This window comes from Monodelphis domestica, chromosome 4 (assembly GCF_027887165.1).
Source record: "Monodelphis domestica isolate mMonDom1 chromosome 4, mMonDom1.pri, whole genome shotgun sequence".
Lineage (NCBI taxonomy): Eukaryota > Metazoa > Chordata > Mammalia > Didelphimorphia > Didelphidae > Monodelphis > Monodelphis domestica.
The window spans coordinates 166869513-166941601 of NC_077230.1; positions in this window are offsets into that span (position 1 = coordinate 166869513).

Consider the following 72089-nt stretch of genomic DNA (forward strand, 5'->3'; position numbering starts at 1 on the left):
AGGTCCCTCATCTCGGCCTCTGAACTTCTATTCTTTTCCTCTCTCTCTTCTTCTTAATTTCTATTAATTACTATTGAAATTAAACCACCATAAAAATCCCAAACTGACTTGAGTATTTTATTGGGATTGAATTTAATCCCTGGTGACCCCTAAAAAATTCAGCCAATAACCCCTAATTTCACCCTTACAGTCTGGCTAACCCACAAAGATTGTGACCAGTACCCTCAAATCTCTATGAAACCTTTCTTTCCTTTTTCTCTTTTTATTACCTTCTCAAGTCAGTCTTTTAGTATCTAACTCAGCAATTCAAAACACAGCTGCCAGATCAGGTGAGTATAAAACATCTTTTTCTCTTTTCCCCTTAATTTGAATTGAACACATCCTTTTTTTTAACCTTAAGGGGCAGGGCCCTGACAGGGAAGCTGTTTCTGAATCTCCCTTCCCTTAGGGAACAAACAGCCCAATTAGCCTACCCTCAAACAACCCAATTAGCCAGCCCTCACTGACAATACTAGCTGGCTAGATTACTCTTAAGGACTGGTGAGAAAGACCTGGAGAAAGTCCTGCCCCTAGAGGTCTACTTTCCACTTTTTTTTCCCCTAACCCCCCACAGGTTTCTAGTTTTTTTTTTTTTAATTAAGTGAAAAGTAAAAAACCTGGGGAGGCTAGCTAGGAAAAACTGAGGCTTTGCTCAAGGAGAGAAACAGTTTTACCCTGAAGGGGAAGGAGAAGAGGCTTATGATCCCTCCCAAATTAGATAAAAACTCAGTTTTAGCTTCAGGCAAAGGGCTTTTTTTTCTGTCCTTTGTCCTAGAAGACTTGATTGGATTAAAAGGCTCTTAAAAAGAACACTACACCCAAATCTTTTGTTTTCACTCCCTGATTTTAACCCCTAGCCAGTAGCTACATCAACTGACTAAAACCAAAATTATAAATAATTAAATATATATGTGTATATATATATATATATATATATATATATACATACATATATGTACTATATTCTATGAAATTTTCATGGCGTTTGAAAAATTAGGGACATTAAAGATTTCAGAATACCTCCCATTTCTTATGTTCTTAGGACATTTCATTTTTATACTCCTAAATATTGTGACAAGAAATGCTACCTTGAAAAAATTTGAAGCTAAAATTCAGGAAAACATACAAAACCAATTGGATAAATACTTCTCACAGTGTCAAATGGAAAATACTGACCCCAAATATGTCTGACCCTTGCAAACCTGCTTCTGAACCTCCAGAGGAAATTCCTATCCCCTGAAATAGAGATGGAAAACACCTATCCTATAGCCCAGCTACTGGACTGCTTCTCTTGTGGTCTGCAAATCTTGGCTGAACTTATTTCCCAAGACCCTTCTCCTCCCCCCCTAACTTCTGAAATCCCAGTTTCTCCTTCTCCCACCCCAAAACCAATTCCAACCCCAAGGAAATCTCACCCTTCTAAAGAAATCCTATCTAGTCAAACTGACTACAGGTACCAAATTCAACTAGGGGCCTTTTTACCCTAAGAGAAGTACCTGAAATTGAACGCAATGTGGATATGGTGACTCTAAGGCACCATATACCATTCACTCCCCAAGAAATAAATTAATTCACATGAAATGTTCCCACATATGAACAAGATCCCTTTATGGTAACATAAAAGATGAAAGACATTTTTTTTTTCAGTATAATCTTACAAATATGTTGAAAACTTGCTTCAGGCTTTTTTAACTGAACGAGAGAAAAATAAAAATAATTTCTCATGTCAATAAAGCCTGGGGGCTCAATGCAGCACACTGGCCATCTCAGGATCCCAAATGGGACCTTAACAACTCTGAGGATTATTTACAACTATATTGTTACAGGGAGGCCATTCTAACTGTTATGAGAGAGTGCACTGAAAGCACGGAGAAGTGGATGGAATTTGAAAAACTTAAGCAAAATGAGGAAGAGACACCCTCCAGATTCATGGACAGAATAACTGAGTTTGGGGGTCGATACCTAGATTTTGACCTTTCTAAAGAAAATTGCATAAGACAAATCAGAAGGCACTTTGTCAATAACTCTTGCAAAGTAACCAGGGATTATTTTAGAACTCATTGCCCAAGATATCCTGAAATCGATCTTGATGAATTGAGAAAAACAGTTCTATATGTTTCAAAGGGAAACAAAGAAAAAGAGGAAGAGACTAATTATCTCATAGAGAAAATGGAGAAACAATTGAAATATTTAAGAGATAATATTGATAAACTGGAAAAAGGGCATGATACTCAACCAATGGCACTTGGTTCTATCCAAGAATCTAACTATTAATCCATTACCTGCCAATTCTGTGAGAATGATGGAGTATAGAAATTTATTCAGGGTAATCAGAAATAATATGCAGTTTAATAGAAACTACATAAATAATAATTATAGAAATAACTATAATAATGATAATAGAAACCACAACATTAGGAATGATAACTATAGGAATAGAAATTGGGAAAATGATAACTCAAACCAAATGACTCCACAACAATATAACTTAAGTGGAGCTCATCCAAAACATACTTGGGATGCTAATGCCCCTCAGGGGGGGTGCCCAAAGATCTTCCCAAATATTATGAAGGTGTCTGGGGGGGCAGGGCACAGGAATCAGAGGATACAACCTTTGTTTTTCCAGACCCTGATGTCTTACTAATTGTCCCTATCCACTACCCCCCCCCATACTGATGAGCCCCATGTTACCTTAAAGGTGGGTAACACCTATTATGATTGTCTTTTGGACACTGGAGTTTCCAGGTCTGTATTAAAGAGTACACCTGATTTACATTGCTATTACATTAGCTCAGAGAATGTAATGAGAGTGTCAGGGATACCCCAAAGAGTTAAAAAGTTTTCCCCTAGGATGGTGTCTGTAGGACCCCTAGAAGTATAACATTCTTTCCTCTTGATGCCTGACTCCCCTTTAAATTTGCTGGGAAGGACCTTCTATGCAAACTCAGAGCCAAAATAACTTGCTCCCCAGATGGTTCCTTATCATTAGAAGTACCTGAGGAATATTTATCAGAGAGCCAGGATGGTAAATAGCATCCCATCTTTGCAATACCTGCAGATATACCAGAGCCTCTTTGGGCCACATCTTCTTCTGATGTAGGCTTACTTATGTCAATTGTTCCTGTGCAGATAAAAACTAAATCTACCCCACCTCCTTCCATTCCTCAGCACCCTATCTCAAAGGAGGCAATAGAGGGCATTACCCCAGTAATAAACTCATTAATCGATCAGGGCATCATAATTTCCTGTAAATCTGAATACAATACGCCCATCCTGCCCATTGAAAAGCCAAAAATAGGGCCCGATGGCAAGCACCTCTATAGATTCATACAGGATTTGAGGGCTGTGAACAATAACATTATAAAGAGACACTCCGTAGTTTCCAACATAAATATGATCATTTCTTCTATTCCTAGCACAGCTACATACTTTATAGTAGTGGACTTATGTTCAGCCTTCTTTTCCATACCCATGCATGAGGATTCCAGGCATATCTTTGCTTTCACCTGGAAGGGCTCTCATATACACGGAGTCATTTGCCCCAGGGTTACATTGAAAGCCTGAGTTTATTTGCACAAATTTTGAGCCAAGACACAGATAATATAAAATTAAAAAAACAGCAAATTAATCAAATACATAGATGATCTACTCTTGACTTCAACAGATGCAGAAGCATGTCAGGAAGATAGTAAACACCTTCTTTTGGAATTGCACAAAAGAGGTCATAAGATCTTGAAGAATAAAGTTCAGTGGTATCTCCCCAAAGTAAAATATTTAGGGTTCATCCTGAATGTGAGTGCCCATTCTATCTCCAAAATGAATTAAAAATATTCAAAATTAAGTACTCCTACCACTAAGAAACAGTTAAGAGCAATTTTAGGAATAATATGGTTTTGTAGACAATAGATTCCTTGCTATGGGGAAATTACTAAACCCCTTATAGTACTAACAAGAGATTTGGTCACTGAACCCTTCAAATTAGAGCCAGAACAACTGTCAGCTCTGTCAGATCTAAAACAGGCTATCCTGTCTGCCCCCACTCTAGGCATCCCAGATTATAACAAGGCATTTACTTTGTATGTACATGAGTGGAGAGGAGTAGCCTCAGGTGTTTTAACTCAGTCTTTGGGACCTTCTCAGCATCCAATTGTTTATTATTTGTCCCAACTGGACCCAGTAGCTTCAGGAGCACTTAGCCAAATACCAACATCTTGAATATCAAACTTACATTTGAAACGTCTATTTTCCTCCAATCAACAGTTGAATGAGGATGATTTTTATATCTGGTTTCGGGGTTAGTCTCATTTTTTTTTATAATTACACTGCATTCAGTTGATTGGGACATAGCCATCCACAAATACATCATGTTCTAACTCATGCCTGCCAATTGTGTTTACAAAGGATCTCCAAATTATAGTGAAAATCTTCATATTTATTTGGGGATCTCTCCTACCATTTTATCCTGCAAATATATTTCTTCTGTATGTAAGGCAAGGATTGTACCTACGCAAAGGGCTATTTTAATTAAGGGAATATCTTGAAAGGAGTCTTGGGTACTTCCTTGTGGAGGAATGCCTATGAACTACCTATTTAATACCCCTACTCACTTCTACTTTGTGGAAAATATAAAGATTAAATTGTGTAGGTCCATAATTTAAAACATGTTTTTTTTTTTAACCCTTCCCTTTTGTTTGTTTTTTAAAAACCCTTACCCTCCATCTTAGAATCACCATTGTGTATTAGTTCCAAGGCAGAAGAGTGGTAAGGGCTAGGCAATGGAGGTTAAGTGACTTGTCCAGGGTCACACAGCTAGAAAGTATCTGAGGCCAGATTTGAACCTAGAATCTCCCATCTTTAGGGCTCTATCTCAATGCATTGAACTACCCAGCTGCTCCCAAAACACATTTATTTTCTTGATATCCAAAAGATAAGATCTGTTTCTGCTTACTGGAAAAATTACTAGTTCAATAATGGTTAATTACTGTAATAGCAATCATCTTAAGAGGAGGAAAATTAAGGTGAGGGCCAGGGCTGGACTTGCTTTGTCTCACTGTGTTAAGGTGACAAGATGAAAAGAGCATATTTTGGACTTGACTCTCCTCTCACTGCAGAGAGGAATTTACAACAAGGGATAACTATTGGCCTTAATAGGAGGTACAACTTGGCAAAAATGATGCTCCTGTTTTTGTGACTGAATGTCCTTTATAGGGAGTCTCTCTGAGCTAGTTTCTATGATAAATTTCCTTCATCTATGTTCCTCAGTATTTGCCTTCCTTCTCTTCTTCTCTTTCCTTTTATTTTTCATTTTTCTCTGTTTTTGATTTCTTGAGTCTGAATCTCCTTATGTCATCCAGGCTAGAAGTGGAATGGCCATTCATGGACCCACTCCCATTATTTAGCATCTTAGAATCCTTGACCTCCTCCATTTCCAATTTGGGGTGGTTCATACTTCTTCAAACAGCCTTGTGGTCCCATTTTCCCAGGATCTCCACATATTGGTGCCAGAGTTAGTGTGAACATCTAATCTTCTTAGCCTTTACTGCAGCTTGGAATTCTGGAGTTCAAGGAATCCATCAACCTCAGACTTCCTAGTAGAAAGGATTATAAGAATGTCCTACCATGCCCAACCTTTATTTACTTTATTAATTCTTTTAAAAATCCTTAATTAATTAAATAATTTATTTTAACAATCCTTACTTTTCCATCTTAGAATCAATACTACATATTGATTCCAAGGCAAAAAAAAAAAAGAGAAGCAAGGGCTAAGCAATGGGGTATTTTGTGACTAGTCCAGGGTCACACAACTGCTATGTGTCTGAGGCCAGATTTGAACCCAGGACCACCTTTGCTGGGCCTGGGTCTCAATTCACTGAGCCATTTAGTTGCCTCTTTCCCTTACTTTCTTTAATACATAGCTAAATGGCATTGGTTTATAAGTACATATCTTGAAACCTCAGGAACCACACGGTTTGCTTCTACTATGGTAAAGCTATTCATCTACAAACATCTGTTTGACAAGAAAAGGTGATATTTAAACAAAGACAATTTTGTAAGAGAAACAATGAACATGCTTCACTTCATAATTCCAAAAGCATGATTTTTCATAATAGTGTAGTTAATGTTGGATGCTATATCTTCTAGAACCGGGATTCTTAATCTTTTGTGTGTGTTATAGATCTCTCTGAAAGTCTGGTGAAGCCTCTCATACCTTTATCAAAATGTTATTTTAAGGGGGCAGCTGGGTAGCTCAGTGGATTGAGAGCTAGGTCCAGAGACAGGAGGTCCCAGGTTTAAATTGGCCTCAGACACTTCCCAGCTGTGTGACCCTGGGCAAGTCACTTGACCCCCATTGCCTAGCCCTTACCACTCTTCTGCCTTGGAGCCAATACACAGTATTTACTCCAAGATGGAAGGTAAGGGTTTTAAAAAATGTTATTTTAAAATTAAGACTTGAAAGAAATACTAAACCTCAGTTAGAGGTTAGTAGAAATAAAAATTCAACTTTTCCCCTTCCAAGTAATAGACACCCTGAAATCTAACTAGGGACTCCAGGGTTAAGAACTTCTATTTTAGAGTCTTCTTTGTGATCCCTTAACTCCTCTCATGCCATTCTCAAATGAATCACTAGTTGAAAGATAACTGTATGGAACTGAAACTTCATTCATATTTTGTCACATGTTTGTTTAAATTATAATATACCTTTAACAACAGTGGAATTGCATCAATTTAACTGCAATATTGGCATTAAAGAAAAACCTTTAAAATTGCTTGTTACAGTTAGAAACTCCTTTTCTTTACCTGAAAGGGGGCCCAGAATAAGAACCTCTTCAGAGTTATACTATTTTTCTGAGGTTTGGGGTTATATGAAGGGAGAAAGAGCATGGGATATATGGTATACTGAAAAGAGCATTGACTATCTTTAGTCACCATGAGAGAATCCTGCCTTTCCTACTTATTACTTCTGTGATGATCTTGGGTATGTCACAGTTCCCCTGGACATTAGTTTCCCCACCCGTAAAATGAAGGGGTCAAACTGGATTATTTCATCTTTAAATTGGTAATTCTACAAATTGATGTTTTCTAAGGTTCTGTCCAGCAATTGGTCCTATGATCCCAGAGGCTATCCCATTGTATTTTCCCCCATCTCCTTTTTCAGTAAGTCCAGGTCTCAGAACACCATTGCTACCTGCTCATTCAGAGTTCTCACCTCCTTTCCTTTCTTTATATATATCTACATATAACATATGTATATAATTACACTGAGGATCAAGCATTATTCACATTATATCTCCCAGCCCTTTTCCCTTGTCTAAATCTTATTTGGCTTTCTTTGAGATCATTCTGACAAAATGTAATGTAGCTTTTATCCTTTATCTGCCTCTCAGACCTGATGGTTTTGGAATTCCCCTTGTAGAATGAAACATTATCCCAAAGTCATTTTCTACAAATCTCTCCTTTCATACCCTTGAGTTATAGTCCATAGCCCATAGTAGGGTAGACAGGTTTACATGAGACTCATCTAGTAACAAGCCATATTAAAATACATTCTCGGAAGTTCTTCTGGACTTCTCCAGAGACTCTATTAACTCTTGTACTGCTTCAGGAAAGAAGATAGTTTTATGTAATATTCCTACATATTTTATAGAATAAAATCAGGAATCATCTAGTTCAACTATTTGGCTATGGAAAGGACAAGAAGAATAAAAAATATATCTTCAAGGGTTATCTTCTCCTGAATGACCTTTTTTTTAATGTTTCCAAAGAATTCCAATGCTTTATCCATACTTATACTTTAAATGTTTACTTCTAATCTCTACTATAAATTCCTCTTTTCCTTTAGCTTAAAATTAGATAGTACTCAGTTGTCATTTATCCAACTAACCTTTAGTATGCTTGAAAATGGTTACAGAACTATATTCTTGACCTTCATCTCTGAGGAATACAGAGACCCAATTTATCTAGTCTTTGTTCAAAATACTCAAGTATTTTGATTGTCCTCAAGAACTTTCTCCAAGTTCATTATATCTTACTTCATTTCTAAAGGACCAAATTGAAAATTATTAAAAATGACACCAAAACAATAAAAAATCACCCTACATTTAAAGCTAGACAGAATCCCACAGCCCATCGTGTTCAACATTTCCATTTTATAGGAGATTAAGCTAAGGTCTATGGAGGTCAAGTGGCTTGCCCAAGGTCATGCAAATAGTAGGTATGAGAAGTGAGCTTTAACTCAAGTTGTTTTTTGTTTTTTTTTGTACAGGTCAGTTCTCTTCCAACAGAAATATAATAAGAAGGACACTTACTAAATTTATTTTTTTTCAGTCCCATGTCAATCAAACTACCAAAGAAGTATTTTATGGAGTTAGAAAAAAAAAATTCATCTGAGAGAAGAAAAAGTCAAGAATACCAACAGAATCAATAAAAAAAATTAAGGAAGGTGGTTTAGCAGTGCCAGATCTCAAACTATATTACAAAATGGTCATCATCAAACCAACCTGGTACTAGATAAGAAATAGAGTGGTTGACAAGTGGAATTGATTAGGTATATAATACATAGGACTAAATGACCACCATAATCTATGGATGGATCAGCCCAAAGAGGCAGACTTTGGAGGCAAGAACTCACGATTTGAAAAAAGAGAAAACTGGAAGACAATCTGGCAGAAACTAGCCATAGGAAAATGTCTCAAACCATACACTAACATAGGCTCAAAATGGGAACATGATTTAGACTCAGAATTAATATCATAAGCAAAATAGAACATAGGAAAAACTGCCTCTCATAGATAGAAATAAGAGATTTTATGACCAAAGATACAGAGAGGATCTTGGGAGGTAAAATGGATTATTTTGATTACATTAAATTAAAAAGGTATTTCACAATAAAACTAATATAACCAAAATTAGAAGGAAAACAGGAGACTATGAAAACATTTAAAGCAAATTTCTTTGATAAAGGCCTAATTTCTGAAATATATAGTGAACTGAGACACATTTATAGACATCAGAGCCATTCTCCAATTGACAAATGGTAAAAGGATATGACCAGGTAATTTTCAGAAAATAATCAAAGCTATCAACAGTCATATGGAAAAATTCTCTATGTCACTAATAATTAGAGAAATGAAAAACTAAAAGTATCATAATATAACATCTCACACACATCTGATTGCCTAACATGAAAGAAAAGGAAAATGACAAATGCTATGGGGAATGTGGGAAAATCTAGTATACTAGTGCATTATTAGTGTAGCTATAAACTGGTCCAATCATTTTGGAAAATAATTTCCATCACCAACATATACCACAATTTGTTCAGCCATTCTCCAATCAAAGGGCACCCCCTCATTTTCCAATTTTTTGCCACCACAAAGAGTGCAGCTATAAATATTTTTGTACAAGTCTTTTTCCTTATTACAAATGGACTCCATTTTTGTAAGAGAATAGAATAACAGAGTGGTTGGTATAGGGAGTGATTAAGATAATATAAGGATTGTGATAAGTAAAGGTAAAGAATGAGAGAAAGTGTGTAAAAGGTAAGAGAGTAAAAGGCAAGATCAAGAGTGAGTAGGAGTTTTCAGAAATGTTTTTTATCTCTCTTAGTTACTAAGAAAGGGGTCATTTGTATGGGCAGTACTGTGCTCCACAGTACCTGCTTCAGCTGCCTTCATGGTTGGTGGAACGAATGGTTGTCATTCACCCATTCTTCCAGTAAAGATCTTTATATACTTGATGTAAATATTTCCCTAGGTCACCAATTGGTTTGAGACCTATTAGTTACCCTCAACCTGGATTAGCCCATCTGCAGAGAGGGTTTTACCAAGGAGTTGCCACTCTATGTGCTATAGCTTCTTGGAGTCACAGGTAAGAGCTGGGTGACAAATAGACTCCATAGAAGGATAAGCAGCCCTGAAAAGGATTTAATAAACCCTCACACCAGAGGTACTAGTCTTTCCTGAACATCCCATACAGCCCAAACATAACATGTAGATAGCACAAACATACATACTTGAGAAGTAAATTTTTACCAAATTGTAAAACAATTTCCTGAGTCATTTTTCTGTCTGACAAAATTTATGATTGGATGGCTTCTTAATTCATGTGGTATTTGTCTAATTACTCATTCAGTTGTCTTCTAGATGTGTCTATATAGTTATAAATTAATGTTTGACCTTGCATGTGAAGTCCAAAAAGTTCAAGGACTCATTTTTCTCTCTTTGCTCTTCTTTCTTTTGTTTTCCTTCTTTTTATCCAGTCTACATCCCTGACTGAATTTCCTTGATATATCAAATTTAAATAAGTGAGCTGCAAAGATTGTTCCATTTATAATGTATGCACCTCTTTCAAGAATGTATTTCACAATAGCACTGTGCATAGTCTCTAACAAGGATTAGATTTTGCTTGGAATCTTTTAATTGTGTACAAATGCAAGAGGTAACTGAATTGCTTAAAAATATAAGATGATTAGATCGAATCAAAGTGTTCAGTGGTGCTTTTGTTTTATGGAGTTTCTAAAGTCAAACTACTGTTATTTATTTAAAACACAATGGCAGGCCAAGAAAAGTCGGCATTTTATTTGTTCTGTCAGAATTCATCTTTATTAGGAAGCCAGGAGCAGAGAAGTGTTTATCAAGCTAAGCAAGTCACTTTACAAACATTTTGGTTCTATTTGAAGATATGTTCGATTTTATTATTTGTTTATTTGGCAGTTCATGTCATTTCTCAGGTCTCAGCAGAGCCACCAAGTTCTTTACTGCTGGAATCCAAGGGGTTTCTCACCAAGTTCAACAGGAGTGGCCTTTGATTGATCTTTCAGCCCAAAGACCTACAGCAGTTTGTTTATGTGACCAACCACTGGGATGTAACAAAGACTCATGACAAAGGCAGAGATTTACTGGCATGGTTGAAATTTAGGCAGAGGTTCAATGGACTCATTTTCTTTATTGAAATGTCTCTTACATGAATATGAAGATTTGAACACAGAGACTGAAGAGAACTCAGGGAAGTTTTCAGCATAGAGCTTGGTTTTAATTTGGTTAAGGAGGAAGTCTTTCCCTTGAGTTAAAAATATCACATTTACAAGGTTTGATCCTTCCTTCATGAAACTTTGAAGTATTTCTGGAATTACTCAGTAGAGTGGCTTCAGGATTAACAATTCCTTTAACTTTGACATTCCTCCATGGCATATTTCAAACAGCACACCAAACTGTGTGCTTCTAAGAGTTGTGTACTGGAGGAGGGCTGGAGATATGATTGGAGAGTGTGAGAGGGGTTCTAAGAGTAGAAAATGAAATCATAACAGGAATCCCCTTAGAGGACTATGATTTCTTTGGGGGAACTTGAGGAAACAATCCTACATTTGCCAAGAGATATCTCATACTGGATGAAAAAATGAAAAGGTCCTGATCAAACAAAATAATCAGCTTAGGGAAATCTGTTGTCATTAGGGTTTTTTAAATTATTTTTTTAAACAGAGACTGTTCTAGGGTAGAAGATCTCTTCTTCATCTTCAACACTCTCCTAGTATGTCCTAAAGAAATTCAGGAGGATTCAGTAGAAATCTTTGATTATGATAGCAATTGTGACTTATTCTAAGCCTGTTATCTCACTTTGTTAACACAGACACAGCTTTTTTAAAATGGTAGCTTTTAATTTAAAATCCTCACATAACCAAAATACAATAAAACATCAATATCCTTAACTAACTGAGGAGGGTAGAATAGGACTGGGAGAAAGAGGAGACTAGTCAATTTAGCAAAAAGTTTAAGTTATAGAATATTTTGAACTTAATAAGTACTCAAGTAAAGCAAACAAATGGCTGACAAAACAAAGGACAAGTTAACTATAAACTGCCTGGACAAATAGATCTATCATTTGTAATTCCTCACATGAGTTATGCCCTAGATGAAGTACTTCAGTGCCTCTAGAATACATAAAAACAGTTTATTCTGCTAGATATTTTTTTACTGAGCCATAGCAATCTTGTTTATACTTTTAGTTTCCTTAAATCATCTTTAAACAAAAAAAGATTTATCACTCAACAAATCAAATGATAGGTGACTCAGTAGATAGAGCCCTGGACTTGGAATCAGAAAAGAATCATCTTCATGAGTTCAAATCTGGCCTCAGATACTTACTAGCTGTGTGATTCTGGGCAAGTCACTTAATCCTGTTTACCTCAGTTTTCTCATCTGGAGCTGGAACTGGAAATGGCAAACCACTGCAATATCTTTGCCATGAAAACTTCAAAATCAGGTCCAAAAGTCAGACACAACTGAAATGACTGAACCACAGCAAAAATGATTTCTATCTACAGGGGATGATACCTCAAGCACTGTTTCTAGTATGATTTCTTTTCTGGTAAGTTTTTTCTCAACCAATGTTGGTGTTAGTGTGTTCCCCCCAGGGCTACATCTTACTTTTTAATATATATTTATATGTTGGATATGTGCATAAATGGCCAACACACACACACACACACACACACACACAATCCTTACATGTAAAAGTAGTCTCCTTGAGGGCAGGAAGTATTTTATTTTTGTAACTGCTGTTTGTCCAGCACTTCCACAGTGCCTAGCCCATAGGAGGTATGTAATAAAATGCTTATTGATCAGTTATCACTAATTTCCTTTGAGTGGCAGTTCAGTTATATGATCTCATATCCTATCTTGAATTGGTCATGGAAGTGATATTTATCAGTTCTATTAAGTTCTGCTTTTAGCTTGAAGGCTTTGAAGTAGCAACAAAAAAGAAATTGGAAAGAAACATCATTTGTTTCAAACCTTTGATCTACAAAGAAAGAATTTATATATACTCAACAGAAAGAAGCAAAAAACAAAGGAAAACAAAAATCTAACCTCCAAAAAGCTAAGAGAAAAAAACTAATGCTGTCTCTTTAAAGAAATGTAACAAAAAATAGCCATTTTCTGGCACTTGACAGGAAATATAAATATTCTCAGCAAGACTTTCTCTTATCAAAAAGTATTATTTATATAAATGAAAGCAATTTTAGAATACCTCTATGAAATGCTACAGGTCAAAACTCTGAAACTTTCTTGGATTGTGGGCTCCTTTGCAATCTGATGAAGACAATGGAACCCTTCTTGGTGTCATGTTTTTAAGGAAATGCTAAATTACAGATAAAGATTAGTGACAATCAAGATGTATTTTTCCCAAATTCAAGGATACCCAACTACTTGAAATAGATATACAAACTCGTCTGTTGACTCCAGGCTAATTCCCCTGGTTAGAAGATACACACAAAGCTTTGTTGAGTAGTGGATAGAGGCAGCAATCACAAATGTCCATCCAGGTTACCTAATTCCTGTATAAATAAGGGTGAGTAAATCATAATAACTGTCATTTATTATATAATGTGTACAAAGAGCCTTATGTGGATCACTTTTTTGATTTCCATAACATCCCTCAGTGGTAGGCACCAGAGATATTATGATCTCTGTTGTACAGATGAAGAAACTAACGTGAAGAGGGATTAAGTGACTTTACTGTGAGCTCAGTCTGCATCAGAGATGGGACTGGAATTTAGGTCTTTCCTGTTTCCATGTCCAGTACTAGTTCTATTATCCAATGTAGGTTCTCTTGGGTTGAAAGGGTGCCAGGGGTTCAAGGAACAAATTCCTCTAACAGATTTGATAGCTGGAGGAGTAAAAAGTGGAGCAGAGTCTCAGCCAAGAGTGATGTGTGGGTGGTCACCAGTCATTTCCACTAGAAGGGCTAGTAGGAAATGGGTGAGGGAGAGCCTGCTTCCTCCTGGATAGCAGGGTTATTAGCAAGAGGAAAAAGATAAAATAAATCATTTGTACACATGATTATTAGGAGGGGGGGAAAGGATGACATTACTGGCAGTTCTTGACACAACTTTAATGCGTTCTGTAGTCTGGATAATGTACATAAAGAAGAGACCCTACCATCTGACTAATTAACTCGGCAGCAGGGAGGGAATGGATGAAAGGATAATTAATAGGTCAAAGACCCAATGCTGTGTTATGATTATCTGAATAATATTATGATAATTTGAATACCGTACAAGAGTTTGTGAAAATTGGTTGCTAGCTAAGATTCCAGCTGACAAAACATTTGAATCATTCTCATTTAATGCCTCCTGGGTAGCATTCCTTCCTTCCTGAAAGTGCTGTTGCATGGCTTTAAGGATTGGGGAAGGAAAAGGAGAAAGAGGAAAAATGAAGGGAGGAAGAGACTAACTGTGAAAAATATATTTTTTTAAACATGCCCATGGCACAATTCCTCCATTTTCCATTCACATTGAAAAGACCTTTCTCTGATAAGCATACCCTGCTGAACACAGAAATAGGCCAAGATTGTAGAATCAATGGCATATGATATGTACAGGGGGTGATATGACAATGGAATTAGGAACAAGTGCCTGTTTCCTAAATTTTTTAATTTTTTTTTCAATTTGCACTGAATTCATCAGGTATGCACTTCCTATTTAGGAGAAGTCACTAATGATTTTTTAAATTAAATATGGTTCCTAACTAATGATATCAAATAGTATATTTAGTATGCATTATTAGAAAAACACATTCAAACTGTTAACAGCTTTTCTTTTTTTTCCCCATATTGGAAATTTTTAATGATGCTGTTAGACAAAGAAGTAAGGGTATTGAATTTCGAGTTGTAGGACTTGAATTCAGACACTGGCTTTGCTTGCTACAGACCATCTGTGTTACCTTTGGGAAGTCACAACATTTCTGGGTCTCAGTTTCCTCATCTATGAAATAAGAAGGTTAGTCTATGTCCTTTCCAACTCAAAATCTAGCATCCTAGGTATTTTTGTTCTTTTTTTTTTAAACCCTTACCTTTCATCTTGGAATCAATACTGTGTATTGGCTCCAAGGCAGAAGAGTGGTAAGGGCTAGGCAATGGGAGTCAAGTGACTTGCCCAGGGTCACACAGCTGGGAAGTGTCTGAGGCCAGATTTGAACCTAGGACCTCCAGTCTCTAGGCCTGGCTCTCAATCCACTGATCTACCCAGCTGCCCCCTTTTGTTCTTTTTTTTTCTAAACAAAACAAAACACACATTTCTTTTGTTGGTCTTAAAACAGCTAGTCTAGAATGGACTAAATCAATGTTTTAACCAACTTAAAAAGGTCAACCTGTTTTCTTCTTGGCCTATTTCCATTAAGATTTTTGTAATCTGTTGAGTGTGTGTATGAATGTATGTCTATCTATTTTTGTGGGTAGAAAGTGGTTTCCTACTCATTTTTAGAGATAATGTGGATTGATAGCTGGGCACATAATCAGAAGTGAGCTCCCTACTTCTTTGAAGTGTTTGAAGACTGAATCAATGTTTTTTTCTTCTGAAGCTGATGATCTGTTATGTTGCTTTATTGTATATCTGTATGCTAAATAGTTACAATTCAATTTCTAGGGGCGAAATTTGCAACTGGGTAAACAAGAGATGCCTTTATGATTCTGGGAGGAGCAGAATGGTTCTGATTCCAAGAAAATAATAGATAGAGAAGGGATCCAAATGTCTAGGGGAGTTGAATCAGACAGTTAGATAAGAGTTTAATTGCACAAAGTCAGAGATACCATGAAAGGTGTGATATTATGATAGCCAAGAAGTTTTGTGGTTTTAACTTGTCTGATGAGCCTGAACTAGGCACTAGAACTAAAGATCAGAGACCTAAAACCAATAAGAGTGTGGAAAGCCAGAGAACTCAGGAATATCCCTTTTCTTTATTTATTCAACAAACATGTAATAATCACCTACAAGGTTTATGACATTGAGGAAGGAAGGAAGGAAAGAAGGAAGGAAAAAGAAAGAGAAGAATTTACCAAGCATCTACCATGTGCCAGGTACTGTGTTAATTAGTTCATAAATGTGATCTTATTTGATCCACATAACAGCCATAGGGAGATAAGTATTATTATTATTCCCATTTTATAGTTAGGAACAGAGACAAGCAGAGGTTAAGTGACTTGCCTAGGGTCACACAGCTAGTAAGTATCTGAGAATGGATTTGAATATAGAATTTGGAAGGACTAGTTACATGTAGGTAGGCCATCTGTCTCCTGGCATACCTGCCCATTGACCTAGAAATAGAAACTAAACTGTTCTCTGTTCCATCCCCCAGCTTCAACTCCATTCTACTGAATATTTCCTGGGTGCAAGAATTTCCAGTTAGAAATTCTTTCTTGAGTAGCTGGAAAAAAACAAAGCAAAATGTGGGCAGTAAGATTGCCTGAACTCAGGTGACTTGCTAGAAGTATCCAGAATCAAAGGATTGCAGGGGGATTTCTTTATCAAGCATGATTTTACATCTAATTTGATGTACCTCTTATTAAAATGTCCATTTGGGGAGATAAAAGGCTTATGCTTACACAGAAAGAATATTATCCTCAATCCCTAAGTAATTTTTGTTTTTTCTCCCACTGATAACTGACATAGGATGGGGAGAAATCAAGCTATAGAACATAACTAACACCTGATTTCTATTTACACATGCACATATTATATATAATGTATGTAAAACACATATACACATGTAAGCAAAATGCATACACATGTAAATAACGATCAGATGGCATATCTGCTTTCCTTCTCATTCTAGATCTCTTCCAGCTCTAGATCTAGGACGATGTACACATGAAACAAATGTCAAATGCCAATAGTACATACTACCATCAAATTTATTAACACAATGCTGGATAAAGAGTGAAATCTGAAAAGACTGATTGGGCATTGCCACAGCCAGGAGAACTCTTGGAGCTCTTCCCTAGAGTGCCTTGAAAAAGGTATTCATCCATGAATTATTCTATGTGGTACCTGGCTTTGACTCTTGACCAAATCAAGACTGACACAGTATGCTTGCATGCATGTATGTATGCATGTGTGTACACACATATATAGGCACCTATGTATATATGCACACATAATCTATACCTATGTATAGAAACTTTACTTGAAAATTTACTTTACCCTTGTTTTTGTGTTAAGAGTATGTGCTTATTATATAATGGCAGCTGGAAGTTGATTTAATGTGTCCTTTGAGATTGAATTTATTTACAGCTTAGAAATAGATAAGGATTATTTTTAATAAAACTAGTTTCTTCCTTTTTCTTTTTGTTTAAAACCTTACCTTCCGTTTTAGAATCAATGTTGTGTATTGGTTCCAAGGCAGGAGAGGGGTAAGGACTAGGCAATGGGGGTTAAGTGACTTGCCCTGGGTCACACAGCTAGGAAGTGTCTGAGGCCAGATTTGAACCCAGGACCTCCCATCTCTAGGCCTGTCTCTCAATCCACTGAGCTACCCAGATGCCCCCATTAATAAAACTATTATAAAATACAATGAGGAATAGATTTTTACAACCACTTTCTGTATAGCTCACATTTTAAAAATCTGTTTCTGTCTCTCTCCCTTCCCTCTCTTTTTCTTTCTCTGTCTCCAAAATCATAGAACTAGGACTGGATGGGCTCTCCAAGGTTTTGAGCAGTGGTATACAATAAGAGAGCCTAAGGGGCTATCTGTCACATAATGGCAATTATGTCACCCTTGTTTGTCTAAAAAATTTGACTGGAATTTTATTTTGTAAATTAGATCTCAGAGTTGTGGTCTGATTGACTATCTTTTTCCTCACCCTTCTTCCTAAAACACCCTCAGTCAATTGTCAGGGTCACCAGGAAGCCTGCAAAGAGCAGCAGCTGATCTTCCAATTTATGTTCAGAGATAGTAAATCTATAAACTGGGAAATGCTCTGTTGTTAGGTAGACAAATTGATTTATTAATGAAGAGCAAAAGATCATAATCTTTTCAACATTTCAAACTAAGAGAGTATTAAAAACAAAGGATCTAATCGCGAGCATTCAAAAATACAAAGACACCATTCTGAGTAAAAATATTAGGAAATCCCACTTCAGAACAAGGTCAAAAAAATGGAAAGGCCTAGAGGTCTGCTAAGGCCTCTCTATCAAAGAAGATTAAGGATCAAAACTGTCAAAGTACAGTAATAATCATGAGCAAAAACTGAAATCCTGCTAGGGACCTTTCTTAGCTAATTAGGTCTGCAATATGTCTGATTCCTGGTTCTGTGCCACTCAGGAGAGTAAGTTGGCTCCAGAAGGTCTGGCCATTGTTTCTCTGAGTATTCTCAGGGAGGGAAGACTAGAAATAGAGTGAAAAGTCAAGGGAAAAAAAGCCCCAATTAAAAAAAAAAAGGCAGTCCCTAAAAACTATTATGAGAGACATCAATGAGGGTAGAAATGTGGTCCCACCCAATCAAGTTGATGATTTTCAACATTAGAAATGGTCATCTGACTTTAAGGTAATGGAGGTCTCATGACCTGTTGACCTCATTATATCATTAGGAAAATTTAGCTTTCTGCCAGGAAATGACAGCTTACCCTTCTCCCAGTTGCAGTTTACCTCTCTCTAGTTTACTGGAATGTCTGTCATGGATTCTGTTTGCCCAAATGAACAAATGGATGCATGAGTATTTATTTAACACTTACTATATGATTCAACAGAAGGCAAACAATTCCAAAATCAAAGATAGTCTTTACTCTCAAGGAATTTATGTTTTAATTAGTGGAGATAGCACCTATGGGAGACTGGTAGCTAGGGAAAGGTATTTTTGGCTTCAAAATTTACAGGGATTTTGAATAAAGCTCTAGGAAAGTAGATGGAATAAAGTGAAGAAAGGCTGAAACCATCCTGGTTTAATATAAAGGGTCATTGTAAGAGGCTCAACAATAGGGAAGTTTGGGCTAAGGCTAGGCTAGAAGTTCAGTAGATACAAGGGTTAATTCTTCCAGGGCATGATCTCTGGTTCAGGTTACAAAGATGGAACGAAACAAATTTCAAACACCAGTATTAAATAATGGCATCAATCATTTAATAAAATAATACATGCAGTAATATTTGAAAAGATAAATGAGATGTTGCCACAGTCAAGGCAAGTATGAAACTCTTCTCCACAGAGGACTGAAAAAGGCATCCATCCAGTAATCCTTACTCTTTGTGATGCCTGGCCTTGAATCTGGACCAGTCCAAAGCTGACTGAAACAAGATTTGAGGAGATGAGGGAAAATGCAATGGTCAATGTCCATATTCTCCATGAAGAGTATAATATCTATTGGAATAACCCCTGTCCTTGTTTTTCTTGTAAGAAGGCAAATAATCTAATTTTGGTATTTGATTGGCCTGGGGAATTGGGGCCTGAGTCATTGGCAGACTTTCTTGTTACCTGGGTCATAAAAGTCCTATTTTGCAGGGCCAGTGTGCTTGAGATTGGAGGAATCCACATTGTCCTGTCTTTCTGATTTAGCCAGGCTGCTATGGGGAACATAGAGGTGGGGGAGTAGCTTATTTCAGTCTCATTGATTGTATCCTTTTTAAAAATAAATTATTTAGAATATTTTTCCATGGTTACAAGATTCATGTTCTTTCCTTCCCCTCTTCCCAGCCCCGTCTTGGAGCTGTCAAGCAATTCCACTGGGTTAGATTGTATCCTTTTAAATTATTTTAGTTAAGTAATTTTAGTTTTATTGAATTTTATATGATCCAAGAATGTATAATGGCATTTGAATCCCTGAGCCTGAATAACTAGACTGGTCTGGGCTCTTGTTGCCCAGAATACTCACCCATGATATCCCATCTCTCATATCTGTGCTTTATATAAGCTGCTTAGCACACCTGAAATGCACTGTCACCTCAACTTGCCTCAAAAAAAAAATCCCTCCCTTCCTCCTTGAATGTGCTATCTTCTTTAGTGAATCTACTTTGTATCCATTTATCCCAGTTCCCCCCAATTGACATGTACTTCAGTTGCTAGAACCCTTCCCTTCAAAATTACTCGATATATAATTTGCATTTCTTTTTTCTATGTAAATGATTTTCCCTCAAGTAGAATATAAACTATTTGAGGGCAGGAGATCAGAGGTTTGGGGCTACCAAGAAAGTAATAAAAAGTATTTGGTAAAGTGGAAAGCATGATAATGATGATAACTATATAATGAGTGCGAGGTAGCCTAGACTAATGGAAAGAAAGTCCATCTCAGAGCAAGGGAAACTTGGAGTTAAATCCTGCCTCTGGCATATATTGGCCATATGACCCTGGCTCTCACTTAATCATTTAGTGTTATAGGCATGATTTTTTCCAGATAATTTAATTTCAATATAATTTTTAATAATCATTTTCTGATATTTTGTGATCCATGTTCTCTCCTTCTGTCCTTGCAACAACCTTGTGAGTTAATTCCTAATAATAGGGATAGATGATAGAGATTTCTTATTCCTAATAATAGGGATAGAAGATAGAGATTTCATTGAAATGATAAACAAAGCAATTTTTGAATATAAAGGCTTTATGGACCCACAAAACTTTAAAATTTCTCACTTCCTCAGGTTCATTGTGGAGTGTTTGAAGTCATCATAATTATGCAAATATGGCTCATGATCCAACACAGTGCCATCTCTGCTAACATGGTAGACTGGAACCAAATAGCAAAGTAATTAAGGATAGGGAGAGATGTATGATTTAATTAACATAAGTATACTCCTGGATGAGGAAATTCCCTCTCCCAGTACAAATTGATGCCTTTTCTATGATTTATTCTCTTAGAAATCGCCTGTGCTTGCACTTAAAAGTTAAGTGACTTGCCCAGGGTCAGTCAGAGCATTCAGAGGTAGGACTAAAATTCAGGTCTTCCTTGTTTGGAGGCTAGTTCTCTCTTTACTACACTGTGCTGCCTCCAAGACAATAGAAAGAAAAATTCTCTGCCCTGGACCTACATGGAGAAGGGCCTAATGCCTCACAGATTCTTCTGCTGAAGGGAAAGAGAACACTTTCCTAATAATCCCAGGTTTCTTAAAATGTGTTAGTTGACTGCCAATATTATAGTCTCCCAGTAACAAGCTGTTCTTCACTGTTGCTCCTTTTGGGCAGAGAAGTAACAATCTTCAGTTTTGAAGACAAATTCCTATGACTACTATTATCTGCTCTGTTTCTTTGCTATTGAACTGCTTCCACCACCTGCTTTTCTGGCTGCTTTGCTGCTGAGCTGCTGCTTTTGCTGCTATCCGCTGCTGCAATTTCTCTTCCAGAGGAAGTATTAACACATTTATGAGACTGTCTTGGACAACATTCCTGAGATTATTCAACCCTTTTCAGTTCTTTGTAAGTCAGATCCATATCAAGGCCACAAAAAGTCTCTTCAAGTGATTCAACTTTTAAAAATTACCAACACACTGCTCACCATATCCAATGGAAAGCTCTCTACTCTCCAACCTATCTAAGTCCTTTCCACTGCTTTGAAGTTCCCTGGGAACTAGCACCCAAACCAAACAGATAGCTTTGAAGCTTTGATAAATATATTAAAAAAAAAACACTTAACAAGACCAGAAGGGGGAAGCAAAGCTGGTGGCCTTTGCCTTGCAATTTTGCCACTATAGCAAATCAACAAATCAAATATTAAGCATTTATTAAGCGTCCAATATGTGCCAAGATATATTCTAGGTACTGGAGATACAAAGCCATTAATCAAACAGTCCCTGGCCTCAAAGAGAAAGGTCACTGTTCTCCCTTACACAAGCTTTTTTAAAGAAGGGTTTGGTTTAATAGAAAGGAGTAAAAAGACTATTCTTGTTGGGTGGGATGGGGCATTCATTGTTTGAAATGCATACTTATAATCCATTACTGGAAGGCTATAAAGGATGAAGCATATGTGGTCATCCTGGAGCTAATTTTACTCTTACACTGATAATTTACTTTCAGATTTTTTTTTTTTGTAATATGATGATTCACTTTACCCTCTAGCCCTGGAATGAAATGAAGGAAGATTTGGAGAAGGAATCAGGAAAATCTCATTTTAAATCCAGTAGTCTCTCAGAACTGAGTCCATTTCTAGAACAGTCTTTTATTTATTGAGTGTGTTTATCTTTTTTAAAGCCATTAAATGAGAGAGATTTTTTGAAGTCATGCTTTAACCACAAAATCTTGTCAATAGTCCATAAATCAGGGCATCTCCCTCATACTATTGATTGGTTCATGAGCCATGATCTTGGTGTTCTTTTATCTTCAAAAGCATGAAACTGTTCTCCAAAGTTCCCCTTCTCAGTGAAGAGTGATTAAAAACACAGGGCCATTTTCCTGGATACAATTTCCAGTGTACAATATTCCCTATTAGGAAGAACAATGGCTTCTTTATAGTAGGGGAAAGATGGCACACTGCACTCTGCTGGACTAGCTGGCTTCTCGTTCCCATGGTAACTAATGTTCACAGATTCTGACAGCATATACCACCTGGTGATCTTGGGTCAAACAGCTGCATACAGTCTCTCAGTTTACAATGGAAAAGGAGAAAAAAAAAAGAAGCTAAAAATGTGGGAAGCAAAAATGCAGTGGGTTTACAATGGTTCTGGACCTGCCAGTGCAGGCATGACTTGCAGCCACCCGAGTACTGCCTCCAATTAGCCCTGAAAAAGAAGACATTTGTATGGCTGGTGAGAAAACTCTTTAAGAAGTTGGGAGATTGTCTGGCCCCCAGCTCCACCTGTGAGACTATTATCCTTCATGTATTAGGGAGTGTTAAAGTTTGCTTAGACAAACAATTGGCCCAATTTAACAGGGAACACAGATAATGGGAGAGGTCATTTTTCCGAGTGTCCACTGCAGTTACTCCTGTATCTCAGGTGATTGGCTTTTTCTCTTCAGCAGTTAGCCCTTCATTCAGTGGGTGTGAATGTTAGGCTACATATCCATCAGAACCATTCATTTAAAGACTGCTTAAAAGCCTTTTCACTTCAGTATAAACCCAGTGTTCTTGGTGTTTTTGACCTTAAAGTGTGAATTTGATGATTGCTGGGTACTTTTTATGTCCTTAGTCTCATCTTTTCACCTTTGAGGCTATTTTGTGATGTCTCATTATCTATCATGGCATTAAGCTTCTTGAACTATGCTGAGGAAGGGCTTTTATCCACCTTGGAAATCTCACAAGTATGAGATATTGTGTAAAACTTGAGGGACTTCTGTTACTAGACTGTCTGACTTTTTTTTTTTTTTTGGTTTGGAGTAATGCCAGGAGTAGGAAATACAAAGTCCATTGACCATCTCACTTGGTCCCCAAACACTTCCCTATAAAATTTGGGTGAAAAGTTGAGGAACTCAAAGAACTTCTTTTGCTTCGAATTTTATAATGAAAAATCATCTGGAATGAACTTGTGTGGATTAGATAGGACTTAAAACTGGAAGGAATGATAATAATCTTTATACCTGTTATTTCACTGGCTTTCTTCAAGATTCAGCTCAAATCCAAATTTTTTTTCTAACAGGATGCCTTTCCCAGTTTCCTTACTATCTTATCCTTCTCTCTCCCAACCTCAACTAGTACTGCATTTCCTCTTGAGATCACTTTTCATTTACTCTGTAAATATCCTAAATGTAGGCAGTTATCTTCATGTTAGCCTTTTCTATTAGAATGTAAGCTTTGTGAGAGTTGGGAACTCTTTTTTGCCTTTCTTTGTAATCCTAGCCCTTAGCACAGTGCCTGCCCATAGTAAGCACCTCAATTCTCATTGACCAATTCTCACCTGAAATAAGTTATAGATCATGCTTTATGTACTTGATTTCATTTGATCCTCAACAACTCTATAAAGATAATTTCTGTGGGCACATTATCCCCTTTTATAGATGGATAGGTTTAGGCTTAGAGAGATGAAATTGTTTGCTTAAAGCAAAAATTAAAATTAAAACTTAAAATTAAAAGCTTAAAACATTTTAGTGAAGTAAGCAATGGAATAGGGATTTGGCAGTTCTCTTGAGAGCAGGTATTTTTTATTATGTGTTTTTGAATTGGAACTACAAAATTTATAATGGCTATCAATAAAGGTATAAACAACCAATTGACACAAATTTATTAGCCATCTACTATGTGACAGGAATTGAGTTAAACACTTGGCTTAGAAATTCAATGTGATTGGTATAATTTTTATACATTTTTCACTGATGATGAATTTTGAAAATGAGAATTTTCAATTGTCTAAAGACATTATGCATCCAAATTCTGATGTCATTTGAGAAAAGAAGATTTCAAATAAATTCAAGAAATAATAAGTGCCTACTATGTGCTAGTCAATATGGTAGGAACTAGGAATGTAGAGACTAATAATCATAATGATTTCCCTGATAATATTAACACACTATAAAACAAGAATAAGAACTTAGAGTTATTAGTGGTGACATTTAATTAATACTAATAAGAGTCTCTCAAAAGCATTGAAATATATAGTTTTTTAAATTCTATGGGCCATATGGCAATAGGATAAAGATTATATTATCCCCATCATCCTGACTACTACTGGATTTTCCCAAAGATGCTTTCAATGAGTCTATGGGAGATGTGCTTATAGCCCACTTTTATTTAAGTATAAAATAAGATCATTTTATATTCCTTTGCCAAACTTTGTCAACATTATAATAATATTATAATAATGGGATAGTGACTTATCTCAAGATCATTTCTAAGTGAACTCCATGAAATCCTTAAGAAGGAGAACACTGTTGCTACTATTAATAACTGACTAAAAAATTACTTATTTTTGTCCTCAGAGCTTATGTTCAAAGATCAGTGATTTCTTATATGCTATGAAATGGGGATAGAACACCTAAAAACTTTTGGTTCTAACATTTAATTAGTTGTTATAGAGCCTTGTTGGTGAAGCCATGGCACAGCCAGCACTCAGGCACTCAGGGAGCTTCTCTGTTCCCCCTCTTTCCAGCACCTGAGGATCTTTTTGGATGCCCCACCCCTCTGTCCAGCTGTCCAAAGCAAGCATTTCCGCTCTGAGCTCACAGACAGCTTGAATTTGGTCTTTGGACACTGGAACCTGGAAAAGGTTCAACAACCCTGTCATAGAGCATCTACACAGTGCACTAGGGAAGCTGATAGGCCAACACATCATTTACTGTGGATACAAAACTCATGGAATTTGACATACTCATTCTGTCATTGTTTCCAGTCTATTCACTAAGAGGTGAAAAGTGGCCTTTTTGATTGGCTGTGGAACCAAACTGATGCATTCAAAAGGTCTAACCAGCCTAGTCTTTTGAGCTGGCAGAGGAAGAGTTACTGTGGGCTTCCTGGGGAAGATAGGGCCTAAAGGATTAATCCTAGAACTTGACCCTCAGTTGCTTCTTTTACTGTTGGGTCTACTAGTCTTTACTTTGAGATTAAGAAGTACTACAAACTTGTGAGCTTTGAAAGATGAGAATTGTAAGCCAAGAGAGGTCCAGGAGCTGGAGTTTAGGGTGAAATTTGTGAGAATTAAGAGTGTGAGGAATAAAGTAGCCAGTGAGTGACCTGCTTGACCAGAATGCTGAGGTATACAGAAGTTAAGTGACTTGCCCAGTATCACAGAGCTGTTAATTATCTAAGTCCAGATTCAAACTTAGTTCTTCCTGACTTTACATCAAATACTATGTTCATTTCTATGTATTTATTGAATACAATATCTGAGATACAGTAAGAGGTGATGGTTGTTAGCCATTAACAGAGTGGCATTTTTTTTCAGAGTACACTAAAATAGGCACCTCAAAGCCTGAGAAGCTTATTACTGTTCTTATATACATGACAAGGGCAGGCATATGAAAGGAAGGATTGACAAGGACTTTTTCTCCCTCCTGTCTTCTCATCCCTTCATTTTCTTGGGAGACCCAAGGATCTTGACAGGGTTGAAAGAAAATCACTTGACCATATCCACCTAATTCCTGTAGAATTTCCTGAAAAATGAATAGCTTCACAGACAGTCGGTGCCTGGGGGCTCTAATTAGCTAGATCTATGTATTCTGTTCCAAAAGAGGCTAGCCCCTGAAAGTGAAGTCGGGCAAGAAAAGTCAGGAATGGTAATGGTTGGGGTGGGGTGGGGGTGTTTCTCCTTGTTTGATGAGTGACTTGTGAAAGAGCTGTATTTCTTACTAAAATACCTTGAACTGGAGTTTAAACTAACCCCTTTTGGAGGGAAGAAATAGTACCACAGCTGGAGAGACTAGTTACGGTTTTCTAGACAGCAGTAGCAACAAGAACAACAAACAAGGGGGCAAGATGCAGAGAGAAAGAGAGAGGCATAGAGACAGAGAGAGAGGACAGAGACAGATTTGGAGACAGAAAGACAGACAGACAGATGGACTGATGGACGGATGGACGGACGTACTGACTGACTGACTGACAGACAGACAGAGACAGAGACAGAGAGAGACAGGGAGAGACAGGGAGAGACAGACAGACAGACAGAGAGACAGAGAGACAGAGAGAGATGCAGAGATATTGGGTTAATTTTTTAAAAAAAATTCACTTATTCATAATGGGGGCAGTAGTAGATGGAGAGAAAGATCTGAGGTTTTAGTGGACTGATGGTTCAATAGGAGTCAATAATGTGAAATGACAACAAGAAAAATAGTTTGAATTTAGAACACATTGAAAATCTTTCCACTCAACGATAAAGAAGTAAACATCTTGCCATACCCTGGTCAGATAGTAACTAGATTGTCTTATTCAACTCTACAGTACACAATTAATTGGAGAGTGTACAGAGGATGGCAATATCTTGGTACCTAATTGTACATATAATTAAGTACTGAATAAATGCTTTAGCTAATATTTAACCAGACTGGGAAAGAGCCTTAAATGATAAGAATTTCATTTAAGGATAGGAGATATTTAGCTTGGAAAATAGAAGACTCAATAACTGTGATCAATTATTTGAAGAGCTCACATAAAAGAGGAGATTCAGTTTTGTTTCCTTTTACTTTGTTTCATTTTACTTCACCCCAGACAGTAGACCTGGGAGAAAGAGAAGGAAATGAAAAAGACACAGATTTAGGCTAGATTCAAGTAAAAATTTCCATATAGTCAGAGCTATTCAAAGTTTAAATGGGATGATTGAAGGGGTAATGGAATTTTCTTCAGAGATTTGTTTGTCTCTGGTCCAGCTGCTTTCAGGAGCCAGTTAGAGATAAAAAGGAGCAAAAATATTTTTAATCAATTAAGAATAGTAGAGAATAAATTGGGCAAAGAAATGAGAACTTTGAAAGAAAATCATGAAAAGAGAATTAATAGCTTGATAAAAGAAGTACAAAAATATTGAAGAAAATTATTCCTAATAAACTACAACTGGCCAAAAGGTAAAACAGGTGCGGAAAAATAAAAGCTTAAGGAAACAATTCTTTGCAAATCATATTGGATAAATGGAAGCTAATGACTCAAAGATACATCAAGAAACAATAAAACCAAGTCAGAGAATGAAGAAAAAAAAATAGAAGAAAATTTGAAATATCATAGGAAAAACAATTGGTTTGGAAAAAATACATTAAAGACAATTTAAGAAGAATTAGACCACATGGAAGCCATGATACAATCCAAATAAAAGAGCTTATATATCATATTTCAAGAAATTTAAATGGAAAATATCCAAGATATCTTGGAACCAGAGATCAAAGTAGAAAACTATGGAATCTCCTGGTCACTCCCAAAAAGAAACTGCTAAATTAGAACTAATGGAAATATCATAGCCAAAATCCAGATCTCCTAGGTTAAAGAGAAAATGCTACAATTAGCTGAAAGAAATAATTCAAATACTATAGTGTCGCAATTTGAATTACACAATATTTAGCAGCTTCCATTATAATGAATCAGAGGTTTTGGGGTATGATTTTCCAAAAAACAAAGAAATAAGATTACAACCAATAATAACAAACTAAGCAAAACTGAGTATAAACTCACAGGACAAGAATGGATATTTAGTGAAATAGAAAAAAGCATTTCTGGTGAGAAAAAAAGTCAGATGAAATAAAAAATCTGACATTCAAACATAAGACTCAAGAAAAGAATAAAAAGGTAAACATGAGTAAGAAATCATAATAATTTGAGAAGGTTAAACTATTTACATTCTCATATGAGACAATGATATATGTAATCTTATTTGTATAATTTTCATAACATCCAAGATTAAAAAAATATTTTTTTGAGAAAACGTTTCAGGAAAAGTAGCTCAATAACTCCTTGAAACAAGAAAATGAACTGTTCAGACACAGCACCATGAAGAAACCTCCACTGCATCAGAAGATCCAGAATGAACTTTGGGGTGTAATTGATTGAACTGAAGGGGTTTGAACACATTTATTCTAAATGTAAACTCTTATGACAAAGGGGACCGCCCCCTAATTGACTTTTTGTCAATGCACCTAGAATACATTGGTTTTGTTCTCTCTCTCTTCTACTTCCCTCTTATCTCTAACTATTGTAGTTCCCTCTTAGAAAGTGCAATATTGCATTGTGAAATCCACAGTATCCACCTTTAGCTAGAAGATCTTTAGAAGTATAAGCTGGTTATGGTAAATGACTCATTGGGGAGACTAGTCTCCCAAAGAATCACAGAGGGGATTGTGAAGTGTGAATCAAACTTTCTTTGTCTATCAATCAGCAACTTTTAATTTAATCAACCAAAAGCTGAAAACACTCCTGCTTAACACTTTGTTAACCATCAAGAAAGAGAATTCATAAGTCACTTACTTAAAGAGTTCATACCCTCAGAAACTCAATCAGAAACTGGTGAATATTTTTGATAAGAGTTGATGCCTTCAGAGGATGAGTGGTGTGAATCCCACAGAGACTGCCCCCCTGAGAAGTGCTAGGCAATTTGGAAGCTGTGATAGGCCCCTGTGAAGAGGGGAAGGAAAAAAAAAGAACAATAAAAGTCCTAATATTCAGATAGAGAGTCTTTTTCAACTTGAGCCTTTGGCTTGACTCTTCAGCTTGGAGCTTTGGCTGGTGACTTTAGATTTGGATCTCAGCTTGGACTTGGACCATGGCTCTTTGACTATTTCTTGAATGAGTGAGTAGCTAGCCTTTCCTGTCCTGGCTTCCTAGAGGGAGATTAGTTCTGGAGAGGCTTTCCCCTCTTGGAGGAGGCCATGTTGGTGGAACACCTAGTCCTCTTTTCCAGGGTTAACAAGCCCTGCCAGGTTGAATGGATCACCAGAGCAATATTTAGTGTGATAGGCTAGGCTAAACATCTTCTCTACTTTTTTTTTTGTATTTCTCTACTTTCATTCTTTCCACCTCTTTTGTAAATAAAAGCTATTAAAAGTCATTTTGACTTTGAGCTATATAATACTTTAAATCAGTGGACAACATATTATTTTGGAATTTCTCACTTATTTGGTCAAACCCTTAAATTCAATTCCTTACACATTATTAAGACAGTTAGAAGGAGCTTACTTTCATATAGAGTAGGGAAGTAAGTCTCAAAATGTTGGGATAAAGAAGTATGGAAGGGTGAGAAAGAGGGATAACTTTAGGCAAAGGGGAAGGGAGAGGAAGAATGAGGTAAACTATTTCACATAAAAAAGGTATGCAAGGAAGAGTTTGTTTGTTTGTTTTTTTATAATAGGGAAAATAATCAGGGAGGAACCAACAATTGAACCTTACAACCAACAATTGAACCTTACTCTCATATGAATTAAATCCATGGCTGGGAAAAGTAAAGGAAGGGGTCCTAGCAATACCGGATCTCTAACTATAACACAAAATGGTAATCATCATTATAATCTGGTGCAGAATAAGAAATAGATTTGAACTCTAATCTTCCTGATTCCAAGGACAGCATTCTCTCCACTGGGCCACCTAACTTCCTAATGTAGTTTGATGAGATAGGATAGACACTGAGTCACCTTCTATATCAGGGAACAGAAAATATATGAAGAGGAGTAAAGTAAGTTAAGTCTAAAAGTTTAGGCTCGAGCTAGAATTGGAAATTCTATTTAATGAGATAATATTTTTAAAGGGTTAAGCAGAACACCTAAGAGGCACTTAATAAATGCTCATTCCCTCTCTCCTCCCTTTTACATATCTAACTGAAGACCTTGCATTTTAACCTTAATTTAAGAGTGAACCACTGGAGTTTTTTGAGTGGTATAGTCATGGTTATATCAATCCTTTGAGACAATAATTTTAGCAATTATGTGGAAGATATGTAATGGGGGATAGAAAAAGGGGAGAGAATAAAATCAAAGATTCAAATTAGTTAGCTATTGCAATGATTTAGGCAAAAAGATGTTAGCCAGAACCATGGAGGCAATAAAGGAACAGATGCAAGAGATGGTGTTGTATAGGTGGAACTTATGAGACTTAGCAATTAATTGGATTTTAAAGGGAGTAAAAGAAAGGGAATAGTCATGAATGACTCCACAGTTTTAAACTTAGGTGACTAGAAGAATGGTAGAACTATTACTAGAGATATGGAAAGTTAGAAGATGAATAAGTTTCGTGGGGAAGATTTTGAGTTCTGTTTCAGACATATCTTTAGGGCATCCAATGAGAGATTTCTAGTAGGAATTTAGTGGTACAGTTGGAACCCAGGGAAGAAAATAGGTCTGGATATATAAATTTGAGAATCATCTGCATAGAGATGATTATTAAATCTATGGGAACTAATTAGATCACCTTCAATGAGGTGCCTACTATGAAAAGCTGAGTAGAACTCTGGTAGGTTGAGAAATGCCATGAGATGTATCAACTTTGAAATTAGTGATAGATAGCCTGAGAAGCCAGCTCCTATAGATATATGGATTTAGAAGCCAGGCTATAAGGAGTTGAGAAGTGAAGGGTATCTAAAGGTAAGAAAGTGGAGGTCACAAGTATAGATACTTTTTTTCCCAATGTCTACCTGCCAAAAATAGTGCATAGCACAAGGATGAAGGAAGGGCTAGATGAAGATTCTTAAAGTGAATAAGCAGGAAATATGTGAACATATTTTTAGGTTATTTGGTAAGGAACTAGTAGAAAGCAATATAGAGACAGAATGATAACCATAGCAAAATCCCTGGAGAGAGCCATTAGGAGTAGGGATTCAGGTCTGGTTGTCTTCCCAGAGACCTGAAGACTTAAGAGATAGACCAATTTTCCATTATTGCTATAAGGATCAACTTGCACCACTGACTAGGATTACCTTCCTCCGTGGAACCTAAGTCCTATGTCTCAGTCCTTCTTGTAATGAACCCAACGTTTTGTCCTGGACTGTAACAATGAAATACTTGTCCAGTATTACTCTTCAAATTTAGAAAAGCAGCCTAAAAACTAGGATACTAAAGCATTATTGGTGAAATTGTGAACTGATCCAACCATTCTGGGTGGCAATTTGGAACTATATGCAAAGGGACATATTTTTGATCCAGTAATGTCACTGCTACATCTCATAAGTGGTAGTAGTCTCTCGGTAACCGAGGATGACGATTGTCTTTGTGTGTTTTTATCTACAAAGACATTTGTGCATGAAGATTTAAGTGGAAAAGTCGATGCACAGAGACAGTCCCACTCTCTCGGCGTTGGAAGCCTGGGTCCAGTGGCACGAAAAGTCGTTACACTTGGAGACTTCCTCAGCTGCATTGGATGGCCGTGTTGTCTTTGTGCTCCAACACGCCCCGAGCACTCCACAGTGCTTTGCTGCGTCGCCATCTCAGCCGTTGAACCTTCTTATTGGTTTCTTCCACCTGTTCCACCGAAGCAGTCTTCACATGCTGGGTGAGCAAAGCCCTGGTTCACCAGGGGTCGACGACAACCCGATGGCTACCCTCACAAGGTTTAGCCGGCCTGTCGAAGCCATTGCCTGGGGTGTGGCCGCTGCCGCATGCTAGCAGCTACTGGGAGCCACAAGTGAGAGCTGGGTGTCAGGTGAGGGTCAGAGGCTGGAGAGCTGCCCTAGGAGGGCACGACAAGCCCTCCATACCAAAGATATTACTCCTCCCTGAGCACCCCATACATCTCTTAAAGAGATCATAAAAAGGGGGGAAAGAATTGGTAATTGAGAGTATGTCCAACAATTGGGCTGAACAGATCTGATATATGTTGGTGATGGAATACTATTGTGCTGTAAGAAATGATGAACAGGATCATTTCTGAAAAAACTGGAAAGGCCTGCATGAACTGATGCAGAGTGAAATAGGCAGAACCAGGAGAAAACTGTATATAATAAGAGCAATATTGTGAAGTGATCAGCAATGATAGACTTAGCTAATATTGGCAATGCAATGATACAGGGCAATTCTGAGGGACTTATGACAAAGAATACTATATACCTCCAGAGAAAGAACTGTTGAAGTCAGAATGGAGATTAAAGCATACTATTTTCCCCTTTAGTTTATATGTATTTTTATTTTGGGGTTTTGGTTTTATATGAGAATTTTCTTATAATAATGAATAATATGGAAATAGGTTTTGCATAATAAGACACATATAATCCAGATAAAATTGCTTATCATCTCTGGAAGGGAGGGAGATGATTTGAAATGTATACCTTCAGAAAATATATAAGGAAAGTTGTTATTACAGTTATTGGGAAAATAAAATATATTTTAAAAATAATGGAAAAGAAATTTTTAAAAATCAGACTAGAACAATAGAACTGAAGTATGACAAAGTTAATAGACTCTTCACTAGTATCTAGCAGATTTTTAGGTCTATCACCCAAGGATGAGAATATAGTAGACAACATGCACCTTGTATTTGCTAGAGTTGACTTGAAGCTATCAATATCTAAAAATCAATATATAACTCTTTTGATGCAGGCAGAGCTAGACAACAGGGAAGGACTCAAGAGATATTGTCAAGTAAACATCTGACAATCATCTTGTGAATCCTCATTGTCTGGCCTTTTGTTGTCGCTTATGTCCAAGACTTAAAGCACTTTACAACATAAATACTTTCTCTAGAGACACAAACAACACACAGAAGGGAAGGAAAAGTGATTTCATCAGATCATACCAGACAAAACTCAATTCCTTTTTTTCAGTTAACTGATAAATCACACTCTGGATGGTTTACTTAGATTTCATCATGAGGGAGGTTACATGCTTATGAAATTTATAGATGGTACATATCTTAGAAGGATGACAAATAACTAGTATGATAGAGTGGAAAGGATCTTGTCAGTCTGGAATGATGGGTTAAATCTACTTCTGTGTAATAGAAATAAATGTTAATTACTACATGTGTCCAAAAAACAGCTTCACAAGTGCAAGATGGGGGAGTCATTGCTAAACTATAGTTAGTGTACAGAAAAACTAGGGGTTTTAGAAAACTTAATATGTCTCAATAGTACAACATAGAAGCTATAAAAGAGAGTAGAATTTTAACTGCAATGAGAAAGCATGGTATCCAAAACAAAGTAGGTGATAGTTTAATGATAACCTACCCTGGTCAGAGCAGATATGAAGTTTGTATATTCAGTTTGTGGTAACAGATTTTTTGCTTTTGTTTTTTTGTGTTTTGTTTTAGGTGTTTCCTCTATTTTCTAATCCTGAAAAAAATCTGTGTTTGGTTGCTGAAGCTTTTTCCATTCCATGACACCAGACTAGCCCTCAGGATCTGAAATAGATGAGTATTTCAGATGATCTCTCAGCCAACAATCTGGTTACCTTTTGGGTTCACTGTTTGGATTCTGACCTTTCCCTTTCTGCATGTTCTCTCTCTCTCTCTCTCTCTCTCTCTCTCTCTCTCTCTCTCTCTCTCTCTCTCTCTCTCTCTCTCTCTCTCTCTCTGCGTGTGTGTGTGTGTGTCTCTGTCTGTCTGTCTGTCTGTCTGTCTGTCTGTCTCTGTCTCTCTGTCTCTCTCTCTGTGTCTCTGTCTGTCTGTCTGTCTCTGTCTCTGTCTCTCTGTCTCTCTGCCTCTCTGTCTCTGTCTCTCTCTCTCTGTCTCTGTCTCTCTCTGTCTCTGTCTCTCTCTGTCTCTCTGTCTCTCTCTCTCTCTCTGTCTCTCTCTCTCTCTCTCTCTCTCTCTCTCTCTCTCTCTCTCTCTCTCTCTCTCTCTCTCTCTCTCTCCATTGCCCACGATCATTGGCATGAGTGAAATCCATCCCCACAGTTAGGGATGGGGATGGAACATGCATTTATTAAGCACCTACTGTGTTCCAGGGAACTGTATTAAATGCTTTACAAATGTCTCTTTTGATCTTCACAACTCTATGTGGTAAGTGCTATTATGGTCCCCATCTTACAAGTGATAAAACTGAAGCAAACACTTGCCAAGGATCTTATATCTAGTAACTATCTGGGGTCAAATTTGAACTCAGGTTTTCCTAATTTGAGGACCATACTTTATCCACTGTATCAAGTAGCTATCTAATGGGTAGAATTCTCCATTCTCCTACTCCCCAGGCTCATTAGTTTTTCTCCAACTCCATTGCCTACCTTGCCTCCCCCTCTCAATGCTTCAAAAATCTACTACTTTGGGGATTTATATAATCTATTTTACCAAAATTAGTTCAGTGGACAGTGTCCTATAAAACAAACAAACATAGAGATATATTAGGTTGAGGAAAAATTCATCTACTGAATTGAGAATTGGTTGTGTCTGCCTAAAGGATTTTTAAAACATTAATTCTAAATCACTGATTCAAAACTTGCTGATAGTCCTAAATATCTGTAATTGTTTAATGGCCACTTGGTGGTCTATACTAAATGAGCTTATGGTACCGGTCCATTTTTCTTTGGTTTGAAGATGCCATGGTAACCTTTCTCATTATGAGTAGCACTAATCGGCAATTAAGTTGTTCATTTATCTCTAAAAATACTCTTCATAATTCAGGATTAGGGAAAATTAAGTGACTGATAGGAGATATTTGTTCTGAGGCTGTCCTTTCTTCTCCAGTGGGCACCTAGATATTTATGTTCTATATATGTTAAGGAGGTATATCTTATGGATGCCCATTGTTTTTACATTACAGATATATCCTCACCCTTAACAGCACCTTAACATCAGAGTGAAACTTCCCTTATATCAGAAAATCAGTCAAACAAATCCAGGTGATATAGCAACTGCATCTGACATCACATGCAACATCTCACAACCATAGTCCCCACCCTTTCAAATGAAATGAGGGTGGTACATTCTCTCATCTCTTTCCCCGCAGACGATTGGTCATTATAATTATATACCATGTGACTTCATTTGATTGTTCTTTCCATTTACCTTCTTGTGGTTGTGTAACTTATTTTCTAGTTCTTCTTTGCTTCATGCAGATAGGTGCTTTTTTGATAGGGCTAGAAACCTGCCTTGTGATTTCATTAGAATAGAGAATTACTAGGGAAGAACTTCCTCATTGGTTCATACCTTCTATGCAATTTATAAACATAGAATTTCCTAGAGTATGAAAAGGTTAAGTGAATTGCCTGAGTCAATAAGTATCCAAAACAGGACTTGAATCTAGATTTTGCCAGCTCTGGATTCAACTCAATCTACAATTTCTTCTTCTTCATTTTTAAAGTATCAATTCTAAAGCAGAAGAGTGGCAAAGGCTAGGAAATTGGAGTTGAATGACTTGCTTAGGGTCATACAGCTAGGAAATATAAGATTTCTTGAACTAACATTATAATACTAAAACTCACTTGGAGAAAATTAATAAGTATGTAAATAAAAGTATAGGTGTTCTCTGCAATAACTGTTTCAATCTCAATCAGTTAAAGCAGCATTCACTTAGAAACTAGAAGGTAGTGCTGAGAAATTTATAACTTGCTTAATTTACAGTATAAAGAACAGTCTAATCTCCCAGACATCTTTTCTGCCATCAGTGCTGACCAAGTTCTTGGGTCAAGTGAGGAGAGTGGAGATCATATGTTTCCCAGGATGGAATAAAAATCTCTACTCTGTGTCAGGAACACAGTGTTATCATCTGTCTTTTAGAAAGGCCTGATATGAGGAAAGTCAAAGAAGTGCCCAGGGAATAGGATGAACTGGAATCAGGCTGCATTCACGGGGGGGGGGGGGGGGGGGGGGGGAGGGGAGGGTTGGGGGGGGTGGGAGAAAAATGCTAGAAGGAGGTTCCAGGGTTATGAAGGATGAAAATGAGATGACAGCAGTGTTTCTCAAATTGGGTCATGATCCCTGGAGGGGATTTGGAGGAAGGAAAATACCAGAGAGAAATTCCAAAGTGTATGCTTCACATCTGTCCTAATCCCAGTACTGGAGGGGAAGAATTGAAGTGAGAAATGAGAGTAGCAACTAGAATACACTTAGAACAGTTTGCCCTAGACCCATGCTCAGCTGCTAAGAGAAGAGCTTAATGCCAATTTATGTTAAAGGTGGGGAAAAGCCCTGAATCAAGGCAAAATTGTAAGATTCTCTCTGCCTCCTTCCATAACTCACTAAGATAACCTTTTTTGCCCTTCTTCCCCTATAAAACTATCCTGAATTTTCATTTCTTTTTTTCCAGATTACATATTGATTAATATTTAATAATCATTTCTTGACATTCTGTAATCTATACTCTCCCCCTTCATGCTTCTCCCCCCTCTCAAAAAAGCCAGGTAATGTTATAGAGGTGTTGCATACATTATAATTAATGCATGTCTCCATGTTTGTCATGTTATAAAACAAGTGATATATTGTTTACACTACAGAAAAAATCACAGATGAAATAAAGTGAAGATGATATTCTGCAACTGTACTTAGATCCATCATTTCTTTATATGGTGACGGATAGCCTTCTTTGTCATGAGTCTCTTGGAATGGTCCTAGATGCTTTCCTTGTTCATAATAGTTAAGTCACTCACAGTTGATTATTGTACACAATTGTATTTATTGTGTACAAAATTCCCCTGATTCTGCTCTAATTCACTTTGCACCATTTCCTATAAATCTTTCTAGGTGTGTGTGTGTGTGTGTGTGTGTGTGTGATATCATCTTTGTCATTTCTTATCACACAATAGTATTCCATTACAGTTAAGATAACTTGGTCAGCCCAGTTGATTCCCCAGTTAATGGACATGTCTTCAGTTTCTAGTTCTTTGCCACCACAAAAAGAGTGGCTATAAATATTTTTGTATAGATAGGTCCTTTCCCCCTTATCTTTAATCTCTAGTATATTGACCTATAGAAGTATTGCTGGGTCAGTGATTTTTCATTTCATAGGCAGTCAGGTTACTGGATTGAGTATTGACTTGAAGTTAATAAGCTTACTAAGCTGTGAACTAGCTGTGTGACCCTGAGCAAGTCTTTGAACCTTACTCAACCTGACTTTCCTCATGTTTAAAACAGGGATAATAAAAGAACCTAACTTAGAGGGTTGTTGTGAAGATCAACTGAAATACTCTATATAAAACACTTAGCAAATCTTAATTGGCGTATAGATACTAGCTATTCTTCTTAGTAATTCTTCTTAGAAAATTCATGTGATAATGGAAGTAACCCTTGATTCAAGATGGAAGAATTAGCTCTGCTACTCACAACACCACTTGTGTGACCTGGAATGAATCACCTTCCTGGAATTCTTTGATAAAAAGTGGTTATTGGGATGATTTCTAGGATCCCTTCATCCTCTAAACCAGTGGTTCTCAACCTTTCTAATGCCGTGACCTCGCAATACAGTTCCTCATGTTGCAGTGACCCCAAACCAAAAAATTATTTTGGTGGCTACTTCAAAACTGTAATTTTGCTACAGTTATGATTTGGAATGTAAATACCTGATATGCATTATGTATACTCATTTTTGCTACAAATTGAGAGGTTGAGAACCACTGCTCTAATGCCTATCAGCCTGTGATTTTTATTATATGACAATGATGATGTTGTGGGAGCACACACTACTTATGATTTGCCTAAGGTCCTAAAACTTTTAGGCATTGATTTGTCCCTATACTTTCCTAAGAAGGGTCCACAAACAGGGGATTCTCATCTGTCCAATATCTCAGCTTTAACTCCATAGTTTGCTATGACAGAAAAGAAGAGAGGGGCTATAATGGTTGGGTTCTCATGTCACCCCTTTTACCTATTCATTTCTTTTAATGACTTGCATAGGATTTTCTCGATGAAAATCCTATGGTTAGATATATAACCTCCTTTGGAGTAAGTTGTGCAGGAGGCAGGGCAAGTATGGAAATAGTCACAGGTTAGGAGTCCTTCTATTAATAAGTGGGAACGTGAAGTGGAGGAGAACAAAGATAATGTAGACCAATGTAGACCAGGCTAAGCAGTGGGGTTGGACACAAGGTCGTTGGCCCAAAAAGAGTGCTGAATTCTTGCTACATATGCTTAAAAATGCAGAGAGTAATGCAGAACTCAAGGGTTTGGATGTGGATTCTCTTGTCATTGAGCATATCCAGGTTAACAAAGCTCCCAAAATGCGAAGATGGACTTACAGGGCTTATAGGCGAATCAACCGATACATGAGTTCCCCTTGCCATATTGAGATGATACTGAAAAGGAGCATATTGTTCCTAAACCAGAAGAAGAGGTTGCTCAAAAGAAAAAGATATCTCAAAAGAAACTGAAAAAACAAAAACTTATGGCACGGTAGTAAATGTGACATTATCAAGCAAATAAAAGCAAAATGAAAACATTTGTTACAGTAAATATTTTTAAATTAAAAAATAAAAACCTTTTAGAGAAGGAGTGTCCAAGCTGCAACTCTCATGCTGCATTTATCCCAGACAGGTGAGGGAGGAAGTGCTCCCATTGGGTTGCTGGCCAGAGAGGTGGGCCATGTGAGAAATGTCCTCAGGTGTGCATGGAGAAGGGGAAGGGAGCAGCCTGCTCTGGCATGTGTGCCATAGGTTTGCCAACATGAATATAGACTCTATAATCCTACCACAGGATCAAGAACATTTCAGTGCTCCCTTCATGAATCTATAGTAAAAATAACAACAAAAAAACCCAACACATATAAAAATACACTATCATACCCAAATATACATACTGACTGTTACATTCCTATATATTTTGTCATGGACAACATGTACAGGTGAGCATTCCTGTGGATAGTGTTCGTGTTCATCTTGCCACAGTCCTTGTAGACAACAAGAGAAAACGTCTCTTTTTTTAGGGAAATGGACTATATATGCTTCCTAGAAGATTGTGCATGAGCCTGTTGCATACAATGTCCCACAAGGCAAAGAGCATGTTAGATCTAAATGAGTAGGTTGGAGAGAGCCAATTTTCCAAAATTCCAGTCCAAGCATTAACAATTTAGAAATTGGCAAACCCTACAAATCAGGGTTTGATTTTTTGGTTTTGTTGACTGACTAGAGTTAAGAAAGTGATGGAGAAAATGTTTACAATGTAGATTAAACTTAAAAGTGTATCATGAATTATTTATTTATTTATTTGTTTGTTTTGGTGGTGGTGGAAGTTAGTTGCTAAACATTTATCACTACACTCCCGGGAGTAGTCTGATTGGGTTGGGAGCACTTCCCACCTGGGGAATTAATCAGTTAATAAGTAATTATGAAACACCTAGTATGTATCCTGCAATGTGTCAAATATTTAGGATACAAAAGAAGGCAAAAAAAAACTGTGTCTGCTCTCAAGGAGTACACAGTATAGTTTTTTAAAGGCTACATCAGTTTTGGGGGATGGAGGGGACAATAACTGGTAATAGCTGGGAAGGATACGGAAAAAGCAGGAGAAACAAGGGATGGGAAGAAATTGGCAGTCTTAACTCCGCCATGTGGAAGATGTGAATGTTTGCTCATAGAGTTAGGCTGGTATAAGTGGAAGTGCTAAAGTAGAAAAAAGATATGGAGAGAGGCCCTAGGTTTTCCGAAGTACTCCACAGGTTAATGTGTATTAGTTAGTGTCAAGCCTGAAGAGAGAATGACTAAGCAGAGACTACTACAGATACTATCATTAATACTCTCTGCCTTGAGTGATCTAAGTGTCTTTTCCTGCCACTTTCACAGGATTATAGCTCATAGATGTATTAGGGGAAGGATCCCTTATAATTTAGATTTCAATCCAGATTTTCTGATTCCAAATCCATTCCAAATCTTTCCACCATTATCATGTTTCCTCTTTGTCATTCTCCTTTGGAAAGAAAACTATAAATTATAGACCACTTATGACCTGCTTGAATTCCCTGTCATTTACCATTTATGTTACTTTAAACTTAATTTTTGCTCTTTTATTTTTATATCACCCATGTTTCTCAATCTAACCATCCTTTCTCCCCTGCCAGAAAATATTACTTAAATAATTTTTAATGAAAAAGAAAAAATAGCAAAACTAACCAAATTCTCTCCCCCCAAATTCAATATCATCCATAGAGTTCCACATATCTTTCCCTTTCTCTACCTGCAAAGAAGAGAGGAAGGTGCCTTCTCTCTCATATTTTCTTTGAGATTAAGCTAAGTTATTAAGATTTCATAATTTTCAGTTTTAATTAACTTTGTTATTTTTTCTATTTATCTTTTTATAGCTCTGCTTATTATCTTTCTGCTTTTGCTTTCTTCATTTTGTATGTTAAGAGAAATATTTTCATGTTTTTCCACATTAATTATATTATTATACTATTTCTATATTTATATTAATCATATTTTGACATTCCATTACATTCATGTACCACTATTTGTTTATCTCTTCCTCAATCAATAGGTAGATTCTTGGTTTTCAATTTTTCATTATTTGTTCTGATTTACTAAACTATATTGCACATAGTCTGGAATAGTTATATAATCTTAGACAAGTCATTTAATCTCTCTGAGCCTTAATTTGATGATAACCCAAATTAGGAAACCTCTAAAATCTCTTTCAGTTCTGAGTTTAATTCAATCTAATTCAATAAATATTTATAAAGTGCCTACTATGCCGTGCACTGTGCTAAGTGCTAGGGATACAAATAAGTTCTGTTCCTCACTAAGCTTAAAATATAATGAGAGAAAATAGCACACAAAAGGAAGCTGAAAAGGTGTGGAGAGTAGAGACTGGATCTGGGGGTACTCAACCCAGGGGCATATTGTTCCTTGGAGTCAATGCTGATAGAGTTGCTAATGGAGAATGAAATTACCAAGAAGGTTGTGAACCTTCTATAAAAGAGGGATTGGGAGGAGTTTGTAGTGCTCCACCCACTCCCCCAGCCTTCCAATCAGAGGAGAGAGGCAACTGAAGGTGAACTGCCAAGATTTAGACATTAAAAGCCTGAGCCATTCCTCATTGTGATGAAATTTCAGGTGATTAGTTTATCCTAGTGGGATGAAGAGGGAAGGAGAATAACATAACTTCACTGAGTGCAAGCCAAACAGAGCTGCTGCTGAAGAATAGAATACATTATTCTTTTTCTCAAGTAAATCATTTAAAAAAAAACACACACTTATTAACTACCTCTTCTGGGTTAAGAGCTGAGGATGCAAACATAATAAATGGCATAATCCCTACCTCATAGAGTTTATTTTGGGGGTTGGGGGTCAGAACAATATGAACAGATATAAGTATAATATAATGGGAAAAGGGTGACTGGACCAAAGGAGATATTCAAAGTACTCTTATGAAAAATTTAAGAAATTATAAATGCTTTCATCAATGAATTCGGGTTTAAATTTTTGAAGGAAGAAGATTCTGAAAGGCAGATATAAGGAGGAAATGAATTTTAAGTATGGAGGATAGCTTGTGAAAAGAAAGAAAGAAAAGAGTTTCTATATGCATGGTACTCTTTACTCTATCTACTGTGCCATTTAGCTGGGCTATAACAGCAATGGGTTTTGAACCCAGATCTATTTATTCCAAATCCAGAACACTTTACAATGTACCAGGGTACATGTGGCACCTCTTCCCAAGGCAAGATTCTATTTTTTTATTTCCCTATCCTGTGTAGTATATTCCCCCACCCCCTAACACCCATGAATACAAAGCATAGCTTCTGAGTATTTTAGTTGAATTGACCTGGATGACCTGAATAAGTTTCTCGGGTCTCCTGTTCACTTTCCTGCCACTGCCATAGTCATAATTCATATTGATGGAAATAACAATGGATGACATTTACAGGTGTATTGGCCAACATGAAGGCTACAGTCTGACCAAGAGAACATTGGCTTGGCTGAAGTTTTGTGAAGAGGAATGGATGAAGGAAGGGATGAAAGTAGAAATAGATGGAAGAAAGCCTTGAAATGGTGTGAAAGCTTTGTGAAACTCTATAGATTTTCTATAAAGAAAAGCTAATTTTTAAATTGAATTTGCTACTGACTTAGGGTTACTGTCTAAATTGCTCCTTGGAAATCCTACGTTATACCATCTCAGAAAATCTGATAGACAAAATGAAAAGTCAACAGGAAAAATAGCAAAGAGGCTTAAGTCATAAGTTACAAATCTAGTGATTTTGGCTTTAACCTTCAACATGAAAGAAAAATGGTGTCTGGCTTGAAAAAACACTTCGTTATGGACTCTTCCCTATTTTCAGGCTCAATTCTTTTACAGCCCTTGAAAAGATAAATCCAACTATAAATCAACTGGGAAAATGGGACTAGGAGTGTTAGTGAGACAGTATTGTTTGCCTTTTTTACACTTCATTTGTGTTAAAGATGAATTAACCTTAAATTTATTGAATGGATTAAAAAATATATATATTATATGTGTATATATATATATATAAATTTACTTTTCCCCTTTTTTAAACTTCAGTAATATTTTTAAAAATTCAAATGACAAATGCAGGCATACATGTCTATGGTTATATGTATATCTGTCAACTCTCAGATGACATTAATACAACACTCACTATGTACCTAATAGTTTGCTGAGTGCTTTGGAGTATGAAGGGGGAAAAATTCTGCTTCAGTCCTTGACAAGCTTATAGAGAAGACATATATGTAATATAACCAGAAAATAAATGGCAACATTTACTTTGTATTACAAAGAAAATAGTATTGGTTCTGGAGCCATTGGACCTACATTTTAATTTAGTCTGTTATTTATATGTGTGACTATGGGTAAGTTACTTAACTTCTTACTCATAAATTTAGGGATGTAGGAGGGCAAAAACTAATTGATTTCTGAGATTCCTTGCAGCTGTAGATCTATGCCTTGACAGGAAGTTCTCTTAATGTCTTATATGTTCAATGCCTGCCACAGTCCCTGACCTATAGTATGTGCTTAATAAATGTTTAGTGATTGATAACAGAGAATTATAGGAAGTTTGAAAAAAAGAGAAATCAGTACAGATAAGAAGCACTGGTATAGGTTTTGTGGTAAAGACCTGGAATTTAAGCAGGGTCTAAAAATAGAGAATTGAAATTGAGGAAGATAATGAGAAAGGCCATTCCAGGAAGGAGATACATAAAGACTAAGGTTGGGAGGTGGCAATGAGTTTATTCTGTATTTTTTCTTGAGGAGTAGTAAGGAGCAAAACCCTGATTCCATCTGTGAAGAGAACTCTATGTGTTAACTCCTTCTACCAATAGAGTCAGAAAATTGAACATTTGTAGCCTTAGAAAATTAAGAGTATTTCTGAGAGGGTGTTCCTTATTTTTTTTAATCCTTACTTTCTGTCTTAATAACAATTCTTTTTTTAAGTTTATTTATTTAGTTAATTAATTTAGAATATTTTTCCATAGTTACATGAATCATGTTTTCTCTTCCCTCCTCCCACCCCTTTCCCTTAGCCAACGAGAAATTCCACTTGGTTTTACATGTGTCATTGATCAAGACCTATTTCCATTTATTAGTATTTGTACATTCCATAACTAGTAAGTATCAGAAACGAGATTTGAACTCAAATCTTTCTCATCACAAAGTCAATCATCACTCCACTGCGCAAAACTGTCTGCCATCACTGGTACAGTGGAAGTTAAAAAAAAACTGGAATAGTTAGAATAAGGATTAATGTCAGGAAGTGGTATGATGTAGAGTTGTACAGGTAAACTGAGATCAGGTCACAGGGAACCTTGGGCAAGGAGCACAGAGGGAAGGCTTTTTTCACCAAGCAATTAAATGTATATGCAAATTTGCATATATGTAGACCAAGGCAAGTGACATCCAAGGAACTGACATCAAAAAAACCTTAGCTAGAACTAAAAACCTCAAGCAAAGCAAATTTTAAAAGGCCAGAAAAATAAAATCTGAGATGGCCAGCCATAAATGACATTGATTTTGAAATGCTCATAGCTCTGTTGCTAGCTTCAATACCAATGAGCTTCCCTTTGCTAATCCATGTGGTTCTTTCTATATATAACCTTTGTGTGTCTTGATCTCAGTTCTGGATTACTTCTTTGGACTTGTAAAAGCTAATCAGAAAATGTCCCTAAGGTTGTGACATTTAGTCACCCTTAAGTATCAAGTAGTTATATTATGTCTTTATTCAAATTAGTAAATTAAAATAAAGCTTCAAGAATCAATTATTTCAACATAATGAGTAATCCCTTCACTAATAGAGATTATAACCTCCATTTGAGTCAAAAGTTTCATAAATTGCGATGTTCAAGAAACGTTCATTGGCTGGTGACCAACTGGTGATTAACTGCTCTAAATTTAGTTGGTCCTCAAATAGACATTGCTTGTCACTGACCTGTACTAAAAATATTTTTGGCTTCATAGAATCCATCAGAGATCAAATTTTAATCTAGTATATCTTTTGAGAATCTAGTCATGAGTATCTAGTGATAATTTATTAGAAAAGAGAACTTTTTGGGAATAAAGTGATAATAATAATAATAATATATTGGTAAAGTCCACCAAACTTTTATTAATCTCCTCAGTTCCAATAGGTTCAGTTTTCATCTCTATGCAAATGATTTTCAGATCTTTTTATCATAATTTCCAGTCTCACATTTACATTTGCCCATTAGACATCTTAAACGAGAAATCTTTTAGATATTGTAAATTCAGAATATCCAGACCATTATTATTATTACTCATCCCTTCTTCCCAATATTCCTTTTACTATGAAGAGACCACCATTTTTGCAGTCACCAAGGTTCACATAGTAGGTACCATCCTTCTCTCTTCATGTTGACTTAACCCACATATCCAGTCTATTGATGAGTCCTGTCCTGCCATTTCTCCTTCATAATATCTCTTAAATATGTCCCCTCCTCTCCACTCACATAACCACCTTTATGTAATCTCTCCTCATATCACCTCTGGACTCTTGCAGAAGCCTTCAGGTGAGTCTTTCTTTATAAGAGGCCTCTTCGCTGGTCTGTCTCATTGCCAGTGCCTTTTCTCTGAGTCTATGAGAATAAACTCTCTGAAAGTTTAACTTTAATTCCTGAGAAACCATGAAATATGATGGCTAAAGAAAGGTCAGAAAAACAACTAAGATCATTTTCCTGAGATAACTGATTTAAAGCCTTATCTGGTAAAGATGCTTGAAAAGAATTTAGGAAAAAAACTTTAACTGATATCCAGGGGAAACTAAATGGTAGAATTGTGTTTCCCGAATTGAGAAGTCAGCAGTTGAAATGATGATAAAGACTAATATTAGCAGTGATTTTTTTTCACAGCTAAAGTCAACATGCATTTATTAATCAACTACTTTGTAAAAACACATTGTCCTAAGGACTAGAGTTACAAAAGAAGGTAAAAAAGTCCCTGTCTTTAAGGAATTCAAAGTCTAATAGCAGTGAAGACTTACAAAGGACTACGTGATAATTATATATATATATATATATATATATATATATAATCAATTGGAAACAAAGACAGAGGGAAGCATTAAAGGGGCTGAGTGCTTCTTTCAAGAGGTGGTCCTTTTGCTAAGACCTGAAGAAAGTCAGAGAAGCTAGGTGGCAGAGATAATGAAGAAGAAAGGAATTCTGTAATGGGGGACAGCCAGTAAAAATATCTAGAGTCAGGAGAAAGAGTGTGAGGAGCAGCAAGGAGGCAAGGAGCTAACAGGGTAGACAACATGCAAATACCTTTGTAATAACTATATATATATATATATATATATATATATATATATATATATATATATATATGTGTGTGTGTGTGTGTGTGTGTGTGTGTGTATATACATATATATATAATAAATTCAAGATAAGAAACACTTAAATTATGGGGATCAAGAAAGGTTTTCAGTGTATTTGATCAAGGAGATAAAAGGGAAAAACTGGAAATCATTGAATGGAGCAAGGTGGGACAGGACATCTCTCTCTCTCAAAGAGATTAATAAGAAAAGGTTTATTGAGTAGGAAAAGTATTTATAGGCAAAGTTTGTGGGATAAATTTTTCTGTAGTTTATTACATAAATAATATTTAGTAAATTTGAGTGTGAACTCGGAACTAATTGATTAATGAGAGATTTCCCAATTTTAATAAAGAATAAGAAAATAAAATATAACACTCGATTTCCTTAGAATCTTGGATAAGAACATATGAGGAAAATTAATAGATGGCAGAGTGGGAGGTGATCACCCAATTTGACTTTATAGAGTTAGAATCTATTGGTTATTACATTAGTAAACAAAAAAAGTATTGTTTTCTCTGATTAGGAAAAAATATGCTGAAATTAAAGGTGATAATTGAATTGGAATAAAATTTCACTATAATAAAAACAATAATGAGATCTTATTATCTGATCAGTAATGACTAAATGATTACAGCAAGCATCCTAATATAGAGCAAGATATCAATGACAAACTTAAAGATGTCATTTTATTTCTGAGAAGGCAAAGGGGTTCAATTTGTTGAAGAGAGAGTAACCTTCTACTCTGTAGCTTTGGAAGTCAAAATATTTGAGATGCATTGCTTAGGCAAAGTATTCTTCAGAATCTCAGTTTCCTCATCAATCATGTGACATTCACATTTGCAACGCCTACCTCCCAGAGTGATTTTGAGGTTGAAATTAGAATATTATAAGCAAAGCATTTCATAAACCACAAAATTCTTTGCAAACTGTAATCAATAAACAAATACTTATCAAACACCTACTATATACAAGGAAACTTGCTAGGTGCTAGAGGTACAAAGACAAAAATGAAATAGTTCTTGCTCTCTTTGATCTTACGTTCTTTTGGGGATGTGGGTAAATGTTGCATTTAAACAAAAGTTATAGTTGTTATTTGAATAAACACTTTGTCCCAGTTTTCTAAATACTACCACCAATTTCTTCTCTTACAGAGCTAAAACATATTTCAAGAAATCCTAAAAACAGAAGATACCAAACTTTTCTTCCCCACATCCCAGTATTCATTTAAATTTAGCGAAAATTTAAATACTTTTTTTGTACAAGTGATTAATCAGAATTGGTCCAGGTGAAGAGTTTGGCCATTTACATTACTGAAAGCAGTTATACTTGATTACAGAAAATCTTCCTTGCACAAAATGCATTTAGATAAACACTGTAACTCATTTAAGAATCTCTCTGTTTATTTTCTTCTTGGGCCAATCAGCTTGCTTAATTATTATCCTGCTAGCCTATGCAAAAACTAATATCATTTCAAATATTTTCCAAAAAAATATGCTCTTAATTTCTTGGCATTAAATTTTAAGCAGTCTAATCTAGAAGACATAGTTGTCAAGAAATTACTCATTGAAGCTCTGTCTTGCACCCTCCCCCAGAGTTGGATACCAGTTTCTAAGGTTCTGGTCTCTAATCCAGATTGTGCAAATATGGTAGAGTACAAGGGGCAGTTGAAGCAGAGAGAGAATAGCCTTAAAAATGATAAGAAAGAGACATGAAATTACATCAGTGGCCACCATCTATTTTCATCTATAATTCTTCATCAATATCTTTCATTCAGATTTTTTACAATATATTTTTTGAAGCTGGATCTCCCTATCTCTCAGATTTGAAGAACAGGATCCACTCTCAGGCAGCCTCCACAATGATTGGAATAGAAGCTTTGGCATGCTTCACTTTTCTATCTCTGCTAATTTTCCCTGCAGCCCCAGAGGCACCCAATATCTATTTAGTGAGGATATCAAATAAATGTTGGCCTTAGTTCAACTCAGGACTCCAGAGCTCAAGCAATCCCCAAGCCTCAGCCTCTCCAGTAGCAGAGATTACAGGCACATTTCACTACACCTGGTTCTACATTGGACTTTAAAATCACTCAATACATGGAGGGGGTGGATTTATGCTTAGAATTCTTCTATTGCTGATTATAAGTAACCTAGTAAACAACCCCTATTCTAGAACATGTGCGCTTGGATTAGCTCAGAAATAAGGTTGTGTTTGCTTAATTATTCAACAATGGAGAAATCAATGGAACAATTCTTGAGCCTAGCCCCTATTTCCTATGAGTATGTACCACATAGCATTAAAGGTGCTGTAGGTTACACATTTTTTTTTTGGTCTAATGGATTTCAGAGCATGCTTTTGATACATAATTGACAATGTGGTTTACCATTCTGCCAACAGGAAAGTCAGCATCCTACATGATCAAGGTCTTATTCAAGCACATTTGGATGAAACTTTCTGCTCTACAGAAAAATAAATGGCATTGTGCATTCACAGATCCCCACCTTCAGCCAGGCTGCCAGGAACCAGAGGGTTCAATGTGACTTTGAACTATATTTTTGCATCATGTATATCTCATTTTGCTGCAATTGTGTCTGAATCAGGATGAGTCTCACAGCTACTCTTACTACAGAAGATCATATCAACGTATTTCCTCATTTGTTTCTGGACCATTAGGCCCAAACTTTCTAAAATACTAAAAACTAAAAAAGCACTAAAAAAAACTAGAAATGAAAAAAAAATTAAAAATTTTCTAAGAAAAGACAAAGAAAGTTAAAAAAAAACAAAGACAAAAATGACATTTGAACAGGCAATTGGTGAATTTTTTCTAGTTAATCACTCACAATAGCAGTAATGTTACATAACATGTCTATATTTACTATTAGAATGATCCTTCGTTCGATTGTCTTAGGAATGTTGGGACAGAGCCCAACGAAACATCATGGTACGATTAGGCACTTTGGAAATGCCTTTGGATATTTAGATGTTGCTGCTTTGCTGGGACCTGTACAAGCAAGTGAAATAAATGTGATCTTTACCCTTAGAGAATCGTTTTGTTGTAGTGGGAAAGAATTCAGAAATGAAAATCTAAAGAACTGGCATCCTCTTCAAGCATAGCTTCTAAATTTCACTGTTTCTTGGGCAGCTTACTTACTCAGGCTCCACATCTCTAAAATAAAGAGATGAAGGGGGGAAGGTTGTGAGGAGGGAGAAGTAGAATATATTTCCAAGGTCCCCTCTAGCTCTAACGTTCTACAATTTTATTAATGACATCAGTATGAGCTTTCAAACTAGAAACTGCAACAAACTGCAGCAGCAAGAGCTAGGTGTCAAGCTCATTAATAAATGAATACATAAATGTTTGCACTATTGTATGATGAATAATGCAGTTAGCCAGTCTGGGTAATTTGGGCCAATTGCAGGTGTTTCTGAATACCAAATTGTCAGAAACTCTTGCTCTTTGGATTTCAGCCCCAGTCCTAATTCTTTGAACTATCATTTTGCTTCTGACCTTGTCCTTTCTTATTTTCCGATCATTAGAATGCCATCCCTGGAATGCCTGATTTTAGACTCTTCTCTTGTCTACATGTAGGCACAGAACTCGTGGCAGATTTTAAATCAGTTCTGCATTAGTCACCCAGCTAGGTTGTTTTCCTACTGATTTAATTAGCATTGTTTTCTACCTAAAAATCACTGCAAGTCTGACTTATCTTATCAAGCACACACAAAACTTGTTCTTTTTTCCCCCAAGGTAAAACCTCTTTAAACAGACTACCTTGTAATAGGAATAAAGAGAAATTCTTACTTTTTTTTTCTCTTTTTGCTTTTTCATCTCCTCTTGCATATCCTTCCTGGCACCATATGTGTTTTCAGTCTATAAAATAGTGAGAAACTGTAGAGGAAAGTGCTTTGTTATTTTAGAATGGAAGAGAATTAGTCTCAAAGATTCATGCCTTTTCAATTGGACAAGCATTTTCTGATATTCTCCCTGAAACTGACCATTTTTTTCTGTCATCTTTGTTCTTTCCTCTCTCTACAGAAACTGGTTCTGAGAAAGATTGTACTTATTTATTCACGGTTGTTTTCATAAAATGTGAAATGAGCTGGTTAGTTTTACACTATAAGATGGGTGTTTTAAGGCAGCTTCTTTTAACTACAACAATAATGCTTTATTTGTATTATCTCAGATTGACGCTAGCTATATAATAACCTATTCCTAAGTACAATAGATGATTATAATATTTTATCAGGGTGAATATATTTTTATTATTATTCCAATAATTAATCCCTATCTAGCCCCTGAACATGATGGAGAAAAGATTAAAGTGCAACATTCCCCAAATTTGTGCATTTAACAATGTCTGGCACATCATAGATGCTTAATAAAAGCTCATGTATCAATTGAGATCACTGAGGTCTTTCATCATTCTAGTATTCTTCATGGGAATAAAATAATTTTGGTGGGAAGGTATAGAGGGTATTTTTTTATGCATCCAAGACCTCTTTGAGTAACTGGCCTTTTGGTTAAGGCCCTTGTATTAGTGACTATATGTGTCATTCTGTCTCCTAATAAAGCTATAAGCAGTGCTGAACAAAAAAGGTCATGTGAAGTTAGAAGATCTAATGTGAACAAAATGTATATATGGATCTATGCATCTTTGTTCATGTGCATTCATGCTTTTTCAAGTCAGTACAGCTGAAGGATCCAGGTTAGGTCTGAATTACATGGAGACTATGTGTGGGATTAAACTATCTACTATGAAATTTAGATTCGTCCACTGACACCAGATATGCTCACCAGAGAGCCAGGATTAGAACTGTCCATTAAATAAAGCCATTAAACAAGTGTTATCAGTGTTAGAAATTTTGTATGACAGGGCAATAAATTTTCAGTAAGTGAATTCCATTAAGCAGGAAAACCTTTACCCTAGGAAATGTAATTTATGATTTTCAGTAAAAAAATATTAATCTCATTTTCAGCACTTGGATCAGGAAAGAAGTAGAATATAGCCTTTGTGTAATATATGAATACTGTTCAAGTCATGAAGTTGACCCTTTTTTTGTCAAAATATCAAGAATTTGTATTTTTCAGAAAATAATATAGAACATTTCACCATAGAAAATGTCATTTAAAAATTTCTAGTGTTGTTTTGATAATATCAGTAAAGTGGTTTTACATAAAAATCCTACTCTGATCCCTCATCATGATTCTGAGATGACTCAGTTTCAGACTGTTGCTGGACAAGCAACCTTTGGTAGATTCTATCTACCTAGAAAAGCTTGAAGATAAGCATCTAGCATTTGACTGGATGTTGGTCATCCAAGGATAAGTCTAGTTAAGTTTAGATGAATTCATTCTCAGAAGGTTACTCACTAGGTTATCCAATTTTTTGACCAGAACAGCTATTGAAACTTTCTATTAAACTCTCAAGTGGGTGTGATGTGTGAAAAAGTAGAGTAAGTACCCAACCAATGAAAAAACAAATTTTTGAAGTACTAAGCACATTTTTATACCTTGAATGAGAGAGACCAAGGGTTTAAAACTTTGGCTATACTAGTCACAGAATGGTGATGAAATTACTAAACTTTTCTTTAAAAATGTTTTTATTGTTGACTTCTGGGTTTTATAGTTTCCTTTAGTATTTATCTCTCACCCCTTCCCAGAAAGCCCTACCATAAAACCAATAGGATTTTTAAGACAAAAAAAGAAAACAAAGAAGAAAAATTAGCATAACTGATCAATACCTAGGATATTTTGAAAATATGTGTAATGTGTAACACCTGTAGACCTTCTACCTTTGCAAAGGAGTAAGTGGAAGTGTCTTCTCATGTCTGTACTTTTGAGTCATGCTTGTTCTTTGTAATTCTACATTTTCTTTTGATTTGGGGCAGAGGGGGTATTTTTTCACTTATTTCATTGTAGTCATGAATATTGTTTTCTTGGAGCTGTTTACTTCACTCTTCATCAGTTCACATAAATCTTTCTATGCTTCTCTGTATTCATCAATTCATCATTTCTCATGACTCAGTAATATTCCATTACATTCATCTACTAAAATTTTTTAACCATTCCCTAATCAATGAGCATCTCTTTCCCATTCTTTTCTAACACAAAAAGTACTGCTGCAAATATTTTGTTATATATGGGGATTTTCTTCTTTTTTTTTTAATCAGTGGACTCCTTGATTTATAAGCCCAGTAATGGCATCTCTGTGTCAAAGTGTATAGATGTTTTAGTGCAAGCTTCTACAACTTTTTATCTTCAATTTCCCTATGTGTAAATTGAAGTAATAATACCTGTGAAATATAAGTGTTGTGAGGCTCAAGTGGTATAATGTATAAAGAGCAGTTTGTAAACTTTAAAGCACTATGTAAATGCCAGTTACTGTTACATTTTTCTCTATGTTTTAAAGAAAAGTTATATATATATATATATATATATATATATATATATATAAAGCATTGAGATTGCAGTTAAATTGCAATTAAATTATGTTTGCTGGAATTGGGGACCAAATCATGGTCTTATTCCTATTGTAGCTGAGCACATAATATAATGTTGGGTCTAGAGCTGGGCTCAATAAATATTTTGGAATTGATTGATGTGTTCATAATCAGAAAAGAGGTCTATCTGGGAATTTCAAATAACAATCCAGGTACTCTCCATTATAATGGGACCACCAATGATACTACCCTCTCACCAGAAATGCTAATCCTTTATGAATAATTCATGTGCCTCTATGGTTGAATACGAGAGATGGGAAGGGAAACATATAAGAATAATTGGTATTTATATAGTACTTGAAAGTCAAGGGAATTTTCATGCATTCTCATTGATCCATATTAAAGCCTTATAAGATATTGTAGGTATTATATCCTATAAGATAAATATCTATTTTACAATTATGGAAACTGAGGCTCAGAGAGAATAGGTGGCTCGTTTTAATATAACCAGTGGAAGAGATAGGTCTTCTTTTTTTCTTTGAATATAGGTCTTCTTGCTGTAAGCCCAACTTTCTATCCAAGTTGGGTTCTCTGTCCAAGTGCAACTCGCTCTCCAAGTCTGTGAAGTAACATAGTAAGAGCTTAACAAATACTTGATGACTGATCCATTACATTACACTCTCATTATTAAAAACAAAAATAGAGGGACTGATCATAATTCAAAGGAATGTTATGATCATAAAATACAGAAACCTTGAAATAAGTGTTTTTGGAGAAACAAAATTAGGTATAAAAATTGGAAGAAAAATTGATGAAATTTGACAAAGTAATTGAGGAGTTAGTGATGAAAAAATCAGGGCACTACTTTTGGAGTCATTAACCAATCTGTCTGAGAAGCCACATGGTTGTGTTTGTTTTACTTCTCACTGCTACAGCACTGAGTGTTGCGTTTTCCTGGAATCATGAAGTTTGATTCATCTGACACAGGTAAAATATTAAATCTGAAAATTCACTTCTGCTGACTAATTAAAATACAGTCAGAGTTGATATGTCCAAGAGCCAACCAGAAAGAAAGAGCTTATGTTGGTCACATTTCCACTGGACCATCTGACTTTTCATGGAACAATTTGCATGCTACAGAGAATGTCCACTAAGTAAAATTGCCTTTTTAGAGAGGATTTCCACAAAGCTGAAACTGGTTGTTCATTAGGGCTCTCTCTTTAATTGATGATGATGATGATGATGATGATGACAATTGGTCATCTATATTTAGAGAGCACTTTATAGTTACATATCACTTCCTCATCTCATTTTCACATTTGGATTGTGAAATACAGAGAGTAGAAACATGAGGAAATTGACTCAGAGAGATTGATTTGCCGAAGATAAAAACAAACAAACAAACTAGCAAGCTAACAGTACATATCTCACATATCTCAATCAAGTTCACTAAATTTAGCCTCTTAAAAAAATGAGAAAGTGTAGTCAATGACTATGAATTAAATTACAAAACTGCTTCAAAAATTATGCAGTGTCTTGAATTCTTGGACACAAAATATTCTTATTCTTTATAGTCTTATACAGATGATACATTTTCCCCAGTGAGCAACATAATTTAAAGAAATAGTCACCTCTCAATTATTTATCCATACAAATAGGGGGACATACTGGTATGGTTAATATGCAAATATGGATAATCTCAAAATATTTCCTATCTGTCCTCTTATTTCATTACATGTTATTTGTTGCACCAAAATTTTCCTGAGGATTACATTTGGCCTAAGTTGATATTTAATCAGTCTGTATTTCCAAATGTAAAATAAGGAAGATAATACAAATATGTCATTTAAAAGAGCAAACTAGTTTGAACCTTAAAGTGTTTTTTGAATTTCTATATAAAATGGTTGTGTTTGTTTTACTTCTAAATGCTAGAGCACTGAGTGTTGTTGGAATCACAAAATTTGAGTCATCTGATACAAGTAGAATATACATATATATGTATATATATATATATATATACATATATATGGTGCTTATTTTATAGATTGCTTCAAAGACAGTATTTTCACAAGTGGAAAATGACACGTTATATTTGCTTCCAAAGGCTACATTATCCCAGGGGATTTCCTATACATTGAAGATTATGATCAAATTCACTGAAATAGATAGTAAGCCCAATATAGCATGGTTTATCTATAAATTTGTGCTAAAAATTTGGTCCTGTTCTCTGATACCAACATCTGGAATGATATACCTCTGAATTTAGTAATAGAGTGGCCTGAGAAATATTGGATAATGGAAGACCTCAGGAGAGAATTCTTTCTCTTGTTAAATGAATAAAAAGCTAACTGGTAGATATAGGTTGCTGATTTTTAACATGTTCATAGATAAAAAATGAAAAGAGAGAATAAGAGAATAAGGAGAACACCCTTCTGGCCTATTTTATTATGTCAATGATAATAATGGTGAGATCTGGAACTGTAATTTATTTCTACTTTGGAGCCATGTTTGGTCATTAAATTTTTTAAGAAGTGAGTTTTGTTGTTCTTTCCATTTGTATTGTTGTATTCATTGTGGATGCTATTTTCATGGCTGTGGTAATGCTATTTTGTGTCAGTTTTTATAACTTCTCATGCTTCTCTAGTCATCATTGTTTCCCCAGCACAGTAGTATTATTCTATTAAATTTGTGCCCCACAGTTTGTTTAGCCATTTCTAAATTGATAGGCTTTTACTTTTTAACAGCTTCTGCTACTATTAAAAATGCTTCTATTCCGGTTAAGATGGCGGCTTAGAGAAAGCTGAAGTTCAGATCTCCGGAAAACCCTTCCCGACCGATCTCAAACTAGAAGCTCCTAAGGCGCCGAAATTCAAAACGATCAACAGCACAGACCCTGGGAACCCTCCTCCTGGACCTGGACCCGGTTCAAAAGGTACGGCTCCCCTTAAAAGCCAGAACCCGAGATCCCTCGGACCTCAGGGGTAGGAGCGCAGAGTTCAAGGCTCCCGGAAGCGGCAGCCGCGCCGGGCTCAGAGAGCAGGGTCTGAGGAACAACAACCCTCAGGGTCTTCTACCCAAGTCCCAGTCCGGGTGAAAGTTACTGCCTGGGGCTTCCGCTGCAGAGAGCCTGTCGGTCCGGGTGAAAGTTACTGCCTGGGGCCTCCGCTGCAAAGAGCTGGTCGGTCCGGGTGAAAGTTACTGCCTGGGGCCTCCGCTGCAGAGAGCTGGTCAAAACAACAGCAACCCTCAGGGCGGGCAAGACAGCCTCACGGGGCTGGATCCTGCTATCCAAGTCTCAGTGAAAGTCCTTGCCCGGAGCTTGGGAAAGCTGCAGCCCATCCCCCCGCAGGCCGACGAAACAGCCTCACGGCCAGCGATTCCTCGTGGACCGACCCTTCCATTCCAGTTCCAGTGAGGCATATTCAGTTTAACCCAGGGAAAGCTCATAGAACTATCTGCCCAGGACTAAAGCGTCTGAACACCAGACAGAGACAAGAAAAACTAATCCTCCACATTCAGAAATGGCAAACTCCACAGAACCACAGAAGCCCCAAAATACCAAGAAAAATAAGAAGAAAGGGGCGACTTTGGACACATTCTATGGAGCCAAAATACAAAATACAGAGCAGACAGAAGATAATATAAAAGAAAATGCTCCAAAACCTTCCAAAGGAAATGGAAACTCTCCACAAACCTATGAAGAATTTGAATCAGAAATGACCAAAAAGATGGAAGCCTTCTGGGAGGAAAAGTTGGAAATAATGCAAAAGAAATTCACGCATCTACAAAACCAGTTTGACCAAACTGTAAAAGAAAACCAGGCTTTAAAGGCCAGAATCAGGCAGCTGGAAGACAACGATCGTGTAAAAGAGCAAGAATCAATAAAGCAAAGCCAAAATACCAAGAAATTAAAAGAGAACATAAAATATCTCACCGACAAGGTGATAGATTTGGAAAACAGGGGGAGAAGGGATAATTTAAGAATAATTGGACTCCCAGAAAAGCCAGAAATAAACACCAAACTGGACATGGTGATACAAGATATAATCAAAGAAAATTGCCCAGAGATTCTAGAACAAGGGGGCAATACAGCCACTGACAGAGCTCACAGAACACCTTCTACACTAAACCCCCAAAAGACAACTCCCAGGAATGTAATTGCCAAATTCCAAAGCTATCAAACAAAAGAAAAAATCCTACAGGAAGCCAGAAAAAGACAATTTAGATATAAAGGAATGCCAATCAGGGTCACCCAAGACCTTGCAAGTTCTACTCTGAATGATCGTAAGGCATGGAACATGATCTTCAGAAAGGCAAGAGAGCTGGGTCTCCAACCAAGAATCAGCTACCCAGCAAAACTGACTATATACTTCCAAGGGAAAGTATGGGCATTCAACAAAATAGAAGACTTCCAACTTTTTGCAAAGAAAAGACCAGAGCTCTGTGGAAAGTTTGATACCGAAAATCAAAGAGCAAGGAATACCTGAAAAGGTAAATATTAAGGAAAGGGGAAAATGTTATCTTCTTCTTTTACTCAAACTCTCTTCTATAAGGACTACATTTATATCAACCTATGTATACTAATATATGGGGAAAATGTAATGTATAAATAGGGGGTAAAGAAAGACCAAATAGAATAATGGTTCTCACACAAAGATTCACAGGGGAAGGGGAGGGGAAGAAAACTCCTATAAGAAGGAGAGGAAGAGAGGGGGGGGGGTTACTTAAACCTCAATCTCAGGGAAATCAACTCTGAGAGGGAAAAACATCCAGATCCATTGGGATCTTGAATTCTATCTTACCCAACAAGGGTAAGGAAAAGGGAAAACCAAGGGGGGGAGGGGGAGAGGGAGAACAAAAAGGGAGGGAAAGAGAGGGGGGAGGGGGAGGGAACAAAAAGGGAGGGACTAAAAAGGGAAACATCAAGGGAGGGGACAAGGGGGACTGATTCAAAGTAAATCACTGGACTAAAAGGTAGAGCCGAAGAAGAAAAGGTTAGAATTAGGGAAGGCAATCAAAATGCCAGGGAGTCCACAAATGACAATCATAACTTTGAACGTGAATGGGATGAACTCACCCATAAAACGTAGACGAATAGCAGAATGGATTAGAATCCAAAACCCTACCATATGTTGTCTTCAAGAAACACACATGAGGCGGGTTGACACCCACAAGGTCAGAATTAAAGGATGGAGTAAGACCTTCTGGGCCTCAACTGATAGAAAGAAGGCAGGAGTGGTAATCATGATATCTGATAAAGCCAATGCAAAAATAGACCTGATCAAAAGGGATAGGGAAGGTAATTATATTTTGTTAAAAGGGACTCTAGACAATGAGGAAATATCATTAATCAACATGTATGCACCAAATAATATAGCACCCAAATTTCTAATGGAGAAACTAGGAGAATTGAAGGAAGAAATAGACAATAAAACCATACTAGTGGGAGACTTAAACCAACCATTATCAAATTTAGATAAATCAAATCAAAAAATAAATAAGAAAGAGGTAAAAGAAGTGAATGAAATCTTAGAAAAATTAGAATTAATAGACATATGGAGAAAAATAAATAGGGATAAAAAGGAATACACCTTCTTCTCAGCACCACATGGCACATTCACAAAAATTGACCATACATTAGGTCACAGAAACATAGCACACAAATGCAAAAAAGCAGAAATAATGAATGCAGCCTTCTCAGATCACAAGGCAATAAAAATAATGATTAGTAATGGTACATGGAAAACCAATTCTAAAACCAATTGGAAATTAAACAATATGATACTCCAAAACCGCTTAGCTAAAGAAGAAATCATAGAAACAATTAATAATTTCATCAAGGAAAATGACAATGGCGAAACATCCTTTCAAACCTTTTGGGATGCAGCCAAAGCGGTAATCAGAGGCAAATTCATATCCCTGAAAGCTCATATTAACAAACAAGGGAGAGCAGAGATCAATCAATTGGAAATGCAATTGAAAAAACTCGAAAGTGATCAAATTAAAAACCCCCAGCAGAAAACCAAATTAGAAATCCTAAAAATTAAGGGAGAAATTAATAAAATCGAAAGTGATAGAACTATTGATTTAATAAATAAGACAAGAAGCTGGTACTTTGAAAAAACAAACAAAATAGACAAAGTACTGGTCAATCTAATTAAAAAAAGGAAGGAAGAAAAGCAAATTCACAGCATTAAAGATGAAAAGGGGGACAGCACCTCCAATGAGGATGAAATTAAGGCAATCATTAGAAATTACTTTGCCCAATTATATGGCAATAAATACACCAATTTAGGAGAAATGGATGAATATATACAAAAATACAAACTGCCTAGACTAACAGAAGAGGAAATAGAATTCTTAAATAATCCCATATCAGAAATTGAAATCCATCAAGCCATCAAAGAACTTCCTAAGAAAAAATCCCCAGGGCCTGATGGATTCACCTGTGAATTCTATCAAACATTCAGAGAACAGTTAACCCCAATACTATACAAACTATTTGACATAATAAGCAAAGAGGGAGTTCTACCAAACTCCTTTTACGACACAAACATGGTACTGATTCCAAAACCAGGCAGGTCAAAAACAGAGAAAGAAAACTATAGACCAATCTCCCTAATGAATATAGATGCAAAAATTTTAAATAGGATACTAGCAAAAAGACTCCAGCAAGTGATCAGAAGGATCATTCACCATGATCAAGTAGGATTCATACCAGGGATGCAGGGCTGGTTCAACATTAGGAAAACCATCCACATAATTGACCACATCAACAAGCAAACTAGCAAGAACCACATGATTATCTCAATAGATGCAGAAAAAGCCTTTGATAAAATACAACACCCATTCCTATTAAAAACACTAGAAAGTATAGGAATAGAAGGGTCATTCCTAAAAATAATAAACAGTATATATCTAAAACCAACAGCTAATATCATCTGCAATGGGGATAAACTAGATGCATTCCCAATAAGATCAGGAGTGAAACAAGGATGCCCATTATCACCTCTACTATTTGACATTGTACTAGAAACACTAGCAGTAGCAATTAGAGAAGATAAAGAAATTGAAGGCATCAGAATAGGCAAGGAGGAGACCAAGTTATCACTCTTTGCGGATGACATGATGGTCTACTTAAAGAATCCTAGAGATTCAACCAAAAAGCTAATTGAAATAATCAACAACTTTAGCAAAGTTGCAGGATACAAAATAAACCCACATAAATCATCAGCTTTTCTATATATCTCCAACACAGCTCAGCAGCAAGAACTAGAAAGAGAAATCCCATTCAAAATCACCTTAGACAAAATAAAATACCTAGGAATCTATCTCCCAAGACAAACACAGGAACTATATGAACACAACTACAAAACACTCGCCACACAACTAAAACTAGACTTGAACAATTGGAAAAACATTAACTGCTCATGGATAGGACGAGCCAATATAATAAAAATGACCATCCTACCCAAACTTATTTATCTATTTAGTGCCATACCCATTGAACTACCAAAATACTTCTTCACTGATTTAGAAAAAACCATAACAAAGTTCATTTGGAAGAACAAAAGATCAAGGATATCCAGGGAAATAATGAAAAAAAACACATATGATGGGGGCCTTGCAGTCCCAGACCTCAAACTATATTACAAAGCAGCAGTCATCAAAACAATTTGGTACTGGCTAAGAAACAGAAAGGAAGATCAGTGGAATAGACTGGGGGAAAACGACCTCAGCAAGACAGTATACGATAAACCCAAAGATCCCAGCTTTTGGGACAAAAATCCACTATTCGATAAAAACTGCTGGGAAAATTGGAAGACAGTGTGGGAGAGACTAGGAATAGATCAACACCTCACACCCTACACCAAGATAAATTCAAAATGGGTGAGTGACTTAAACATAAAGAAGGAAACCATAAGTAAATTGGGTAAACACAGAATAGTATACATGTCAGACCTTTGGGAGGGGAAAGGCTTTAAAACCAAGCAAGATATAGAAAGAATCACAAAATGTAAAATAAATAATTTTGACTACATCAAACTAAAAAGCTTTTGTACAAACAAAACCAATATAACTAAAATCAGAAGGGAAACAACAAATTGGGAAAAAATCTTCATAGAAACCTCTGACAAAGGTTTAATTACTCATATTTATAATGAGCTAAATCAATTGTACAAAAAATCAAGCCATTCTCCAATTGATAAATGGGCAAGGGAAATGGATAGGCAGTTCTCAGATAAAGAAATCAAAACTATTAACAAGCACATGAAGAAGTGTTCTACATCTCTTATAATCAGAGAGATGCAAATCAAAACAACTCTGAGGTATCACCTCACACCTAGCAGATTGGCTAACATAACAGCAAAGGAAAGTAATGAATGCTGGAGGGGATGTGGCAAAGTAGGGACATTAATTCATTGCTGGTGGAGTTGTGAACTGATCCAACCATTCTGGAGGGCAATTTGGAACTATGCCCAAAGGGTGACAAAAGAATATCTACCCTTTGACCCAGCCATAGCACTGCTGGGTCTGTACCCCAAAGAGGTAATGGACACAAAGACTTGTACAAAAATATTCATAGCTGCGCTCTTTGTGGTGGCCCAAAACTGGAAAACGAGGGGATGCCCATCAATTGGGGAATGGCTGAACAAACTGTGGTATATGTTGGTGATGGAATACTATTGTGCTCAAAGGAATAATAAAGTGGAGAAGTTCCATGGAGACTGGAACAACCTCCAGGAAGTGATGCAGAGCGAGAGGAGCAGAACCAGGAGAACATTGTACACAGAGACTAATACACTGTGGTATCATCGAACGTAATGGACTTCTCCATTAGTGGCGGTGTAATGTCCCTGAACAACTTTCAGGGATCCAGGAGAAAAAAAAAACACCATTCATAAGCAAAGGATAAACTATGGGAGTGGAAACACCGAGAAAAAGCAACTGCCTGAATACAGAGGTTGAGGGGACATGACAGAGGATAGACTTTAAATGAACACTCTAATGCAAATACTATCAACAAAGCAATGGGTTCAAATCAAGAAAACATCTAATGCCCAGTGGACTTACGCGTCGGCTATGGGGGGTGGGGGGGAGGAAAAGAAAATGATCTATGTCTTTAACGAATAATGCTTGGAAATGATCAAATAAAATATATTAAAGTCAAAGACAATTAAAATGGAAAAAAAAATGCTTCTATAAATAACTTGATGTACACTGGGTCTTTCTTCCTCAGTGACATTCCATATGCAGTGGAATTTCTGGGACAAAAGTATGAATATTTTTACTCTCTTCAGATTATTCCAGATTTCTTTCTGAAATGGTTTGACCAATTTATAGTTCTACCAACAGCTCATTACTGTGCATATCTGCAGATAACTATAACATTAGTCTTGTGTCATCTCATATTAGACTTTTATTATAATTTTCAAGGAATAGAGACATAACTGTATTTTTAAGTTATAAGAAAATCCGGTCAACTTATTCTTTGTGAGTAGAATGAAAATGATAGCCACTTAAAATACGAAGAATATTTTTCATGTTGGATGCTATTACTAAACTCCCTGGTAGTGAGCAACATAAGCAACCACCAGTAGTTGGTGACTAAGTCTAACAAACATATGCTTGAACTTTTCAATCTTGGTTTAGAAAGTTGGCATCGTCTTGGTGGCATGGTAGAGTTTCTGTGTTTTATTTTTTATGAAATTAATAAAAATAATTTTCATCTTGACACATTCAATTCTGTTTTATGGAATAGATTATGTTTTCATACTTCATACATTAGAGATACCATCTTTAAAAAATAAAGAAATAAGTAACACTTGCTCATTAATTTTGTTTAGTATAATTTAAAAATCAAAGGGCCCCTTTGATCTAGAGTTATTCCTCAGAGGTCAACACTGTGCTTTTTGTACATTAGGAGTTTAAAGAATTATCATAACAGATGAAAAAGAACAATGTACAAAATCATCAAAACAATCAATTGCAATGACCCTGAATACAGAAAAGGACTAAGTACTGAGGAACAAAAAAAGATCTTGGAATAACAAATTGTGTCAGATCAATTTCATTTTCTTTTAGAATTTGTACATGGGGAGATGAAACACAGAAGTTATAATTAATTTAGACTTTAGGGAAGGTTTACAACGATATCCAGTATGATAACTAGATAGCCTGGAGACTCATCTTCCTAAGTTCAAATCTGGCCTCAGATACTTATTATCCATGTGACCCTAGGCAAGTCACTTTACCATGTTTGCCTTGATTTCCTTATCTCCAAAATAGGCTGGAGAAAGAAATGGCAAGCCCACTCCAGTATCTTTGCATTGAAAACCCTAAATAAGGTCACAAAGAGTTGGACAGGTCTCAAACAACTGAACAACAACATCAAAGTAGAATCCAAAAGCTAAGATTTGGCCTAGGTTAGAGTTTTGCCTTGGGATAGTAAACAAAATAAAACTTTTGAGATCACTGACTACAACACTAATTTTACAGATGGGAAAACTAAGTGACATGCCACAGACATAAAGAGACTAAACATCAGAATTAGGATTAAAACCTCATGGGTCTACCATTCCCATGCCTTTTCCACAATAGCATGTCTTCACTGTGAAGAATAAGAGGATGAGTTTACAGGACAAGTAAATTATGCTCATGTTTATCAGAGATTCAGTATTAAAAATATAATGGAATCAAAATTAGAATTGTGTCAGGTATAAGTGATAGAAAAGGAAGGAACGGGCCTTCCCTATGACTGGATAGCATTATTTCATAAAATGTAAAATCTCAAAAGACAAAAACCACAAAGATCTCTAAAGAAATAATACCACCATTATTTTCTGCTTCTACAAAGTCCTTTGGTAACTCATCAATGCATGGATTAATTGCATGATCTGGAATAAAAGCTTTGCCAGGTTCTAACATGAGAAGAAGCTTTGATTATGATTCCAGAAACAGGCTGAATCTGCTTTCTGAGGAACCTATGTCCTTGGGAGTCTTATGACCAAAAGTCCAAATATGTGGCTATGAATTCTTTGACCATGGAAACAAAGAAAAGTTGAATAAAAATACCATTCAATCTTTTGTGATCCCTTTCAATTTTTTTTCAGGCATGGTAGCAATAGTAGAATATGGAATGAAGGGTATCAAGAATCATAAAAATTTTAGATCACCTGTTAATTTAAATAAAATGCTGATTCTGTACATGTGAAGGACTTGTCCAGTGGCCAACAAATGGACATGCTCCTTTTCTTGTTATTTAATTATATTCAGTTGTGCCTGACTTTTTATGACCCAATTTAGTGTTTTCTTGGCAAATATACTACAGTGGTTTGCCATTTCCTTCTCCAGCTAATTTTACAAATAAGGATAGTGAGGCAAACAAGGAGAAGTGACTTTGCCAGGGTCATACAGCTAATGAGTTTGAATTCTGGAAAATGAATCTTTCTAACTCTAGACCTACCACTCTATTTGCTACACCAGTGATGGCAAACCTATGGCATAGGTGCCAAAGATGTGGCTGCCCCATCCCCATCAGAGTTCATTACTAGAAAGGCAAAGGGACCCAGGGGGAGCTGCTCCCCTTACCCTCTCCATCGTGCCTAATGACATTTCTTCACTTCATCTACCCCTATGCCCAGTAGCCCAATGAGAACACTTCTTCCTGTGGGATAAGGGGTGGGGGCAGGGCCTAGCACTCTGTCTCTAAAAGATTCACCATGACTTTACTATACCATCTCCCTGCCCTGGATATACATATAGAGGAACTCAATTATATCAATCAACATTCTTGCTATATAAGTGAAAACAAAAGATAGAAGCAAAATTTAGCTAAATGGAAGGATGGCTCACAGATTCCCTTGTATACAGCAACTAAAAAAGTTGAACCAAACAGTTTTATTGTGCAGTTAAAGGCATAAAGAAACATGATCTCATTAAATATTAAAATACTCATATTGAAATGCTCTTATGTATTTACAAAAAGACCACCATGAAAATAGGTGTGTCTATTGGTGAAACTGTGATCTTATCCAACCATTTTGGAGTTACAGCCAAAGAGTTATAAAACCATGTATACCTTTGACCCTGCAATACCACTATTAGGTTTTTCTGAAGATGATCAGGGGAAAAGGAAAAGAATCTATATGTTCTAAAATATGTATAGCATCTCTCTTTGTGGTAGCAAAGAGCTGGAAATTGAAGGAATGCCCATCATTTGGGTAATGACTAAACAAGGTATGACATGTAACTGGTAGAATACTACCATGTTGCAAGGTTACTTTTACTTAATTTTTAAAAATTTAGTAACAAATTTCCACACAAGTTTTCCAAAGCCATATGATCCATATTCTCTCCCTCTCTTTTTCCCTCCCCACTCTCAGAACTGACAAGCAATTTAATCTGGGTTATTCATAAATTATCACCTAAAACTTATTTCTATAGTTTTCATTTTTGTAAGTGAATAATCTTGTAGTACCCAAACCCCAAAATATATACCCAAATAAACAAGTGATAACTCATGTTTTCATGCATTTCTACTTTGTTGTTGTTAAAAGATGCCTTCTCTGGGTTAGGGAGAGGAGAAAGGGGAGGATATACTTGGGAATTTTAATGTAAAATACAAATGAAATTAAAAAAAAAGAAAATAAATACAACTTATCTATTGGAGAGGATAAGAGAGGCAAAAACATTCTATGAAGACCTCAATAAAACCCTCCAAATAAAATAAAAATCACTTGAATGCCCAAGGTAAGACTGGAGAGAAATTTATCAGGAAATATGATTCCGGAACAAAAAATAAGAAAAGCCAAAGAAAAAGACTATACCAAAACCTCCCACCTCTAAATGATGAATAATTTCTTCAAGAATAGAATTCATGAGCACCTTCATGATATGTCCCAAATAACACCACAAAGAGCAATTCACTATATTCTGACAGGAAAAGACTAATTATTGATGTGAGAATCACTCCTAAATTCAGCCTATTAACATGTAAGAACAAGGATAAAAGTTGGATCAAAGCTGGAAGACTAAAAGTGAGATAAAAAATTTTCATGCAATTAAAACAACTCCATTAGACCTATTTAAATGAGTTACTGGTAATGAAAAATGCTATAGAGATTATTAAAATGGCATAAACACAGACTATAATTATGTCATAGTGTCAAAAGGAGACTAAAGGAGCCTAAAAGAATGATTTGGTCAAGAGTTGATTTATTTGAGATATGGCAGAAAATGGGAACACCATGAAGCTATTAGTAAGGAATGAACAAGTTTTCACAAATACTATTGCATAATACACTACACTATTACCATTGTATAATAGACTAAAATATATGTGTATATATTTAAGATCCCACTGTATTTATTGTTGATTAATAACAAAAATGTATAGGATTCAATAGATAGAAATGCAACATTGAGGGCTCCTTTCCAACAGTGTGTGCATCAAGTCAATAAGCATTTAATAAGCACCTATTATTTGCCAGGAACTCTGCTAAATATTTTGTTGTTGTTTAGTCATTCAGCCATGTCCAACAGTTCATGAACCCTGTGGAATTTACTTTGCAAAGAAACAGGATTAGTTTGTCATTTCCTTCTCAAATTTATTTTACAGATGAGGAAACTGAGGCAAGCAGGGTTAAGTGACTTGCCCAGAGTTAAGTAGATGTCTAAGGTTAGATTTGAACTCAGTCTTCCTGGCCCAGCAGTCCATCCACTGTACTTCCTAGCCATCTGATCTGATGAGTGCTAAGGATACAAAAATAAAAGCAAAACAATCCTTGTTTTCAGGGAGATTTTAATCACAAATTAATGATTTCATATTCCATGAAAAAAAGCAGAAATAATTTCTTGCTGATCCTCTGATCATTGTAAGGTGAGGTGTAAAATAGAAGAGAATATTCAATGGCATTTATCACTGACCTAGAAGATATCTAGGGCTAGGTTCAAGTTGAAGAGAGTTTCCCCGTAGACAGTGAGGTGTGGCAAATGCTCTATTTCATGGATTACATCATTGAATGTTGTAAGCTCTCCTGAAATAAATCCATTATCATCTAAAATACCTTGATCCAACCATCCCCATAGGAAAAAAAAACAAATGAAATTAAATGAAATGAAAATGTCTGGATTATGATGTGTAGTTAAAGAAACAATTTCTAGAGTCCGTCTACATATACAGACACTGGAAATGAACAACAAATTGGGGTCAGAATTGAAAAGGAAGAGGAAAATAGACTGAATTGAGTGTAGAAAACTGGAAAGACCCTTTAATTACTCCAAATTTCTCTCAAAAGCAAGAACCCATATTTTAAAATACAAATATTCTATTAGTATTATTGTGTGACCGTGAATTATGCTATAATTTCCAGAATGTTCAAAATAAGTATCATATAGCAGGTAATGGAGAAGTATTTAGACAAGTAGGCAAGTTATAATACACAAAATTGAGTAACTATGAAGAAAAGCTAGAGTAGAGAATGACATCAAAGACATGTATGATTGAAAAAGAGGATGGGTTGGTCATATGATGAGAGCTAGACTTGGTAATCAGCTCACTTGATCCATTGGTATATTGAATTAAATTAAGAAAAAGAAAAGAGTCCATTGAACACTAAATGGATCCCCTGTGACAAACTTGTGGAAAAACATGTATGAAAGCTACATAGAGTGGACAGAAATATGCAGTTTATGACCTGCAGCATTGGAGGCTCTAATCATGTCTGAGATTACAGATCCATTTAAATATATAGAATATTGTACCCCTTGACACCTCCTGCTATATACCCATATACATAATACAGAGAGAATGCTGGTTGTTTTAAATAAATTTGTATTCAAGTAAATGTTTATTCTTCCTCTAAAGTTGGTTTCTTAACTTAGGGTACATGGACTTTTACAAAAAAAAGTTGATCATTTTATTCAATATAATTGGTTTCCATTGTAATCATATGTACTTTGATTTATGCATTTAAAAATGTTTTTCTGGGAAGGAATCCATCAGCTTCACCAGACTGCCAAAGGGGTCTTTGACACAAAAATAGTTAAAAACTTCTAGTCAAAAGTTCTAGGTCATGATTGGGAGCTATTTTGGGTTCTCATGCTGGTTGATTGGGTAGATCTAAATGTTTGGTTATCTTCTCTTTATCACCTGCTCTAATTCCATAGAGATGTTTAGATTCTTACTTTAAAAACTCTTTAACTCTCAGAAGAAGAAATAGCATTTATTGTTGGGGATGAGTTGTGTTGGTTTGTTGGTTTTGTTTCCCCTTTCCTCCCTGGCAGCTGAGGATGTGAAATCAGGCTCCATTGTCCCTAAAAACCATCCTTTACTGTAGGATTAGGAATTAGAAGAAGCCAAAGAAGGCACCTAAAATGTGATAGAAACAAATTACATATGCCTGTCAAAACAGCAGTTGATTTCACAGAAACGACCCATCCTTCTTCTTTCCATCATCCTGTAATGCATCATCGAACCCATTTTATGAAATCATGCTGCTTTCTCTAAATGAGAACCGATTTTATAAATTCCTCAGCTTTATAAACAAAATAGCCCTTGGGGGGACAAAATACTCCCTTCGAGTTACCTTTTTGGAGGGAATGAATCTGTAGCTTTCATGAAAAATTCCAATAACAAACATACAACACAAAGCCGTGTAATTTCTGACCACAAAAGAATTCTTTTTCGAAGACCCTCCTGAACGTCTATTCCCTTGAAAACACAGGCTTTGCCTAATTCATTCAAAATTGCTTTCCACTGGGGTTCTGCAGTAAATAAGACCTTAAAAGAAGGTGCTCTGAGCCACAGTGAGTGATTGTTCCAATCCACTGAGCTTGACAATATCAGATGAGAAATAAATCATTGTGGAAGGACCCATCCAATATAGAGCAGCATCAGGTGACTTCTATCAACCCAAGAGGAATTCAGCTCACCTTTTAAACAGGTTATATTTTCAGGGGACGTTTCTAAACTATTAGGTCCACTTTTATATCTAGCAGTATGCATGTTGTTGTTTGTGGTGGTTGTTGTCACACCTGACTCTTTGTGACTCCTGCTGGATTTTCTTGACAAAGATACTGGAGTGGTCTGCCATTTTCCTTCTCCAGCTCATTTTACAGATGAGGAAACTGAGGTAAAGGGCTAAGTGACTTGCCCAAAGTCAAACAGGTAGTAAGCATTGTCTGAGGCAGGATTTGAACTTTGGTCTTCCTGACTCCAGGTTCAGTGCTATATCTATTTTACCAGGGACATTTCTCAAATATTTGGGGCATATGTAAATATGTGTATACATATATACATATCTGTCACTTCCGTGTACATGTATATAGTATGACATTTCTTAATGATTAGATATATGTAGTATACATACATATATATGCCAAGCCTGTGATTTCACTGAGAGTCAATAAAGATTTATTAAGCTCCTACTAACATGAAGACATATATTCCTTCTGTTAGTGCAGATCAGGACCATTTAAAAAACTTACAGCCTTACAGAGCTGCCCAGGACCACAAGAGATTATAGGACTTTCCCAGGGTCACAGAGTCAGTATGTGTGTAGAGTAGATTTGAATGTAGGTCTTCCTTACTTCTAGATCAACCATTAGTATTTCTCTGCTGCCTTTCAGGTTGATGATTAATTGTTAAGCCACTTATTTAGAATCTCATAATAATCATTCTTTTTTTGATGTAGTACTTCCCATTTTACATAGTATATTCCTCACAACCACAGGAGGTAAGCAGTGCCAGTATTATGCCCATTTTACAGATTAGGACAATGAATCTCATAGAGATTAAGCAATTTGCTCATGCTTTCATGGCCAGAATGATTTGGAGTTGGGATTCTCCTCACTGAAGATTACCTCCTTCCACTCTCCCATAATGCTTCTAAGAGTTGCAAGGACTCTTTCAGGAAAGTAGAAAGAGGGGTCAGTCCCTGCATGCAAGGAGTTGACATATTAGTAACAATGTAACAAAGGGCCCAATTTATATTGAAAAACTAGTTACTTTCCTAAAACTTCTGAAAAGCTTTCTTCTAAGTTGGGAAGACAGATACTGATTTGTCATAGTTAGCGTAAGAGAATTAACCTAAATAGCTCAGTACACTTTCGTGATGAATGTCAGCTTGCTATATATGATCAACAGGCATTATGATTATACGTTCATTTTTATATTTAATGATCAGAGGAGATAACACATATATGGCATTTTGCAAATCTTAAAGTGCTATATCAATTCTAGTATTAGGATCATTTTTTTTTAATCCAAAAATTGTATCCTTGAATTTTATTCCCCAATAGGGACATTTTCTCACTTGCCCTCATTGCCTTTTTTTTAAATACAACCTTTACCTTCTATTCCTAGAATCAATAATAAGTACTAGTACTAAGTCTGAAGAACAATGAGGGCCAAGCAATTGGGGTTAAGTGACTTGCCCTCAGTCACACTGCTAGGAAATGTCTGAGGCCAGATTTAAACCCAGGACCTCCCATTTCCAAGTCTGGCTCACTATCTACTGAGCAACCTACCTGTCTCACTCAACACACTAACTTTTAAAGCATCCATGTTCTCCTACCAAGTGACCCTGGAGATTTTGCATTGCCTGCATTGAAATAACAATGCTATTGTCTTTAAATTATTAATATGGGTGACTCCTGCTCCTTGGAGGTCCTTCAAGCCAAGGCTGGCAAGTACTTTTGGGATTTGTTACAGTGTGATTCCTTTCATGTCTGCATTGGATCTGTGGTCCCTTCTGACTCTCAGATTTTAAAATATTTTCTCCCAAGGACCAGAGGGGAAAGCGATCAACAAACGCATCTATCAAATACAGGAGGAACTCAAGTGTTCTCATTTATGTCAAAGACATCTGCCTTAGTTCAGCATCACTGCTTATGCCCAGTTTCTGTATTATTCCCAGTTGAAGGAAGTGATCTACTATATATCAGTTCACTAAACAAATGCCAGAGTTCCTAAAAGAGCTAAACATTCAAATTAAGTCAGTTGCCAGAATCTTTGGCTGTGTGGCTAAGGTGTGTGAACTAGCTTTCAGGAAAAGGAGATATTGGGCAACCACAGTTACTTGGAACATTCCCTCCTGTATTAGGGGGCTTTTTTCACATAGTAGTAAAAGCCCTTGTCTCTTCTATTCCCATCTACATTTTATTAAGAGTCTGGAAATTGTGAGGGACTGGGCTAGGGATACAAAGAAGAAAAAAGTCCCTTCCCTCAAGGAGTATATCTTTTACTGGGGAAATGCAAATGACATCGGCAAATACAAACTATGTACCAACTAGATACGATGTAATTTCAGAAGGTAGAGTACAAAAACAACTGAAGGGATCAGGGAAAAATCTTATCTATAAGGTGTCATCTTTTTTTGAGTTATTTTTATGTATAACATAATATGTAAGAACAATAACACAATCATATCATTTTTATAAATATGTAATAAATAATAATAAATATAACTATCCAAAAGAAGTGGATTCTCGCATTAGCTATGTTCAAAAATCTATGTCTCATTCTTTCATTTCCCCTTCCTCCCACTATTCCTACCTTCCCCAGAAGGCGGGTAATGTTCTATCAGTTGTACATATATTGTCATATAATACACATTTCCCTATTCTCCATTTTGTGAAGCAAGACACATATTGCTTAAATGAGAGAAAAATTCATGGAGGAAATAAAGTGAAGAATTGTATGTTTCAATCTGCATTGAGGTTCCATATGCTCCTTCTATGAGGGTGGGATATCCTTTTTCATCATGAGTCCCTTGAAGTTGTTCTGGATCCTTGCTTGTTGATAGTGGTTGTCATTCACAGTGTGATAATACATGTATAACCTAAATTGAATTACTTGTCAGCTTTGGGAGGAGGGAAGGGAAAAAAAGGAGGAAAACAGCATGAATCATATAAATTTGGAAAATGTGTAAATTTGCTATTATATTAAAATAAAGATTAAAAAAACCCAAATAGTTGTCATTTACAGTTGATCATGTTTATTGTTACTGTGAATGTTCTTCTGATTCTGCTTATTTCACTTTGCACCACTTCATATAAGTCTTTCCAGATTGTTTTGTGATTATCTTGTTTGTCATTCCTTGTGGCACAATAGTATAATATAATATAAGGTGCCATCTTAAAGGATGGAGCAGCTAAGTGGATAGAATGTCAGGATTGAAGTCAGGAAGACTCATCTTTGTGAGTTCCATTATAGCCTCATATACTTGCTGTTGATCTAAGTAGGGTGTGAATTCACTAAGTGGTTTTTTAGTTCCTCTACCTAGTTCAAGCTTGTGTTAATACAATCCAAAGGTAGACAAAGGAGAGTTAATCCTGTCTTCACAATTTAGTGAGGTACTTAAGCTAGTGTTAACCAAAGTTTTAACTCCAACTAGGCAAATATATATATATATATATATATTTGCATACATACTTATATATATATACATATTTATGTCTTGGCATTTCATCCTATCCAGTTTGTCATTGTTCCCTCTAAGTATTAATTCTTCTAGCTACCCAGGTAATAATAACAATTTTACGAGTTACCAATATTCTCTTTTCTTGTAGGGATACATATTATTTTGACTTATTGGGTCACTTAAAAAAAGTTTTTGTTTTTGTTTTTGTTTTTCCCCCCTTACCTTTTCATGATTCTCTTGAGTTCTGTGTTTGGGCATCAAATTTTCTGTTCATGTCTGGTCTTTTCTTTATGAATGCTTGGAAGTCTTCTCTTTTATTGAATGACCATACTTTCCCCTGTAAGAATATAGTCAGTTTTGCTGGGTAGTTGATTCTTGGTTGTAGACCTAGTTCCCTTGCTTTCCGGAATATCATATTCCATGCCTTTCAGCATGAAGGGTGTGGATGCAGTCAGATTCTATGTTATCTTCACTGTAG